This window comes from Rutilus rutilus (genome assembly GCF_951802725.1).
Source record: "Rutilus rutilus genome assembly, chromosome: 9".
Lineage (NCBI taxonomy): Eukaryota > Metazoa > Chordata > Actinopteri > Cypriniformes > Leuciscidae > Rutilus > Rutilus rutilus.
Window position 1 is genome coordinate 2,745,893 of NC_140223.1, and position 72,089 is coordinate 2,817,981.

A 72,089-nucleotide genomic window follows, 5' to 3' on the forward strand; every position below is an offset into this window, starting at 1 on the left:
CCCATGATGTGTGTGTGTGTGTGTGTGTGTGTGTGTGTGTGTGTGTGTAGGAGGTGAGGGATCTAGCCGAGCTGAGGGAGACGCTTCACAAGGGTCAAACGCTACTGAAAGAAAAAGAGGAAAAACTCAACCAGCTCGAAACTTCACTGACTGAAGAGGTACAACACACACATAAACACACACACACTGCTGGATACACTATACTGGTGAGGGCATCACATAGACATGAGTTTTATACTGAGATAATGATATTTGACTCTTGGAAAGCAGTGAAAAGCTCTTCAAATGTCCTCAAACGTCACGCTCCACGTGTTCTGTTGCTTGTGAGGGCCAAACTTTTGAAAAATCATCACAAATATAAAGACAAGCCTGTACACACACGTTATAAAGCCCTATGAAATAAGATCAAATCCCCCCCACTAGATTCCTATATAGCTCTATATAAAGTAGCTTGTAAATTCTGTAGTTGTTTTTAGACATAATTACTTACTTTTATTAGGTTGTGTAGTTGGATATACATTTAGATATTCTCAAAGACTAGTTTTTGTCAAGGTTTAGATTTTCTATTTTTTTATGTTGATTTGAAGTGTTAGATTTTTGATTAATGTTACTACAGTCAAACCTGATCACAGTGAAAGACATTTTGTTACATAAAACATCAAAATGCAATAAATCTTGGGTTGTGGTGAAGAGCTGTGAGTTTGCAGACATGCATCACGCGTGTTTGAGTTTGTGAAGTAGAGCAAACTGAGACTTCAGATTTTCCCAGCGGACTTTAATATTCACACACACTCATCCATATCCCCATTTGATTCAGTGTGTTACCCCATGTCTGATTTATTCAGCCAACATTTGCCAAATTCTGTGACATTCGGCATGATACTGTACTAGGGCTGAACGATACATCGAATTTTCATCGTCATCGCGATATGAACACATCGCAACAGACAGCCTGACACGATGAATAATGCCTGGTTCAGATTACAAGATTTTTGTGTCTGTTATGATAGTCATGGTGTCAGATTACACGATTTTGACTCCTAAAATCTTGTCATGTCGTGGACAAGAAACATGTCAGACTACACGTTGCTTTCCGACCAGTCATCGCGTGCCGTCACATGCACACATTCACTCGCACGCATGCACGCACACACACACACGCTCACTCGCGCACACACACACACTCACACACTCACTCGCGCGCACACACACACTCATTGTTGCTCGCACTCTCGCGTAGGTTGTCGCCCACTATGACACACTTCATAGATACGAGATGAAACGATCGAATCTTGCGTCCCGACGGCCGTAGTAGTTTACGAATCCCCACGACACCCTACGACAAACGGATCGTGTCAAAATCGCGCTAAAATCATGTAATCTGAACCAGTCAGGTAATAAACGTTTGACCTATCACGCAAAGAACCTATTAAAGCACTAAGACATGGGAACAGTATAGCTAACATTCACATTTGAATATTTATCGCAAGACATATCGTCATCGCAATATTAAACAATGTTATCGCACATCGCAGCTTTTCCTCATATCGTGCAGCCCTATACTGTACATTTCATGAGAAGCGTGTGTGTGTGTGTGTGGCAGGTGTCATGTGAGGACGCTGAGAGGTCAGCTGATCGGAAAGTGACGTTTGATGTCACCGAATCAGAGATGAGCAGCATCTACAGCCCGGAGGGAACAGGTGACACACACACACACACACACACACACACACACACACACACACACACACACACACACACACTCACTCACTCACTCACTCACTCACTCACACACACGCACACACGCACACGCACTCACACACACACACACACACACACACACACACACACACACACACTCACTCACTCACACACACACGCACACACACTCGCACTCGCACTCACACACACATGCACGCACTCACACACACACACTCACGCACGCACGCACTCACTCACTCACTCACACACACACACACGCACTCACACACTCACTCACACACTCTCACTCACACTCACTCACACACTCACTCACACACACACACACTCACTCACACACACACAGAGACGCACACATAAATTGCCCCTATTATTATTATATTACATAGTATGTAATAAAGCTGTTTTGAATGTAAAAGGTCTGCAAATTTTCAAAGATCAAAGTGCAGATTAATGGAGTTTTTGTCTCCTAAAAGAAAGAAGTGATTCTGAACTGAAACGAGTCGTCAGTAATTCCAGTCTTTCTTCCTGCTGAACCTGTGTAGGTGTGTAACTAATTAGCATAATGCCAGCCTGTGGTCTTGATTGGCTGAACAGCGTCTCTTAGCCCTGCCCTGAAACACTGTAGTTTATCTGAGACTGGAAGAGTTTGGTTCGTGTTGTTCATGTGGAGAAGACGCTGTTTTCTGCTGACAAAGCAAATCCACTTTGATGAGATTGATACGGTAAAACCCACGCCATCGTCACTGTTCGCATCACTGTGTGTCAAGAGCTGAGGTTCAGATATGATAATGAGCGTTTGCTTTCTGACCAATCAGAGCAGAGCAGCTCTCAGAGAGGCGGGGTTTAGAGAGACTGAATCCTTGTTCGAACCGTTTCAGACACTGACAGAAAATGCTGATGTTGCAGTGGATATTATGAGAAAACTAAAGTGTTTTTGATTTTGGATGCATGTAAACATGTTGTAAGAGAAACCAAAACAAAACTAGCAACATTTAAAATAGCATGATAGGGGCAGTTTAAGACACTAGAGCTTGTGTTCATGCAGTGGTTCACGAGTGTCTGATCGTCTGTCAGTTCCAGTGAAGGTGCAGCAGTTGGCCGACTCTCTGCAGCTGATCTCAGGTCAGCTCAATTCTGTGTTAGGAGCTTTGGGTTCACTGACCCACAAACAGGCTCCGCCCACTCTGACCACTCCTCTACTACCTCGTCCCTCGTGGGTGTGGCCTGTAAACTCCTCCCCCTCGCTGTCCAACGGACTCACACACAGACCCACAGACTCACTGCAGAACCGCTGGTCAGGCCTGAGCACAGGTGAGACACACACACACACACACACACACACACACACACACACTCGTCATCACCTGCAGCATCATCTGAACATCACCTCTGTTTCTACAGAAACCAGCAGATCTCACATGACTTACTCAGGATACACACCACCAAGGTGAGCTCATACACTCACACTCACACACACACACACACCAGTCTTCCACAGTCATATAGATATTCAGTGTAAATGGCTGTTATCTTGTGTGTGTGTGTGCAGTCTGTCGAGTCTGCGTCCATCCACAGAGGTCGAGGGTCAGCGGCTGCAGGGTCTGATTGACGGGAACAAACGCTGGCTGGAGGCTCAACGGAAAAACCGCAACATGTATCCTTACAGGGCCTGATGCTTTTCCTCAAGGAGAACATGTTTATTTCTACAGAACTCCTTCAGGTGGTTTGGGTTGAAATCGCGGGGGGCCCGAGAATCATCCCCAACTTTCTCCCTTGAACACACACTCACTCACACACACACACACACACATACTGGAGTAAATGTGTATTTCTCATGCAGTGAATGAGCTGCTCGGTGTCTCGTGCTGTTTTCCTGAGCGTCACACACAGCCCTCTCTTCCCAAACCTCAGGACCGGGTCCAGCAGCGGTGGGTTAGTTCAGCTCAGCCTCGACGATAACAACCAGATTAAAGTCCATCATTACTGAAGTAGCTCGAATAAACACACCTGATGTGTGAGAGATTCTAGAGCAGCTCGTGTGTTTCTCAGGAAAATCCCCAGTGGTTATGAGCTGTGAGGAAGTTTGTCTACATTTTCTTTTGTATAGCTGTGTGCAGATCTCATTTGTACAATATTTTTGTAAACAATTAAATGAATTTAATACTTAATGCAGGTGTGAGTTTCTTCATTTTTATGTTTTGTGATTTGGATGGTAGACATTAGAAAATTAACCGTTAATTTGTCCTGCCGGACTATTTGGGATGGTAATTGTTTCTCATCGTGTATGAAAGTAAACATACGTCTTTCACATGCTTCAAATGTAAAAAAAAAAAAAAATCTACTACTTATATCTTAATGCCATCAAAATGAATTTCTGATTTATGAAAAGTATTCATTTCTTTCCAAAAAAAAGTTTGATTATGTTCAGAACCCAAGGTGACTCTCCGGGGACGGCTTCCCAAGGGAAGGGCTAGCGCTTGGCGAGTTTCAAGAAGCTAATGAGATGACTCTACAGAACAATGAAGAGTATTATGAATTTCCAGAGTTAAAGATTTATGCAGCCATTGAAGAACAACCAGAGAAGGATTAAACTCTCAATTTAAGAACTCCACAATTAATAACTGTGGTGAAAAGATGCCATTATTTTATATGAAAAAGTTGATAATTGTATTTTGTTGACAAAATAATTGAGTTCGTCTTGTGTATATATATATTTTTTGGACTAGACCAGATAACATTTTAATCTGTCATATGGTCATATTACAATGTGCCCCACCTATGGGGCATGTTGTCACATTTCCCTTCCATTCTTTCAGGGCAGCCTAAATAAAGAAAAAAGTATAAACTGTATTAATGAAACAATACCACATAATTGTACTAGACATGTGAAATTAATGTGGGAAAAAATAAATACTCTGAACCCCAAGTGGATTTACACAAACTGAGAAAGTCAAAAAGTGTTAGGATGTGCCCTGCTCTCCCCTGTAGATTGAGTTCATTCTAGCAATTCCAGTTTTACCACTAGGGGGTGTATATGCTTGTGTTGTGTGGGAATTACCTGTTGCTGTAGTATGTTTGGTTCTGTGGGATAGCCAGGTCATGCTGATGTAATCCTGTAAAATAAGAGCAGTTATTAGTAAACCTACCCTCCTGCATTCCTCTCTCTTGTGTGGTCTTTTCATACCAAGTTACCACACTTTCATTGTTGTGTGTTTGCATGAGTTTGTGTGTTTAAGCTTGTGCATCATTCTTAAAAAATGTTAAGTTGCCACAAATAATTACAAATTTGGAAAATAACTAAAAATTGAGAACGGAATTGAGAAAAAAAAAATGTTTTTTTGAGAACTAAAAAACTAATAATGTTTTCGAATTACATTATAATAATTAGGACAGGTGGTTCATAAGTGCACCTAGGTGATAGCAAATTGGCTTTGGGCCGGATCTGGCTTGGCCCACATACCGCATGGAATTACGGTCCAAGGTTGGCCCAAGTGCTGTTTGCTGAAAGTCAATCAGATCAATGCTGGAAGCAGACCAAAACTCACCCATAGTTTTACAATGTACAGCCGTGTCTCTATTTCTCCTTGGCTACAGTACAGGCATAACCTGCTCTCTCCGGTGCATTCTGGGAGTGTGCGAAGGAGCTCTAGTGTTTGTCGGTGTGGAGTGCGTTTTCTTTTTCGAGCGTTCTTCTTTCGTTTTTCTTTGTTTTCCCCTCGGTATTTTTTTTTCCCTACATTTTTGGCAGAGGACAGAGAAGGGAAAGTCGCGGTTTACAAACGCCGGTATGGAGTCTCTGTCCCTCCGGAATGGTTGCAGGTGCGCGCCGGAGCCTGGAGTGACGGTGGAAGATCTGACTGGTTATCGGGGAGAAGGTCGGATTTGATAATATAGTGTCGGCGTCACGTGTGGATAAAGCGATTGTGGTATTTTTGAAGTCTGAATCGCTGATTAATCAGTTAACTGTGAGCGGGTTATGGGTTAAAGGAGCGTTTGTTGCTGTTAACCTGTTATCCGATCCAGCAACAAAAATTACGATCTCTAATGTTCCTCCATTTGTATCGAACGATGCGATTACGAAAGAGTTGCAGAAGTTTGGGACGATAGCGAGCCCTGTAAAAATGATTCCCCTCGGGTGTAAAAACGCGGCACTTAAACATGTACTTTCCTTTAGCCGCCAGGTCTATATGTTTCTGACTTCACCCACAGGTGCTCTTGAAGTTTCCTTCTGTATGACTCACGGAGAAAACTCGTACATGGTTTATGCGAGCACTGAGAGTTTGAAGTGTTTCGAGTGCGGTGTTTTGGGCCATAAATGTTTTGCGTGTCCACATAGAGATGATCAACGGCCGTCCACATCTAGAGCTGAAACTGTTGAACATCTGAATGATGAAGCAGAGCAGAGGAGTGTGGAACAAGATGGAGTCACAGTAGAGGAGGTCAGTGGTAATAACAGTGTCAATCCTGGATGTGTGATATTGTTACAGTGATACTGATGGTGATGGACAAGTGGCTCGCAGACTGCTGCTGATGATATAACTGAGATGAATTATCAAAAAAGGGAGTTTTAGAGGAGATGAGTCAGGCAGCTCTGAGGAAAACATTGCTGAAGAGTATAAGTTTTGTCACAGTCATTAGATCAACAAAAGGCTTTCGATAGGTTTGACCATGTTTTTCTGTTTGATACTTTGAAATCTTTTGGTTTTGGGGATCATTTTATTCCAAAAATTAAACTATTATACCGAGGCAACATGTATGATTAAAATGGCCGGTGGATTAAGTATCCCTGTAAGAGTAAAAAGAGGTAGGTTATCAGGCAGGGCTGTCCTCTCTCAGGTCAACTGTACAGTATACAGTAATTTAACCCTTGCTGTGTAGATTGAGTAATAATATGAGAGCTAATATGTCTACAGACAGATATTAAACTTTCTGCTCGTTAGAGGGTTAAGGGATAGTTCACCCAAAAATGAAAATTAGCCCATTATTTACTCACCCTCAAGTCATCCTAGGTGTATATGACATTCTTTCAGATGAACACAATCAGAGTTATATTAACAAATGTCCTGACTCTTCCAAGCTTTATAATGGCAGTGGATGGCTGTTTCTGTTTTGAAGTTCATAAAAGTGCATCTATCCATCATAAAAAGTCCATCTATCCATCATAAAAAGTGCATCTATCCATCATAAAAAGTGCATCTATCCATCATAAAAGTGCATCTATCCATCATAAAAGTGCATCTATCCATCATAAAAGTCCATCTGTCCATCATAAAAGTGCATCTATCCATCATAAAAAGTGCATCTGTCCATCATAAAAGTGCATCTGTCCATCATAAAAGTGCATCTATCCATCATAAAAAGTGCATCTGTCCATCATAAAAGTGCATCTATCCATCATAAAAAGTGCATCTATCCATGATAAAAGTGCATCTATCCATCATAAAAGTGCATCTATCCATCATAAAAGTGAATCTATCCATCATAAAAGTGCTCCACACGCTCCGGGAAACACAGTTTCCGTTTTTGTCAAACAGTGACCCCTAGAGTTGCTGTGGAGTACTTGTATTCAACGTTACTGCCGTAAATAGTTTCTCGTTTTCTTTTCCTTGAATCTTCCGATCACGTTTTCTTCGTTTTCTTCGTCAACTCTGCCATGATTCACGTCTGAAATGCGTGCTAGTGTCTTCCATAGAGGCTGCTTCATATGTTTTTGATGTATGTGACGTCGTGCCGTAAAGCAAGTCGTGATTCTCGCAAGATTTGTCAGGGCGCCACCTCTCAAACTTGCATTGCTGGTTTTGCCAGCAGGATGATTCGCCCAACTACGAGTTCGTTTACCATCGAAATGACTTCGAAGCTGTTATATTAAGGTACAAATCTTGCATGGTATGCTTTTAATCAATGCCTTCTGAAGCAAAGCGATGCTTTTGTGTAGGAAACATATCCATATTTAAAGGGGTCATATAATGCCATTTTTGTACAAGCTAATATGATTCTTTAGGGTCTAAATTAAAAGTTTGTAATATACTTTAATTAAAAATTCTCATTAGTATTGTAAGAATACACTCATTTTACCTGGTAAAAAACAGCTCTGTTTTCAGCACGCCGTTTGAGTGCATACGTCTTTAAATGATAATGAGCTTTGCTCACCCCGCCCCTCTGTTCTGTGCGTACACCGTTTCTAACACCAAAACGCATTGTTCATTATTAAACGTGGGATTATGAATTATATTGAGATCGTCATACATAGAAAACATGCCGTAATGTAGGCTACCCTTGAGTGTAAACAGCCGCATTCATCATAAAGCGTGCAGAAAGCGATAAGCACAGATTAATATAAATATTAATATAAAGGTTAATAAAACGTTACACTCACTTCAGTTCTTCTGGAGGTGCAGCAGGAACACGAATAGTTGATACTGATCCTATTTTCAGGAACAGCTTCTTAGCAAAACCAGCTTTACTGACCCTTGTTTGTAAAGCAGTCTGGTGTGAAATGACTCGCATTGATCGTGGGGAATCCCCGCGTCAATGCTTTGGGAATATTCCATCAAAAACATCAACATATGACTGCTGTGTTCCTTATTAGGCTACACCCAAGAACAGAACGCCACAATCGCTTAGACGCCATTCTTCTCCAGCATATCAATGCACTATGATGACAGACAGCTCGCTCACGAGCGAGGGCGGGTCTGTGTTGAAACGCATTGCTGTCAATCACAATCGTGGGAGGGGCGTCGATATTGTGACGTCACAAAATCGAACGGCTTGATTTCAGAGAGGGTCAAACATAACCACTGGATGGATTTTTATCATTTTATGATGGTTGTGTACAGGCACTGCCAACACACATTTCAGTACAATCAACTTGTAAAAGTCCATGTACCATTATATGACCCCTTTAAAACTTTATAAAGTAAAATAACTAGCTTCCGGCCAAACGAACATACATTAAATTTGAATTTAGAAGTTGATCACATGATGCACTGAACGTTCTAATCACACCAATGTGATCCAAAGGTTTAATATATGATTCAGGGCATTCAGTTACTTTTAAATGGACAAACAGATGGTTTGTGTTTTTCATTGGACTTTGCCGGCTATAAAAATCTTTCATTTCCTCACGTTTTACAGCTGATTTTATGTGAGAGCCAGCATGAGCCACTGACAGATGACAGTTGCTCGCCCCCCTCTTCCTCTCCTGCCTTGCCCTGCTACACCCACTCCCTCCCTTCTTCTCACAGACGTCCACGCCCATTTGAGTTGCACTTTTCTAAAAGATTGTGAGGTAGAATTAAGCTGAAAGAGGGGGGTTTCATGACCCTTAAACAGCATATGTGCATGACTGAGCTTGAGTTAACGCAGTCACATGATCCTTTTTCTCCCACACTCCAGATATGTTCAGCTAAATTATGAAGGTTGTTTAATTTAATCATTTAATTTAGTGTCTGAATGTTTTTTCATTCAGAGTCAGTGGAGGAGATCAAACTCATCAGATTCTCCTGTATCTTCATCATGGCTGATTCACAAGGATCCAGAGATGGAGATTTTTCTCCAGGATGCAGGTACTTTCAACAAACACTGTTAATTATTGTATTACATCACAGAAAAATATCAGTTAAATATCAGAAAAATAGCCTATTTTTGTCTGATTTTTGTTGTTGTTTATTTGTTTGTTTCTAAAAGCACAATATTGGCCCGTTTCACCGACAAGGCTTAAGCTAGTCCCGGACTTAAATGCATGTTATATTCTAATTTCAATCTTATCTTACTGCAGTGTGTAACAAATGTCTCATAGCAGCCACAGAGCAAACACAGTTATACGCTTTCAACACACTCAAATGTGACCCTGGACCACAAAACCAGTCACATGTCGCACGGGTAGATGGGTCAAAATTATAGATTTTTCTTTTATGCCAAAAATCTTTAGGATATTAAGTAAAGATCACGGTCCATGAAGATATTTTGTACATTTCCTACTGTAAATATATAAAACATGTATTTTTGTGAGTGAATGCAGCACAGTGACCATAAATGGACAACTTTAAAGGAGATTTTCTCAATGTTTCAATTTTTTTGCACCCTCAGATTCCAGATCTTCAATAGTTGTATCTCGGCCAATATTGTCCCATCCTGACAAACCATACATCAATGGAAAGCTTATTGATTCAGCTTTCATATGATGTATAAATCTCAATTTCAAAAAAATTACCCATGTGACTGGTTTTGTGGTCCAGGGTCACAAATGTATTTTAGTATGATTATTATTAGTATGATTATTTTGACTAAGTAAAACAGCGCTGCGTTACACAACAATTTTAATCCAACACACTGCATAAAGTGACCTGTAGGAGTAGTAATTCAGCACTTGCATCTGTTTTATTATAATAAAATAAAATAATGTGTATTTAGTGATCAAATGTAACTGTAACAAATTCAGGGAAGAAGGGGGTGGATGTTAAATGTAACTGTAATCGTAAAATAAACATAAACAACGACACGAAAGGTGAAGTAGCGGCTGTCTGCGGCAAATAAGCATAATAAAAACAGCAAGGTAAAATGTCACGTGGCTCTCGGCCCAACCTGCTTCATACCACAGTTACGTTACTAAAACTTTAATACATTAGCTCATCCATTTAACATGATTTCCTGTCGGATTCCTTTCCAATGGCTGTGGAGTTGAAAACAACAACTCCCATGATTCCACAGTCATTCAAACAAGGCATAGCTTGATGATGTGTTAAATAGGGGACCTCTTAGACTTGTAGTCAAGACCGCCTAAACCGAGACCAAGACACTACCAAGACCAGAGGGTATCGAGACCAAGACAAGACCAAGACCAAGACCAAGACCAAGACAGACCAAGTCAAGACCAAGACCAAGTCGAGACCAAGACCGAGACCAAGTCGAGACCGGAGGGAAAAAAAATAGACTAGTGTTGAAGCTAAGTAATATGAATTCAAGAACACCAGCATACTAGGGTTCAGCCGCAGTTTACATTCAATACATATTAGATGGTATTACTTCAACTACACAGGCAGAACAATACAGAGACAGACCATGTCATGTGTGTGACTGTGAGCTCACTGTAAATGTTTTTGCAGGGTGAGATCAACTATGTGTAGCAATTGCATGACGGCTGTTACTGCACTATTAGACTCCCTTAACTTTTGTGTACTGTTGAGGACTGACATGACTGGTTCATCTGACAAAACATCAAACACCTCCAACACCATCTTGCTCCTCCAACAACTGTCTAAAGAATGAGAAATATGTAACCAATTGAAATTATACTTAATGTGTAGATGAAATCGTAACATCAAATTAAAGATACGCAATTATAAACTTGGATTAGGCCTAATGTTTAGTCAACACAACAGAGATATGCAGATGATATTTAAAATACCATTTATTTAGTCTAACACCATCTAAAATACAATACTGTAATCAAACAACACACACACACACACACACACACACACACACACACACACACACACACACACACACACACACACACACACACACACACACACACACACAGAGATATCAAAGACACAAATTCATCTAAGCAAATGCCTGCCTATCTCTGCCGATTTCGGAGTCTCCAAATTAATCCATTCTGCAACTTTTAAATACATAATAAAATGTTTAAAAACGAAATTATAGGCTTAAGTGCAGGATCCGAAAGTTGGTCGTAATTTTGTCGCTATGGTTACACACACACACACACACCGTTGGCGGTGCGCTCAAAGTCATCTGTCAGTTGTGCAGTTACCCAAAATCTCCTGAATGAAGTTAAAACCCATCATGTCACTGATATGTGTTTTTTAAATCAAGTGATCAAAGTGCTCGTTGCCGCTGCGATCAGTGGCGCGGATAAAGTGTTTTCTCGTATATTGGGCGCACACGCCGCACTGTCTGCACTCGGACGCGCGCTTCAATCCGTTCCGTTGCGGACAATAATGTTGCATTATCGAACGTTGTGTCGTCATGGATATTGTAGTAGCCTATTGTATTGCTAAATCCCCGACCACTATGTCGGTCTGAGACAGCGAGACCTAGACAAGACCGAGAGGTCCGAGACCAAGACAAGACCAAGACCAAAGACCGTCAAGGCCGTGACAAGACCGAGACCACGTAAAAGTGGTCTCGAGACCGGTCTCGAGACATACATCACTAGGACCTCTAGTGGTGAAACTTAAATACTGTGCCTTTAATACTAACGTAAAATATTAAATAAAAAGGTTTCTTCAGTGTGCTTTTTGATGAAAGATGAAAGTGTTTATATTAATATGGTTCCTCTCTTAAAGAATGAACACAGTAATCTTAAGGGTTTAACTGAATCTGTTCTCTGTTACAGTTCAGTCCAGCAGAAGAGCTCAAACCCAGAGTGTGTCTATGAAGGGTAACCGCTCTATGAATGACCCGCCAGAGTTTAAGAGTGGAGACACACTGCCTGATCTCAGGTAATAAGAATAACATTTCTTTAAAAGATGTGCTTATAGTATTAGATTTTTGTATTAGAATATAGGAAAAGTTAAGCTCAAAGGGTTCAACTTCATTTGGGAATATTTATCAAATCAAGGAACCTTGACGAAATTAATTTCAGATAATTAATCAATGTATTCACCCACTGAATCTCTCATGCAAATGACCATATTCATGCAAGTGACCATATTTATGACCATAAAACCAACAAACATCATCATGTGAATACAAACAAAACTTTACTGACTACTCTAGGACACGCTAGGTCAGTCAGTGATTTCAGGAAATGTCATGGAGATTGATGGTAATGGAGATTTTTGTCCACCTTTAAGTAATGGAGTAAGACAGAAATTTCCAGTAAAACTGCACAGCATACTGTAGCTATATAAGTTTGTAGGTCTGTATGTGTTTTTTATTTTACTTTGTTTTAAAAGTAAAATTAACATGAATTAACATGGTGTAAACTCCACTGGATGAGGATTAAACTGAATCTGTTCTCTGTTCCAGTTCAGTCCAGCAGAAGAGCTCAAACCCAGAGTCCAGCTGTGTGTCTATGAAGAGTAACTGCTCTATGGATGAGCCACTAATGTTTAAGAGTGAAGACAAACGGCCTAATCTCAGGTATATCATTACTATAAAAGTTATGCTTATAGCATATTTTTTTATTCAAAGCAAAATTGATCAAACAGTTAGTTTAATGCCAGCAATTACATCAAGTAAATGTAAGCTGAGATTTTTTCCACTATAAGAAATTATGGTCTGTTCCCAACAACTTCCACTCCAATATATATATATATATATATATATCTCAAAATGTTCCTTCACTTAAAAGAGCTTAATTATCATACAGAGACAATTACATCCAATCTCAGTAACATGTAAATAGTATCACAGAGGCCAACCAACAACCATCTTGATTACAGGGACTTCAAATAGCTTGTCACCTTAAACATTTGACCGTTTTGTTTTAACAGAAGATCCACTTCAGATAGATTTTATCACCTTAACCTTTTGCTGTTCTGATTTCACAGAACATCAGAGATGTGGGCACAGAGGAAAGATCCTCAATTTACATTTAAGACAGAGTTTCAGCCTCATGTTGAGAGGGAAGACGAATCTGTTATTCTTAAATTACACTTAAAAACAGAGCTTCATTTACATGTAGAGGGGGAAGACAAACGAAATAGAGGATAAATGTTTGAGCTGAGAGGATGAGATTCATTCTGTTTGACTCCGCTGAATCCAAGGTGCTTTGTGTACCTTGCCACTGCTATGCTGTAATAAACTTCATTTTTGAGATCTTCGACGTCCACATCATTTTTTCTTACACCACCTTTATATAATGGAGTAGGTGTAAAATTGAGTTGATTTTTCTAACCGCTGGTTCAGATTTGTTGAAAGCTTCACAGTGTCTGATCAGAACAGTGATGTTTCACACCAAGAGTACTGTTACAAAAAGTTGGTTTATGGTGCAAATTACAACTCTACTGATGTACATCTCATGGATGCACAAAGATTTAAAGACGATATCCATTAAAACAAAGAAGTACAATTCTTGAGTCACCAGAGAGAACAAATTAAGTACGTAAAATCAAACAAATGCTACTTGTGGTACATTCCAGAATGCCTGCAAACACTCAATGCCACAACAAGCCCCTCGCTCTGGCTTTTATAACTTGTCAACAAGAGAAACTTCTGATTTTGGTCAAGTCAATGAATGTTAAATGACAGGCCTGGTATCACCAGAATCAGAATGTTACCTTGTTTAATTTTATATCATCCGCATTAACCTTACACCGACAAATACAAAATAGAAATATCATATATGATGGGGAGTGTTGTAACACTCAGGGCCGTGCACAGGGGGGTGGCCCGGTGGCTAGAGCCACTGCCCTTCTGCCCTCATCAGCTGAGGTGCCCCTCTTGCCCCCCTCCCTAACCCTCCAGAGGATTCCCATAAAAACGTTCTGTTATCGCTCCGCTAAAGATCCACTGATTCTGCTAATCCGCTCCATGTATTCCTGCTTGCTCCGCAGCATCACTCACAGACAAGCATGTGCCCGCTCTCCGACGACAGTTTCAGAATAGAATGTCGTCCCATTGACAGGTCGATTACAAATTACAATCCACATTACAGACAGTGGTTGATCCACGAAATTAGTATTTTGGTCATTTGTTTTTGTATTTCTGTCTGTAATGTTTTGCTCCTGGTCTTCAAATAGTGCTAACAACTTATACAAAACAAAATACAACAAAATATCCATGTTCTTGGAAGAAAATTTGAATTCTTGTCCAATCAAATTATTTTACCTGATCTAATCTAATATAAATAACACTAATAAATAAAACACTAATAAATAAATAATATTTTCTGTTGTCGGCAGATTTTGTAGACAAAAAACAATGCCTTCACAAAATTAGAAGAAGACAGAGTGAGAAAGAGCAAAGACAGGTTAAAGCCCATTCAAGAAAGCCAGCGGGTAAATTACTATATATAGAATATTTAGCAGAGAGTTTTTCACACTTTAAATCCTGTAAATATATGTCCCATTATAATCAATTACCTTAGTTGATACTAGTATCTATGTATAACATACATCATATTTCTAATATTTTAATAAGACCATTAACATTATACATAATAAAAAGGTAATATAGCCTACTATAAATTATCTAAATGAGTTCTAATCTAAATGAATAGTACCTTAGTATAGTAGGTTATAAGGTGGCTAAAGGCACACCCTAAGAAACATTTGGTTTTCACTACTCCCATAGTGTATGATTGCAGAAAAGTATATGTTTGAAAATTGATGAGCAAGAGATTTTGTGTGAAAATAAATCATAAAGGTGGTTTGTTAGTTTAAAAATCGTATTAATGTATGAGGTGGAAAGGAGGTACACACGGGGTAAAACCAGCACGGTACAAAAGACACACAGTATTGATGCAAATACTTTAGCTAAATTAATATGCTTTTAATAATGCATAAGTTGATACTTGTTCAAAACAATCACTTTAGCAAAGTTGGGTTTTTGGGTGATTTTGATACATTAAATAATGAATGTTTGTTCAATAAATATACTGTCATCAAAATGTATTTAAAAAATACAGAAACAAATTATTTAAAAAACTAAAAGATTCTTGAGATCTTTGTATTTAAATTGCTACATAAGTCTAAAACATTTTATATTAGATCAAATTAGTACAGAATCAACTTGTCGCGATCAAGTCAAGGATCAGCCAAGTTTCCAAGTCTATCATCAAAAGCATTTATGAAAAAAAGTGCTGAGCTGAATTTGTGCCATCGAGTGGTCTAAAAGAGAAGTAAGTCAAATGTGCATTTTACCCTGGTGTGACTTTATAACTGTTGTAACCTACTATCATTTCAATTTATACTGTAACTGTATAATATTAAATTAAATGTCTAATACTTCAATTTAAGATGAGGCAGCTCAGAGAGTGCGGGAGAGCCCACTGAGCATCAGCCAAATCAGACAGTTAAACTGGCTGACAGTAAATAAATATGCTAGAGTGTGATAAGAAAGACAGACATTTAATTATTTAATTGGAAAAGTAATTATAACAACATAAATTGATTTAGCACTAAATCCTAATTGTAATCTAATTGCCCATGATTATAAAAGAGTTATTAATTCTCTATATTAAGATGATACTGCCTCAGAGTCAAACTCCTTATAGTGCCCCCTTTTTTTGGTTTAAGCCACTGCCCCTCAAATTGTCTGTGCACGGCCCTGGTAACACTATTTTCAATATGGGAAAATATAAATTTGCTATAGCTGTGAAAGTGACACACACACACACACACACACACACACACACACACACACACAGAATTGTTAGCCTATGTTTAATGTATTAGTTCTATAGGTGTTTCCTATTTGTTTGTTTTGAATGAAAACTTTTCTAATATTAATAATTTTGAATTAAAGTGGAAGTGGGGTAGGGGAGGGGAATAACATCAAATTATTTTGAAAAAGTTTGAAAACTACAATTAATTAATGCACACAACTTACTATACTGGTCTTCTATACTGTTACAACGTACCCTTCCTGCTGTTAGATTTCAATGCAAGTATAATTTGTAGCAGATAAGTGTGGGAATAAAACATTCCCTGGTCTTTCCTAAGACAGAAGTTTCCTTTAAAAGTGCCCAACATTTATAAGTCTGTATGCTTTTTATTTTATTCGTTTTAAAACCAGTTCAGTCCAGCAGAAGAGCTCAAACCCAGAGTCCAGCTGTGTGTCTATGAAGAGTAACTGCTCTATGGATCCGCCACCAAAGTTTAAGCATGGAGACACACAGCCTGATCTCAGGTATATAATTTCTATGAAAGTAATGCTTATAATATATGCTTATTATTGATTTTTATGAAATTGTTAATATACAGTACAGCAGTATAATGAGTTCAAATCCTGCAAGTTGCAGTCTATTAATGATCAACATTAAGCCTAAGCCCTTGTGCAAAGCTCTATGTATTGTATCATTAATACATTTACACACTATAAAAGCTGTTGGTATGTTACTTAGTTAATGACACAATTACATCAATATCAGTGTGTCTGATTCTTTACCCTCTTCATTCTGATGTAAGGTCAAATCTTCTATCCAGACCAGTTAAAAACAAAACTATGTACAAGCCTGTGATTCAACCACAAGACTTTAATGACAGCATGTATCCTGGTTTCAGGTAAAAATGTAGGACTTTTTTGTTTTTGTTGTTTAATTTTAAGTGTTGCAACGCACACATTACACATCACTTGAACACATGATTAACCCTCTGGGGTCTAAGGTGTTTTTGGGGTCCTTGAGATGTTCTGACATGCCCTGACATTTGTGCTTTTTTCAGTTGCTTATAAACATATTAATGGCAAAGGTGTAATTACACTCTATTTAGCACAAACAGGGCTACCATAATATGTGAGCAACATGAATGTACATGTTTGCATTTTTGAGAGAATAATGTTTATGCATGGTTATTGAAAAAACTAAAAACTAAAGTTTCTGAAATAAGGCCACAAAACACATACTAAATATGTGTCAATAAGACTTTTGACTAATGGATGTTGTCGCCTAGAGTTTTTTCTTCAAAATGATGTGAAAATCATCCTGCCTAATCATTCACATAACACAATACATTGATTTAAATTTTGCAAAACACTTTCTGTTTGGAAAGGCAATATGCAAAGTGGGCGTCAACGATCCAACACCATCATGCATATTTAGTGGTTCGCACCTGAGGAGACAATGGGGCCCGCATACTTAATGAGCCATTCATTCAGGTGTTTGACTGAGACACTAGAAAGAATGCAAGAGCAACAGTTGGAAGCATCTAAATTTTTTTTTTTTTTTCACAAATTGTGCTTGCAAAATTGGCCTATAGTATCCAAGGAAAACATGTCTAGTAATTGTGCAGTTAATTCTCATATTGTATTTTCAGTTTTGGAATATTAATCCTCTCCCCAAATTTGTCACTAATAAAACACAATAAAAATTATTTAAAGAAAAGGCTTATATTTACTGTCAGGATTACACCCTCAATCAGTCCTCAATCACCGTCATCATTCACTCCGCCCACTCGTTCACTATCTCCCGAGTTCTAATCACCACCACCTGGATCCCATCACCAGCTCACCCTTCATAAGCTGCACTCACCCCTTCAGTCCTCGTCTGGTCTCGTCTCTACATGGACACACAGACTCACCTCTCGTATCCTGACACTTACCTGAATCCCCGACCTTCTTCAGCCTGCTGCTATACGCTTCTGATCCTAGTCATCATCACCTGCAAGAGAGACATTGTTATTCTACAGCTAAGTCATCATAAACTGTCTATAATCTGCTTACTCACCGTTATCTCTGGAACCGATCCATTCTGCTGAATAAATTACATTATATACTACCTTCCTGTTTGCTTCTTGTCTGAAACCTGACAGAAGACCAGACCAAAGATACAGAATCCTTCGGATTCCAAAGAAGATCATCCACCGGCGAATCCACCTGCCGCCCCCACAACCAGCCCACAAACCGCATCAGTATCTTCACTTCCGCGTTCATCGGCTACTTCGTTCACTGTTTCTGCCAGTCCCATGGCCCGACCAGCGACATTCACCGGTGAGTCGGAGGACTGCAGTGGGTTTCTTCTACAGGTATCGCTCTATTTCGCTATGCAACAACATAAATTTACCAACGACTCAGCCCGTGTTGCATTCATCATCTCCCTCTTGTCCGGAAGAGCACTCTAGTGGGCGCAAACGCTATGGAATTCCAATTCCGATGCAGTTAAGTCAACTGATCGATTCATTCAACACTTTAAAGAAGTTTTTGGCCAAGCAGCAGCCGATCTCTCCGTTCATGACCAGCTCTTCAATCTTCGACAAGGAAAATCTTCCGTGAGTGATTATGCTCTTCAGTTCCGTACTCTGGCGGCATCTAGTGGTTGGAACGAATCAGCGTTAATTACATCTTTCCGTCATGGTCTTAATCCCAATATTCGACAACTACTTGTGGTCTACGATGACAGCATGGGAATTGAAAATCTTATCCAAGAGACCATCCATGTTTCTCAGCGCTTATTTGCCTGTGATCTATCTGAACCCACTGTAAGTCTTCTGCCCTCGGTTCCATCAAGCACTCCTCCAGCACCCGAGCCCTTGGAGATTGGCTCCTCTCATCTGCCTACTTCGTCGAGAGTCCCGAGGTTCTACAAGAAGTAGAAATTCCAGTGGAGTACCGGGCATTCCAGGATGTGTTCAGCAAGAAGCTGGCGACCAAGCTACCACCTCATCGGCCATGGGACTGTGCTATCGACTTGCTACCTGGAGCAACTCTACCTAAAGGACGTGTTTATCCCCTGTCTATCCCGGAGCAGAAGGCCATGGAGGAGTATGTGGAGGAAGCGTTACAACAAGAGTTCATTTGTCCATCTACCTCCCCTGCCGCTTCGAGTTTCTTCTTTGTGGGTAAAAAGGACGGAGGCTTGAGGCCGTGCATCGACTACAGGAACCTCAACTCTCAGACTGTCAAATTCAGCTATCCCCTTCCTCTGGTCCCAGCAGCTCTGGAACAGCTGCGCGAAGCCCGTATCTTCTCTAAACTTGATCTCAGGAGTGCCTATAACCTCATCCGTATTCGTCATGGAGATGAATGGGAGACGGCGTTTGTGACCCCATCAGGCCACTACGAATATCAGGATATGCCCTTCGGGCTTTCCAACGCTCCCGCTGTCTTCCAGGGGTAAATGAATGAGATCTTTCGTGAACACCTCAATCGTTTTGTCATAGTTTACATCGATGACATCCTCATCTACTCATCTACCCTCTCAGAACATCATCAACACTTCATCAAGGTACTGGAAACATTGAGAAAACATCAACTGTACTTGAAACTGGAAAAATGTGAGTTCCACACCACCACCGTTCAATTCCTGGGCTACATCATCGACCAACATGGCATCCAGATAGACCAGAGGAAGATGGAAACCATTCAGAACTGGGCAATACCATCATCCGTTAAAGAACTTCAAAGATTCCTTGGTTTTGCTAATTTCTATCGAAGATTCATCAATAACTACAGCTCCATCATTGCACCCCTCACTTCAGCTCTGAAAGGCCGGCCCAAGTCTCTGTCCTTGTCACCTGATGCCATCCAGGCTTTCCAGCGCCTCAAAGAAGCCTTCACGACAAGCTCCAATCCTCGCTCATCCCAATCCATATATTCCATTTGTCGTCGAGGTTGATGCATCATCCACAGGGGTTGGAGCGGTCCTATCTCAGCGGCAGGGTGAGCCTCCCAAACTCCTTCCATGTGCCGCCTTCTCTAAAAAGCTGTCGATGAGCAGATCGCCCAGGAGAACCATCGCCATCCTGCTCCGCCGGGAGGTCCAGAAGGGCTCACCTACGTTCCTCAACATCTGCGTACTGCCCTTCTGGACTCAGCTCATACAGCTCCGGGCTCTGGACATCCAGGTAGCAAGCGTACCCTCTCGCTCCTCAATCAACGGTACTGGTGGCCGTCCATCTCAAGGGACGTTTCCCGTTACATCAAGGGATGCTCAGTCTGCGCCATCACCAACACTCCCCGTAAACTACCTGAAGGCAAACTTGTACCACTACCCATTCCCAGATGTCCATGGTCTCATATCGGTGTGGATTTTATGACCGATCTTCCTCTCTCCGAAGGAAACACTTGTGTACTTGTCGTAGTCGACAGATTTTCCAAGGGATGTAAACTTATACCCCACCTGGTCTTCCCACAGCTCTTGGTACTGCTGAAGCTCTATTCCACCATGTCTTTCGTAATTTCGTAATTCCTGAAGATATAGTTTCTGATCGAGGACCTCAATTCATCTCACGTGTCTGGCATGCCTTCTTCAAACTCCTTGGAGTTACCGTCAGTTTATCATCTGGATATCACCCACAGAACAACGGCCAGACCAGGGCTCGCGACTAACGGCGTCCTATCGTCCTGGGGACGATAGAAAATGTGTTTAGGACGAACAGAAATATTCTCTAGGACGCCTACAGGACGAAAGACATTTTTGTATGTATGTTCATTTATTACTAGCCTATTATGGTAACTTACTTAGAAAATGTCAAAATTAACCGACCAAGCGCTGACTACAACGGAGCGCGTCTTCTCATGCTGTTACTATAGTTACTATCACTGGCCGGCTACTCACCCGGAGACTTGTTTCGCGGTACATCTATCACATGGCTTATTTTCACAGACAAAAACGAGACGATAACTAAATAAAAACTAGTTTTGAATGACAAAAACCATGACGAAAATCTATTGACATTTTCGTCAACGAATAAAAACTAGACAAAAATGTTAGATAGTGACGATTTGGGAAGCGATCCAGTCAGAACTGATGTCCTGCGTTTGTGGTAGATGCGCACATTTGTACTGTAACGTGCTGATCTACCAAGCGGCACACGGGTTGACATGCGCTGCATGTCTCATAAAATGTTAAAAAATGTAAACGTCTGGGAGAATAAGTAGAGCAGACATATAGATCTGAATAAGAGTGACAACGCAAAAAAAAGAGCTGTATTGAGTACAGTTTTCTGTGCGCACACACCCGACCCGAAGCGTGCCGCCATGCACATAGGCCTAGACACCTACTGTATACAGCGCGTGAGTACTGAATTGAGCTCTCTTTCGTGTCTGAATGGACAAATACACACAACATTATGACGAAATGTCCGTTTTGGAGAGTATTCACGTAAACTATGTTGGTTATGTCTTAAACAGTTTTGAGTGTATCGGATGTGCATCAGCGCACGTCACTGGACATGATCCGATGTCTTAAAGTGACAGTGGGTAATAAACCTAATGCGGTCTGTGTATTGATCAAGCAACAAAAGAAAAAGAGAAAAGCATTCACTGCTCGTTAATAGCTTTAATAATAATTCATTATATTTAATTCATACAAATAAATATGTCTGCTGCATGAAAGAATAAAGAATGATGATATTTTTGAGATATGTTGTCACCAGTATTTATTTGTTATTTTTTAATCCAACCAACTCCAAAACGTTTTGAGCTGTATGTATTTTTATCTTAATTTTCGTATATGTAAAAAAAAAAAAAAAAAAATTCTGCATGAATACAAAAAAGCATACACTCCTGTTATTTTTTTATTAAACCTGTTTTTTACTTGTTAACAGATAATTACTTTGAATAGAGCTAAATAAATATAATACTATATATCATAAACATTTTAATGGTGTTTTTGTTATGTGACTAACAACTATAGATGATAATAACAAAGTACAGAAACAACATGTTTATTTTGGGACGGTTGACATTCACTTTAGGACGGTTCAAATCGTTTTTCAGGACGGTTCCAGGACGGAGGTGAAAAAAGTTAGTCTGGAGCCCTGGGCCAGACTGAGCGGAAGATCCAAGAGATCGGACGCTACCCTAGGACCTACTGCCACCAGTACCAAGACAGCTGGAACCGATACCTCCCCTGGGCGGAATACGCCCAGAACTCCCTCAGACAGAACACCACCGGGCTCACCCCCTTCCAGTGTATCCTCGGATATCAACCTCCTCTCTTCCCTTGGTCGGGTGAGCCCTCGGAGGTTCCAGCTGTCGATTTCTGGTTCCATCAGAGCGAGGGGGTATGGGACTCAGCTCATGTGCACCTCCAACAGGCAGTGCGGAGGCATAAGGATCAAGCGGACCGTCGGCGAAGTGATACTCCTCAGTACCAGCCAGGACAGAAGGTGTGGCTTTCGACGCGGGACATACGCCTCCACCTGAGTCCTCGATACATCGGACCTTTTACCATTCAGAGACAGTTGAACGAAGTCACCTACAGACTCAACCTTCCACCTCACTATCGGATTGCACCTTCTTTTCATGTCTCTCTCCTTAAACCTTTCACTGATCCTGTCACTCCTCTCCCTACAGATGTGTCCACAGAAGATGTACCTCCTCCTCCCGTTCCTGTGGAAGAAGAGCCCATCTACCGAGTTCGCTCCATCATGGACTCCCGGTGGCGAGGTCCCCGTTTGGAGTACTTGGTTGACTGGGAGGACTATGGACCTGAAGAACGTTCTTGGGTACTCCGTGACGACATCTTAGACCCTGCTCTACTCACTGAATTCCACATCGACCATCCTGACCGTCCAGCTCCCAGGGGTCGTGGTAGACCTCGCCACCGGCAACGTCCCTCTTCTTCCCAGCCGTCAAGAGCCGCCTTGGGAGGGGGGGGTACTGTCAGGATTACACCCTCAATCAGTCCTCAATCACCGTCCTCAATCACCGTCATCATTCACTCCGCCCACTCGTTCACTATCACCCGAGTTCTAATCACCACCACCTAGATCCCATCACCAGCTCACCCTTCATAAGCTGCACTCACCCCTTCAGTCCTCGTCTGGTCTCGTCTCTACATGGACACACACTCACCTCTCGTATCCTGACACTTACCTGAATCCCGACCTGCTATGGCCTGCTGCTATACGCTTCTGATCCTAGTCATCATCACCTGCAAGAGAGACATTGCTATTCTACAGCTAAGTCATCATAAACTGTCTATAATCTGCTTACTCACCGTTATCTCTGGAACCGATCCATTCTGCTGAATAAATTACATTATATACTACCTTCCTGTTTGCTTCTTGTCTGAAACCTGACATTTACCTTTTAATAGTTTGTTTACATCTACCTTGTAAATATATATTTTTTTATTAAAAAGGTTACAATTACAACAACAATTCAAGAGTAATCTTTCTTTGTAAAAACTAAAGTATACATTATATCATACACATTTCAAAGTTAAGGATTCATTACTTGAATATAGCCTAGGCTACATTGGAATAAACACTATAACATATTATTTGATTACTTTATTTTTGACAAAACATACTATATTTAACATATGATCAAAAATTGGCAAACAAAAGCTTATTTGATGTAGCAGATATTTTACAGTAAAAATGTATAATCTATCCAAAACTAATCAACGAAATGTTGTCTTTCATATGTCCGTAACATAGGTCTTTCATTTTTATTATAAGAAATATAAATGTTATTGTGCAGTTTAATGCGTTGCTTATACAAATACATTTTATTTCAACATATTTCAGTCGATTTTTACTCAGTATAGCAATACAGTTTGCTAAAAGCGAAACATTCATTCACACACAGAAACGCGATTCAAATTTAAACCGTCTTTTTGCCAGTTGTGGTAAACAGCGCGCATCTCTGCCGTTCAGTCATTCACACACAGAAATGCGATTCACTTGAGAATGAAAAAACAACTTACTACAGTATTCCATAGCTCAGGATCCGTTGTCCTCGAAATACCAGCACTTCTGAGGTACATTTTCCATTATTATTATTTCGATAGTATTATTCCTCACAGCACCGCGAGACGGTGTAAACAAGTACAATGATCTGAATAAGCTTGATGTGTTTTCTCGAGCTGATATGGGGGCGTTTACAGGTTTGCGTGGATTGCCTCAGTCATTTGCATTTGAATAGCGCGCGCTCTCCGTGGGCGGGGTCAAATTAAAACTAATGAGCTGAGATGAGAATGACTGACATCTCTCTCTTTTCATACAGATTGCATAAACTGAGAATATTTGTTTTTTATAAAAATTACTTCATTTAAAAGAAGAGAATTCAAGCTTCATGCCTGTGTGACTGTTTGACTGAGTATTCGCTGAGTTATGGTTCATTTTCGGACGCATTTCAGAATGGACTTAACTGACAGAGAGAAGGCAGAACTTGCTTCGTGTTTATTTTTCTTCATTTGGCAAAAAGCACAACACTTTGTTTTTATTGTGAGTATACACAAAAAAAATACACACTTAACAGGATCGATTGATGTATGAAACTCCTTTGGAAAATCAAAGTCAACAGAGTATGTATGAGTCTCTTTTACACTGATTAAAAAAAAGCGAGCACATCACGTCGGCGTGATGACCTCAGGGGGTTAATAATTTAAACATTTCAGAGACATAATGATGTTCTATATCCTATAATACAGCAAACAAAAAAATAAATGTAGTAATTTATGGATATTTACTACTCTAACTTGTGTAATAATCTGGCATTTTACAGCTTCGACTCCAAAACTGAAGTCCTCAACCTGAGAAATCAATCAAATCTGAGAAAGAAGTTTGAGTGTTTGTGTGAGGGAATATCAAAGCAGGGAAACCCAGCACTCCTGAATGAGATCTACACAGAGCTCTACATCACAGAGAGTGGAAGTGGAGAGATCAATAATGAGCATGAGGTGAGACAGATTGAGAGACAGTCCAGCAGAGCAGAAACAGAGGACACACCGATCAAATGCAGTGACATCTTTAGACCTTTACCTGGACAAGACAAACCCATCAGAACTGTGTTGACAAAGGGAGTCGCTGGCATTGGGAAAACAGTCTCTGTGCAGAAGTTCATCCTGGACTGGGCTGAAGGGAAAGAGAATCAGGACGTCCAGCTCATATTTCCACTTGCTTTCAGAGAGCTCAATTTGATGAAGGACAAAACACTCAGTCTTTCAGATCTTCTTCATCTCTTTTTCCCTGAAACAAAAGAAATGGACATATCCAGTTATGAGTATAAAGTGTTGTTCATCTTTGATGGTCTGGATGAGTGTCGTCTGTCTCTGGATTTTCAGAGCGATGTGAGGTTGTGTGATGTGACTGAATCAGCCTCAGTGGACGAGCTGCTGACAAACCTCATTGTTGGGAATCTGCTTCCCTCTGCTCTCATCTGGATCACCTCCAGACCAGCGGCAGCGGATCTCGTCCCCTCCGAGTGTGTCCATAGAGTGACAGAGGTACGAGGCTTCAGTGACACACAGAAGGAGGAATACTTCAGGAAGAGAATCAGTGATCAGAGTCTGGCCGACAGGATCATCTCACACCTGAAGTCATCAAGGAGCCTCTTTATTATGTGCCACATCCCAGTGTTCTGCTGGATCTCAGCCACTGTTCTAGAGAAGATGTTGAGTGAAGCAGAGAGAGGAGAGATTCCCAAGACTCTCACTCAAATGTACACACACTTCCTGCTCATTCAGACCAACATCAAACATGAGAAGGACTATGAGAAGAAAGTGAAAGATGAAGACATGATTGTCAAACTGGGGAAACTGGCTTATCAGCAGCTTGCGAAAGGCAACCTGATCTTCTATGAGGAAGACCTGAGAGAGTGCGGCATTGATGAGACAGAAGCATCAGTTTACTCAGGATTGTGCACTCAGATCTTCAGAGAGGAGTTGGACTTGTGTCAAGGGAAAGTCTTCTGCTTTGTTCATCTGAGCATTCAGGAACATCTAGCAGCTCTATATGTGCATCTCTCCTTTATCAACAATAACATCAATGTGTTTGACCAGATTACCAAACCAACTAATGGAGAAACAGTTTCCCTATCTGATCTCCATCAGAGAGCTGTGGATGAGGCTTTAGACAGTAAAAATGGGCATCTGGACCTTTTTCTTCGTTTTCTTCTGGGTCTGTCAGTGGAGTCTAATCAGAGTCTCTTAAAAGAACTAAAGACACAGACAGCAAACAGCTCTCACAACAATGAGAAAACAGTTGACTATATTAAAGAAAAGATCAGTGAGATTCCCTCTCCAGATAAATACATCAATCTGTTTCACTGTCTGAATGAACTGGGTGATCTTTCTCTAGTGAACGAAGCTCAACCTCGCATGAGCCGCGGAGGATTACGTGATGTAAAACTCTCCTCATCTCAGTGGTCAGCTTTAGTTTTTGTGTTGTTGTCCTCAGAGCAGACACTGCATCATTTTAACCTAAACAGCTTATTTGGAGCCACTATTGAGAAGTAAGTAACACTGAGTACAATCATTACAGTCTAAAACATTATGAACCCAGAGAAACAAAGAGATCAGAGGTGTTTAAATAATGGGACACAGATTGATTTCTGGGATATTGTACGTAATTTGTGGGTGTTTCTCGAACGGATGCTGTGTCCTAGTAAGGCTGCATATCTCGGCTACCTCGTCATCAAGGCCCGCCAAAGGCAGTCTCAATTTGAAGGAGCCTTTGAAGGCAGCCTTCGTTTCGCGTCTTTAATTCAATTTGGTTTGGAAGGATACATCAACTGTATCCTTTGTGTTAATGCTGAGGAGGACTTGAGCCTTCAAGCCCCAGAATGACTGAACTAGGAATGACTCAACCTCACTAGGATGCAGCCTTCCATTTGTGAATCCGCTAAATTATTGTCCAGTAAATCTCTCCTGAAATTGTGATTGTGACCTGCCACAGCAACATTGACAAAAAGTAAAAACAAATGTGTGTTGGCTGAATACGTTTAGTAGCATCTACAGTTAAATACAAAAGAAAAATGTCCTTTTAAAAGCAGTGTTTGTTTAATTGAAAACTATTGAATGTATTTAATGTATTATTTACTTACACCATTATTATTATTATTATTATTAGCATTATTTTATTTATTTGTTCTTTTCAAATAGTGACTCATCTGTCACCCAGAAAGCACAAAACACAGCAGATGAAGTTCTTCAGAAGCTCCTGCCTGTGGTTACAGCAACTAGATCAGCTGTGTAAGTAACACTGAGAACAATCATCACTGTTAAAACATTTATATTTTTTACTTAAATTTATTAATTAATAATGTAACAAAAAGTGTCTCACTTCAGTTTTAAAAGTTTTTTTATGACATATGATACATTTATTTTCAGATATATGCATTTGGAATGTATGCATAAACATTTATATTTAGAATTTTTTATTTAATTTCATTTAAATGTAAAAATATATACTAAAATATCAGTTTTATATAATCTTTCTCACAAGAGACATACTTTCTCTGAATAACAGTAAAACTCACTGACATATTTAATTAATTGTGTAAAAAATAGGTATTGCACAAATGATGAACTTACAAATAATAATAATTAAAAAAAATCCTGCTTGAATTTGACTGCAGCTGTGTTATCATTATGTTTTGTGCTCTCTGACAGACCAAGATCCATCTAACATGGTGATTTGATGTTATTGGTTTCTCTTTGATAATGAAGTATCTGTTGATCTGAGAGAGTGAAGAGTGTGTCATTGTTCTGTACAGGTTGAGTAAGTGTGGTGTCACATATGAAGGTTGTGCTGCTCTGGCTTCAGCTCTGAGATCAAATCCCTCCCACTTGAGAACACTGAATCTGAATGGGGATAATCTAGGAGACGCAGGAGTGAAGCTACTCTCTACTGGATTGAAGAATCCTCACTGTAAACTGAAGGAATTGTGGTAAGATCATCTCTCTGATAGTCACATCATGTGCTCAGATAGAGATATTTTAAAATAGTTTATAGTGAGACCAAGTGTTTGGGATTGTAATTTACATATAATGATTTTACATGAATCACATTCAACATAATCACAGTTAATGTACTTGATATCTGAAACTAAAGCTAATTTCATTCATCTTCACTCACATCACATCAGTGGCAAGGCTACATAAAGGCCAGATTGACGGCTGCTCCACCTAATCAAATGAGACACCAATTTATTTACTTGTGGTAAAAGAGAAAAATCACACATAAAGGACAATAAGCATTGCTCAAATACATGAATTTAGCAGATGTCACTCCCTAAACTTTGCCGTGTGTACGTGGCCACTGGTCAAGCAATAAAAAACAAAAGATTTATTCAAAATCTAAATGGACTATATATTGCCTAGAAAGTGCAGAAAGAGCATTCCATTTATAATCACTATAAAAGCTGTCATCTTAGTTCATCACGATGACGATCTCACAAAGTTCCATTTTAATCAAGAAAGCTGTCCACACTGCACAATGAATCTCTTATTTACTTGTGGAAAAAATTCAACTTTTCTCAGTGTCGGTCTCCATCTATAACACTGTTAATGTGAACATGATTAGATGAATATCAGCTACATTTTATTCTACCTTATTTGTAATCATTAAAACATAAATGGGCTACAGAGAAAATGAAGAGTGTTTCATTGTTCTCTACAGGTTGAGTAAGTGTGGTATCACAGATGAAGGTTGTGCTGCTCTGGCTTCAGCTCTGAGATCAAACCCCTCACACCTGAGACATCTGAATCTGTCATATAATAAACTAGGAGACTCAGGAGTGAAGCTGATATCTGCTGTACTGGAGAATCCTCACTGTAAACTGGAGAAACTGTGGTAAGATCATATGTAAATCTCACATGAAACTGTGGCAATGAATTTTCCAATTTCATTAATTCATAAAGTAACATCAAAATCAAATTCAGGGAAAACTATGTGAGTTACTTTGCTGTGAGTTAATGTGATTGATCTGTAAATGATTGAACACATGAACTGCTTCTTATTAAGGTGATACTTCTGTACCAATAGTCACTCTGATAAACGCACTTACTCACAATCAAAATTTAACACTCTTTACTTTAAACACACTCAATCTCAACACAGTCAGGATTAACACAGTCCATTCATTTTAATTGTAGGAGAAAACTGGATAATGTAGAGTTTTTTTTACATGTTTAAAATCTACATCTAAATCTAAAGAAGTATGGCATGGCCAATACCAGGTAAAGTACTTATTCTACCGTGTTTGCAAGTACTTGTTAGAAGAAGCAGTCGAGCAACAGGAGAGGACATCAGCTTGTGAGTGTTTACTTTTATCATTAGATTTTAGTGCATTTTTTCGTTGCTAGAAAACTTTGTTTACTGTGTTTAACAGTTTATGCCTGCTGAGGTCACGTTTGTTTGTCTGTCGTGCATCTCGCGTGGCTTTTTAGTTTCGCAGGTAAAGTACTTATTCTACCGTGTTTGCAAGTACTTGTTAGAAGCAGTCGAGCGACAGGAGAGGACAAAGAGACATTGTTTAAAAAAAGAGACATTGCACAAATTATAAACATACAATTAAAATATATATATATTTCCTGCTTAAGTTAGACTGCAGCTGTGTTATGATAATGTTTTGTGCTCTGACACAGACCAAGATCCATATAACATGGTGATTTGAGCTTATGTTATTGGTTTATCTTTGATAATGAAGTCTATGTTGATGAGAGAGTGAAGAGTGTGTCATTGTTCTCTACAGCTTGAGTAAGTGTGGTGTCACAGATGAAGGTTGTGCTGCTCTGGCTTCAGCTCTGAGATCAAACCCCTCACACCTGAGAGAACTGAATCTGAATGGGAATAAACTAGGAGACTCAGGAGTGAAGCTGCTCCATGACCTGAAGGATAATCATCATTATAAACTGCAGATACTATGGTAACAGTAGTTTTGAATAATTTTCATCATATTTTCATTTAAAGTTCAAGTGGCTGTTTTACTCTCTCATTGTACCAGGCTCAGTAACACCACATGCGTGTGAATATTTCGTCGGAGATCATCAGATAATGAGTCTCTTATATGAGTTAAATTCTGCTCATAGTGTTTTGACTAATTGTGAAAAAAACATTAATGTTATTTTCAGCTTTTACATTTTTACTGTCTCTGTGTGTGATAAACTGAGATTTGGGTTGTTTGTAATTAACTGATATTAAATTAGTAGTGGAGTGTAATGATTATTTCTGCTGAATTAATATAGCTTATTTAAGTTTTCTTATGAAAAGATGTGACAGACGAAATGTCTCATACTGCATATATGATTGTTTGTTTGTTTTATTTTAGGACTAATATCTAGTTTTGTCTGATTTTCTCAAGATCATCTCTACAGAGACTCAGTCAACAGAATCAAACGAGACCAAAGATACAGTGACTTCACTGTTATAAATTAAGACTTCATGTAGATTTCAGCAATCCTCTGACAAACCTGATGAGGCGGCAGTAAAACGCCTTTTAATTTCACAGCAGCAAATTACAGTTTCTCATTTATAGGTTAATCATTTTATTTGTATAAACGCATAGTATAAATTCTAAAAGGTTGGAGTTTTGTTAGAGAAAATATAGAGCCTGAATATGTTTGTGTTTGTGTTGTACCAGCAGAGGGAGACAAAGACTAATAAAATATATACTTTTTGTGATTATAAAAAAAAAAAAAACAGTTCAAGCTCACCTTTGGAATACAAATAATGGAAACTTGAGTGTGTATATATAATGATAGTTGTATTACATTTGTATTAATGTATTTAGTGTTTCTTTGTAAAATTATAAATGGTGGTAACAATTATTAAAGTGACGATTTAAGGCTCAATGACAGTATCATGAGAATATTAATTTGTTTCCTCACAAGTCTAGTGTTTGAGGGGAGTAATAAAAGAGATTGTGGAGCTCCTTCCCCCATCCCAGAACTTCACAATACATCCCAGAGTTGTAAACACTAGTGATGGGAAGTTTGGATCATTTTTCTGACTCTCTGGTTTGATCTCGTTCATCAAAATGAACAAATCTTTATTCGAGTAATTTTGTTCAATTAAGTGGCTTTAAATGTTATACTTTTAACAGGCTAATTCCCCTTTTAACACATCCACCTACGCAATGTTAATCATATTCTGAATTAAGAAATCATTATAATGCAGTCAAAAATAATTTACAGGGAACATAAATAATAACTTTACCATCCAATTCTTTCATTAATGTGTCACGTGACATACGCAATGAACGGATAGTTCATGAATCACCTATCACTAGTAAACACAAGAGGCTTGTTCGACTTCATGCAGCTCTGTGCAGACCGATCGGCGGCTGACTTGAAGCAGTGCATGCCAGTTAGAAATTTTGTCCGACTTGATACAGTGCCGACGCCACGTGACTGTGACTTATGCCATCAAAGTACTGCAAGAGCAATACGAGAGTAGCCGGAGAACTTAGCTCTGATGACGACACAGCTGTTCCACGATTGGCCGGATTCACCGCATGACAACGATCATGTGTGTTTCGTGTTTATTCTTACACCTTTAGTTCCACTAAAGCTCACAAATAATTTTTTTATAACAGTAAACACTCTTTTCATGTAGTCGCAATGTTATAGTTGTTACAATGTTACACACACACATATACACATACATACAGTGAGGAAAATAAGTATTTGAACACCCTGCTATTTTGCAAGTTCTCCCACTTAGAAATCATGGAGGGGTCTGAAATTGTCATCGTAGGTGCATGTCCACTGTGAGAGACATAATCAAAAAAAAAAAAAAAAAACAGAAATCACAATGTATGATTTTTTAACTATTTATTTGTATGATACAGCTGCAAATAAGTATTTGAACACCTGAGAAAATCAATGTTAATATTTGGTACAGTAGCCTTTGTTTGCAATTACAGAGGTCAAACGTTTCCTGTAGTTTTTCACCAGGTTTGCACACACTGCAGGAGGGATTTTGGCCCACTCCTCCACACAGATCTTCTCTAGATCAGTCAGGTTTCTGGGCTGTCGCTGAGGAACATGGAGTTTGAGCTCCCTCCAAAGATTCTCTATTGGGTTTAGGTCTGGAGACTGGCTAGGCCACGCCAGAACCTTGATATGCTTCTTACAGAGCCACTCCTTGGTTATCCTGGCTGTGTGCTTCGGGTCATTGTCATGTTGGAAGACCCAGCCTCGACCCATCTTCAATGCTCTAACTGAGGGAAGGAGGTTGTTCCCCAAAATCTCGCAATACATGGCCCCGGTCATCCTCTCCTTAATACAGTGCAGTCGCCCTGTCCCATGTGCAGAAAAACACCCCCAAAGCATGATGCTACCACCCCCATGCTTCACAGTAGGGATGGTGTTCTTGGGATGGTACTCATCATTCTTCTTCCTCCAAACACCAGTGGAATTATGACCAAAAAGTTCTATTTTGGTCTCATCTGACCATGACTTTCTCCCATGACTCCTCTGGATCATCCAAATGGTCATTGGCAAACTTAAGACGGGCCTTGACATGTGCTGGTTTAAGCAGGTGAACCTTCCGTGCCATGCATGATTTCAAACCATGACGTCTTAGTGTATTACCAACAGTAACCTTGGAAATGGTGGTCCCAGCTCTTTTCAGGTCATTGACCAGCTCCTCCCGTGTAGTTCTGGGCTGATTTCTCACCTTTCTTAGGATCATTGAGACCCCACGAGGTGAGATCTTGCATGGAGCCCCAGTCCGAGGGAGATTGACAGTCATGTTTAGCTTCTTCCATTTTCTAATGATTGTTCCAACAGTGGACCTTTTTTCACCAAGCTGCTTGGCAATTTCCCCGTAGCTCTTTCCAGCCTTGTGGAGGTGTACAATTTTGTCTCTAGTGTCTTTGGACAGCTCTTTGGTCTTGGCCATGTTAGCAGTTGGATACTGATTGTATGGGGTGGACAGGTGTCTTTATGCAGCTAACGACCTCAAACAGGTGCATCTAATTTAGGATAATAAATGGAGTGGAGGTGGACATTTTAAAGGCAGACTAACAGGTCTTTGAGGGTCAGAATTCTAGCTGATAGACAGGTGTTCAAATACTTATTTGCAGCTGTATCATACAAATAAATAGTTAAAAAATCATATATTGTGATTTCTGGATTTTTGTTTTTAGATTATGTCTCTCACAGTGTACATGCACCTACGGTGACAATTTCAGAAGTGGGAGAACTTGCAAAATAGCAGGGTGTTCAAATACTTATTTTCCTCACTGTATATACATAATTTTACATTAATATAGAACATATTTGTTTAACTTGCGCATTAACGCAATCAGCAATCTTTCTCCAACAGTCTTCTCTTGCTTTGGCAGCAGAGACCATATTGCTTCGAGCTTGAAATACATGTTTAAATTCATTGTACTTCTGAAACTCTTGCTCCTCTGAAGAAAAATATATCTCTCTCGCACTATCCATATCGAACGTGATTGGTTGTTTGGTGCCAACGTCACTTTTGTATGTGCATGCGCGCGTGGAGTAATCATAGCTTAAGGATCAAAGCCTAAGTTGACAGAAAAAGTTGATGAGCTGCGTCATGGTACCAATAAAGCCTGATTGCATCGGTTTGGTTTTGTCAACTCAATACTATTGTGTAACCCCGAGTTTGTTCAACTACCTTCATGATACAGGCCCCTGGTCTGTCAAGCACATAGAGTGGGAGGATCCATCATCAAAGTCCATCAATAATAAAATACTGGAATTCAATAAATGTTCCATGTTTAGACCGAGGGGAACTGGAGTTCTGCTGGTATCCCTTGTATCCTCTGGTGTTCGTGGAAGGGTTAAATGTTCATAAAAAAGAATAGGAAAAAAATCCAGGTCCAGGCACTCAGTAGGATGCAAAAGTTAAAAAGCCTTTATTATTTTAAAGGGCTAAAGCATTAAAACACCAATGCGTATCAGCCCACTGGCCTTCATCAGGGTGTTGGTAACAAACAAACAAAATCAAGCCTGTTTGATTGTTTGAACAGAATCAAGCCTAAATGTTTATATACATTTTCATATGTATCAAACGATATAAAATCAGAAGTTATGCTTATGATGAAACATAAAATGAAGACAAAATCTTGTGAAAAAGACATGAAATTATCTTAAAATGCTCCCAGATTTTAACCATGTGCAGAGAGACAAATATATATCGATAATATATATTATTATTTTGGAAAAGTCATATTGATTTGAATGAAGTAAATCAGAAATTAGGGGTCGACCGATTTTCAGCCGGAGTCAAGTCTGGAGTCTTTTGTCATGAGTCCGAGTTGAGTCACGAGTCATCTCATGCCTTACAAAATAAAATAAAAAATTGTCATTCTCAAAACTCCTATTATTTGTATTATATAGACAGAATATAAGATCTCTCTATTATCTGTTTTGTTTGTAATAAGACAGGTAGTTATTTTCAATACAATCGCTAAGTGGACACAAAATGGCGTGAGTCACAGTTTTCATACTGTAGTTTGTTATACAGCGGCGTTATTGACGACAGTCATTATCTAAAAAATCAGCGGGCACCGTATAATGAAGTGTTAACCGCTTTACTTCGGGGGAGACTGCTCTCATTGGCCTGACCCCTCGGGCGTTATAATCTCAAACACAAAAAGAACCTATCACTTGAGCAAAAAAAATCAATTTTTATGTCCTTTTAACCCTCTGGGGTCGACAAACGCGCCGGCGCGTTTTGCTGGATTTTCTTCACATAGTAGCACAATAAACTTAAATTTCTCCGTTATTTATGGTCAAACAGAAAAAAGAAATATGAAAAAAGAATCTGTGATATTTCTACTTTTGTATGTGTCCACTTACAATCGAATCAAAACATTGTGCTTTTGTAAAATACAGAAAATAAACAGGGTGTGCGTTCTGCCTCTCCGTGGCGGTGAACTTTTTTTTCTTGAGCACGTCTATAAACTGAAACAAAATTCAGCGAATACTTGTCACACATTTATGAGCCATATACCTTTATAAACATTTAAGTGTGTACTTTTAAATGATCGGATTCAAACTGAAAACAAATATTCTCTGTTTAAGTAATTTGTATAAAACCAACAAGATTTCCAGCTTCTCATGCGCTTGCTAATTATTTTTAATTTGGCAAAAGAGATTCACATGCAAATCTCCACATGGAACGCGAACGTGCTCATTACCTCAAAAACAAAGCACCAAAAAAACTTCACAAGTCTCTGCTTTCGGCGAGTTTGAAAGACGTGCCGTGAGCTTACATTGGATTTACCTCAGAAGAAGAACGTGATTTGAAGACAAGAAAGATGTAAGGTAAGAAATTCCTTATTATTAGTTCATGTTATTGTTGCATAAACTTCACATTGCAGTTGCTAGATATATGGTGAATATTATAATATTTAGACCCGTGTTTACTGTTACTGTGTTTGTGGATATCTGCTCAAACGTAGATATGTATAATATGGTAACCATAGGGGCTATTTACACCTGGCCACTTCATGTGTTTTCTCAGATCGGATAGCTATCTGATTTATCAAAACGATTCCATTTACACCTGGTCACATAAATGTGTTTTTGCGAAACGGATTTAAATCCGATCTTCAGTTCCCGCGCAATATGCAGATTTAATGGAGTGCACGTCACGAAAGCAACAGATATGAGCTGCATTTTTTTGATCATCAGCTAAAATTTAAAAATCAAAGACCGCAATAAGAGAGAGCAGCAACAGCCCTGGTAAGATCATTTCGTTTCTTTAATTTTAATGATGATGATTGTGTGTTAAGCGTCTGCGACTTACTTTCACTTTGATTTGCGATAGTTTGCACGTTGGCTTGATGAATAGATGCTCAGCTTCTCATCTGCGGTGACGCGCGTGTTCAGTAGCATCGTCATATCTGGCTATAACATTACATATAGCCTATAACACGCTCTCACACGTTTATTTTTTAGCATTTTTGGGAGGAGTACAATTTACATATGTGGTTTCAACAACCAGATGCATTTACACTTGTCCAGTTTTGTCTGGAATGCGGCCCAGACCACCTCCTGAAGTGGTTTGAGCGATCGGATTCAAATCCGTCTCGAATGCGTTTCGGAGGGCATTTACACCTGGTCTTTTCACGATCGGATAGCTATCCGATCTGAGAAAACGCATGAAGTGGACAGGTGTAAACAGCCCCATAATGTTTCATATTTTGGAGCGAACTCTGGTTTTGAATGTATCATATTTGGAGTGCGATCGCGTTTGAAAAGCAAAACGCTCCAAACGGCTTCATGTTTTTATGAATCTCATTTCATATCATCATAACGAATGGAAACATTTGAAGTAACATATGATAATCAATATATTTTTCTCTAGCGTAGTTGTTACTGAAATCTTTTGGAAGATTTATATGCTGCTATAGGTTATTATTATTATTATTTTATGCAGCACTGTGCATAGCCTATGCTTACAAGGCACAACAAACCTGGTGTTCATTATATTATATATTGTTGGAAACATTTGTGTGTGTGTGTATTCTGTGAATTTTAAAAAGCAATTTTAACCAGAAAAATCTCAAATTTATTCCCAATAAATTTTAGAACTATATTCCCTATAGTTTCTCTTGATATCAGTATGTGCACTTTTTTTTTCTTTCAGGGACCAGATGCCACTGAGTCCTGCTGACTTCAACATTCACATGAGTCTCTGTATATGAACATGGTAAAGTGAAAATCAAACACCATGGAAATGAAAGGTATGTACAATGTTTTTAGGAATGGCACAAAGGTCTCTGTCTTTGGATCATTGTTTTGAATAGTGTGCTTTTTTGTCATTTGTTGTGTATATTTGGATTATGTTGTGTTGTAAATAAATCCAAACAATCAAAAAGCCATTCTTTTTTAAATCTCCTCATTCTTTGTGCAAGGTTGCTCAGAATGATAGGGCCTGATAGCTCCTAAAATAGGGCCATTAGGGAGTGTCTTTGTCTTTCTCAGGTGTGAAAGGCTTACATATTAATGAGGTGATCCCGTCCCTTCGCATAAAGCTTTCTCACACAAAACACGTCTTAGAAATTTTAAATCAATATATTGTCTTATCTGAATGAGCAGTCAGGATGATTTTCATATAGTTTTGGAGCAAATATTCTAGGCTACGTGATACAATTTTCAAAAGTCTTGTGAAGAAATAATCAGTAGGGGTTTCATTACCTTATTTCAGTGACAATTGTTTTTTTGTATTTTCACAAACCACGCATAAATGTCATTATCTCAAAACTACAAACTTTTACATACATGCTGCTGATATATTATTGTAGCAGAGTTTGTGCTGAATACAGTGTAATCAGACTTTAGCCATGAAAATGTCACAAGTAACAGAAATAAGCACAAATGTCAGAGCATGTCAGAACACCTCCAGGACCCAGAAAACACCTCAGACCCCAGAGGGTTTAATGTCCATGTTAAAAGAGCATGTTCAGCCGTTTAGTGAAGCTGATTACTGTAGCCTATGTCCAACTTAGGCATGGGGTCTTCCTTTATTTTTCATTTGTAGCTGTTGTTTGAATGGTAGTTTAGTAAATTTGTTTAGGATCAAATATTCAATATCTCTACTCTCCATAATTACATCAGCGGTAACAGTTGAAAATAATATAACGTCATTTACGTCTTGTCGATGATTGGTTCATATACTAAGGGAGGCTAGCCTCCTCTGCCATGTTACTTTTCTCCATACTCCTAATCGCTGAATGTGAATACTTAATTGTGATTGGCTATTTATTTATTTTTACCAATGAAGGCACAAGTCTCCGGCTATGCATTTGCCTCCACTTCTCGATCCCCTCAGACTCGCGCTTCGCAGATTCAGCACATTCTGGGAAGAAGCGAGCAGTGGTTACACTTGAAATTACAAACAAGAAATACACATTCTGAGACATAACGTTTTTGGTAGGCTGTGCCTCCCCTGATGAGCTGCCACTGGTCTTGACAGAAAGTAGCACGTTTTGTCCCCTTTTTTTTCTTGCTTGGAATCTCCTGAGGACATTTTAACTGATTGTTTAACATGAAATCTTTAATAAAGGGTTTCTTTCACTTCAATGTTTATTTTGTGTTTTGTGATGTCTGTGATTCTTCAGGAGTTTAACAGCATATGTGTAAACATGTATGACTGAGCTTGAGTTAATGCAGTCACATGACCCTTTTTCTCCCACACTCCAGAAATGTTCAGCTAAATAATGAAGGTTGTTTAATTTAATCATTTAATTTAGTGTCTGAATGTTTCTTCATTCAGAGTCAGTGGAGGAGATCATCAGATTCGACTGCGGCTTCATCATGGCTAATTCACAAGGATCCAGATATGGAGATTTTTCTCCAGGATGCAGGTACTTTCAACAAACACTGTAAATATTTTATTACATAACATAAAAAGATCATGGTTTTTGACACAAATCTGTGTCCGTTAAGGGAAGAGTGTGCACGAAAGACATTGAGTTAGGCAAGGCAAGGCAAGGCAAGGCTTAAAACCTCAGTACTTGCCTCGGGAGTTTCCTCAGCTGTTTGTCACGGTTGTTTACATCCACCCCCGAGCAAACGAGGATAATGCGGTAAGGGAGATTGAAAGCATGGTTCATGATCTGCAATCTGCATCTCCTGACGTACCCTGTTTTATTCTGGGAGATTTGAATAAGTGTACATTGGAGAAATCACTGGGCCACTTTAAAGCAAAACTTGGTAACTTTTTTAACTTAATAAAACTGTCTAGAAATCATTTGGATGGTTAAACAACCTGTTTTGGTTATATTGGTGACTTTCCCTGCTCCCCCCAGCGTTCCCAGGCGGAAAACCAACCTTGCAACTTGGGGACTACCGTCCCGGCAAGATAGAAATTGGAAGTCTCATGAGAAACGAGAACGAGCGCGAAACACGAATTGCTTTACGTCATGTCAATGTTCTATGATAATAGATTGCTACGATCATGACAAAACTCACATGAGCAGCGGTAGAGAGGGGGAGGAGGCCGCCGCAAGTGATTTTTTTTTATGACAGTGTTGTGAAATATACGCCCCACAGCTGTAGGGGGAGCTCGTGGGGAAAACATGCGACAACAAAAGGGAAAATCAGCGAAGAAGTGACTAGAGTTCGCTAGAGTTGCCGAGTTCTGCTTTAATCAGTATGTAACTTGCCCAACACGTAAGGATTCAATTTTGGATTTGTGTTATGGATCGATTAAAGGAGCTTATAAGTCATTTGGTAAACCACCTTTGGGAACTTCAGATCATAATATGGTATTACTTGTCCCTATATATAAAACTGTTTTGATACATGAGAAGGCACAGTTAATCAAGAAGAAAGACTGGTCTGAAGATGCTACGTTACGTTTAAAAGGGTGTCTGGATTGTACAGATTGGACTGCTTTTAAGGACTCTGGTTCGGACATTGATCAAGAAATAGATGCAATTTGTAGTTATGTGACGTTCTGTGAGGATATGTTAATACCTGTGAAATCGTTTAGGAAATTTCCAAACAGCAAACCGGGTTACAAAATCACTCAAGATCCTTTTGTCAAAAAGAAATAGGGCTTTAAAAGTATACTGTAGAGCATTATATGCTAAAAAAGACAAATAAAGTGTGAAATTAAGAGGGCTAAATCAGTTTATAAGGAAGATCTCAGTTTAAAAATGAAAAAGGGAAATCTACGTTCTGTTTGGGAGGGGATGCATTTAATTACAGGTCAGCATAGTAGGAAAATAAATAATAGAATTAGTTTGAACGGATTCAGTTCAGATGCAGCTTTAGCGCAGGATTTCAATCATTTTTATTTGAGATTTGATACTTATGATTTTAAACTGGAAATTGAGGATTTGAAAAATGAATGTAGGATAAACGGAGAGAATGTTTGTTTCCCTTTTGATGTGGGGGATGTGATAACAGTTTTTAAACAGGGCAAAATCAGGAAGGCACCTGGGCCTGATAATATAGGGGGTCGTTTACTCAAGGAATGTGCTGAGCAGTTAGGACCAATATTTTATGAATTTTTTGTTCGGTCCCTACAACTACAAAAAGTGGAAGTAGTCTCTTTGTGATTCCAATGCCAAAAAAGCATAATTCACAGATATTAGATGACTTTAGACCTGTGGCGCTCACATCCTCAGTTATGAAATGTTTTGAAAAATTAATTAAGAGAGAAATTCTGCAAAGGACTCAGAGATCTCTAGATCCTCTTCAATTTGCGCACAGGGATAAACGAGGTGTAGAGGATGCAGTAGCAACTCTCTTACATTTAGTATTTCAGCATTGCCGAAAACATTTGTTAAATTACTTTTTATAGATTTTTCATCTGCTTTCAACACTATTCAGCCATCTGTTTTAGTTGAGAAACTCATCAAAGAATTTGGGTTGGATTTTAATCTTGTAGGTTGGATTTTAGATTTCCTTGTGCAGAGAACACAGAGAGTAATGACAGTAAAGTAAATGACTGTTTTTCTGAATGGATGGTATCATCAACTGGGTCACCTCAAGTATGTGTCCTCTCTCCCTTATTATTTTTTTTGTACACAAATGATTGCAAGAGTAGCTTTAGTAACTAGCATATCATAAAATGTACTGATGATTCTGTAATTGTTAGCCTACTGAGTGAGGAGGATTCAATGCATGGTCCTGTGGTTGATGATTTTATTGCCTGGTGTCAGAATGCTTTTTTAAAACTTAATGTTCTAAAGACTAAGGAGATGACTATTGATTTTAGCTCGAGGAGAAAATCTATTCAGGATAAGCAAATAAGTATTAATGGAGCGGGTATTCAGAGGGTTGAACAGTACAAGTATTTGGGTACTGTGTAGTATTTGGGTAGATAACAAATTGACTTTTTCCCCAAATACTGATGCTCAATGTAAAGCCCCTTTCACACAGCGCGATGATCCCGGGAAATTGCCGAGAAATTGCCAGAACGCCTTCTGTGTGAACGCAAACACGACCCGGGAATGATGCCGGCATCGATGCCGGGTTGCGGACCTAGTAACATTACCGTGTTCAGTCCCGGAACGCGCGCTGTGTGAACAAAAGCCGTAATAATGCCGTGTCGTAGTGATGACGCTGAAGCCGGGATCGTTCGCCAGCTGTGAAACGGTACGTAAATGCGAAAGTTTATGATCGAATCAGAGCAAAAAATGCACAAGTGTGGTTTCTCATGAGAGAAATCGCAGCTCATAAGCAAACTTAAGACGCTGCTGAGACATTACATGTCACGTATGTCACGTGTCTTTACGGGATTTTTACGTGTTGTGTGTGAACGCACTCTCTGATTCCGGAAAATCACTGGCAGTGTGAATGAACCAAAATCAAACGAACCCGGGTCAAATCCCGTGTCACTTTATTCGTGTATTTTCCCTATTACCCGCTTCCCACCATCTTCCTATCAAATGCCCGCTCAATCCGGAACAAGATGGATGAAGTCCGACTGCGATTGACTATGCAGAAACAGATGGACAACTGCAACAGCTTGATCTTCACGGAAACATGGCTAGACAGCACGACCCCGGCGGCAGCGATCGAGCTAGCCGGCTGCACTAACTACCGAGCTGACAGGACAGCAGACTCTGGTAAGAAGACCGGTAGAGGTCTGTGTATTTACATTAACGACTCTTGGTGCACAAACACCACCTTAGTTGAACAGCTTTGCTGCCCTGACGTGGAATTCTTGCTGCTTAAATGCAGACCATTCTACATTCCCCGTGAATTCAGTGTTGTTTACATTTGCGCGATCTACATTCTGCCTGATGCAATTACCAAACTAGCATTAACAAGGCTTCATGACTGCATACACAAATGTCTGGTTGCACACCCTGACAGTACCTTTATTGTGGTGGGGGATTTTAATCATGCCAACTTAAAGACTGTACTTCATACGTTCCATCGTAATGTGAGATGTGCAACCAGAGGGAATAATATACTCGATCAGGTATATACTAACATAGCACACGCATACAGAGCTCAGGCGTACCCCCACCTGGGTCTCTCTGACCATGTTTCACTCCTCTTATACCCCTGCTATACCCCGAAGGCCAGATCCACTAGGCCCTTAGTTAGGTCTGTCAGGACATGGCCTGATGATGCAATCCCCAGACTCCAGGATTGTTTCGACTCTAAGACTGGGACATCTTCAGAGGCCGGGAGGTGCTGACACGGGGCTCTCTGGATGAATTCACTGAATCAGTTTTGGATTACATCAACTTCTGTGTGGATACCATTACATCTTTGAAGCAGGTCCGTGTAGCTCCAAACCAAAAACCCTGGATGACATCAAAACTAAAAACATTAACTAATGCCAGGGATATAGCATATAGATCAGGGGACACTGAGGCATACAGTGCAGCCAGGGCAGCTCTTAGAAGGGGCATCAGATATGCCAAACTGGCATACAAGAACCGCGTTGAGGCACATTTTTACAACTCCTCAAACCCCCGGCAGGTGTGGGAGGGCATTAGGGCAATCACAGACTACAAGGGAGTGCCATCCTTCCCTGTCAACAGTTGTGCTACCTTAGTTGAAGAACTTAACATCTTTTATGCTCGCTTTGACAGGGATAACAAAGACTCTGTGTTGCCCCCTCTCCCCCCTAATGATGCTGCCCTAGTCTTGTGCACCCATGATGTCAGACTTTGCCTACGCAACATCAACCCAAGGAAAGCAGCAGGACCAGATGGAGTACAGGGTCGGGTGCTTAAAGACTGAGCAGCCGAGCTAACAACGGTCTTCACTACCATCTTTAACCTGTCTCTGGCGACCTCATGGCTCCCTGCATGCTTGAAATCGGCCATAATAGTTCCAGTCCCCAAGCAGTCTAATGTCACAAGCCTGAACGACTACAGGCCAGTGGCACTCACCCCCATCATTGCAAAATGTTTTGAGAGACTGGTCATCACACATATAAAAACTGCCATACCATCCTCATTAGGTCAATACCAGTTTGCATACAGGAAGAACAGGTCAACAGAGGATGCCATAGCTATTGTGTTACACACTTTGCTAGAACATCTAGAGCACAGGAACACATATGCAAGACTTCTCTTTGTCGATTTCAGCTCAGCATTTAATACAATCTTGCCAAACTCCGTAACAAACTACATGGACTTGGACTAGGCACCACATTATGCAACTGGGTACTGGACTTTCTAACAAACCGCACACAATATGTCAGAGTAGGCAAGCACACGTCCTCTACCCTGATCATTAACACCGGGGCCCCCCAGGGTTGTGTGCTCAGCCCACTTCTCTACACACTTTTCACACACAACTGCAGTTCTTCCTCCCCATCCAACTACGTAATAAAATTTGCCGACGACACAACAGTGCTCGGCCTCATCACCGGGAATAACGAGACTGCATACAGGCGAGAGGTCCAACTGCTGGCGGAATGGTGCAGCAGCAACAACCTGACCCTCAACACAAAGAAAACCAAATAAATCATTGTGGATTTCCGCAAGACTGGACAGTTAAACCACTCTCCACTCCTCATTGGGAATGAGGTGGTGGAAAGGGTCTCTAGTTTTAAGTTTTTATGTGTGACTGTGACGGAGGATCTGTCGTGGGGGAAAACCATCGCCTCTGCCATAGAGAAGGCCCAACAGCGCCTCTTCTTCCTCAGAAAGCTGAGGTGGGCAAAACTGCCCCAGGGACTCATGTTCAACTTTTACCACTGTGCAGTGGAGAGTGTGTTGACCTAGGGGTTACTGGTGTGGTTTGCTGCCTGCACCAGCGCAGAGAAGGAGGCCCTACACAGAGTGGTGAGAGCCGCAGAAAAGATCATTGGGGTCATTCTCCCAGACATTCCAACTGTGTACACCTCCCGCTGCATGAACCGAGTGAAGAACATCCTCCAGGACCATTTACATCCAGCACATCACCTCTTCCAACTACTGCCTTCGGGGAGAAGATATAGGTCCATCAGGGCCAAAACCAGCAGGCTGGCCAACAGTCTTTACCCCCATGCAGTCAGGCTGCTTAATGGGCAATCTACCCCCCCATTCCCCATCGGACATCCCTCTGTGACATAATGTCTCTGTCCATACACCCTCAATACCTGTGACCTGGACATTGCATTGCCGCAAAAACGCTGCAAAAACACTCCAATAACCTTACCTTTATTTGATTTATCAATTGCACCATGCACTTTACTGGACATAGCACTTTATGGGGTTTTCTGTATAGGGGTATTTATGGGGAGTTAAATTAGGTACAAAGTCATGGGTAATTCAATTCATGGGGACATATATTGATAAGGCAAATGGGTGAACAACTTAAAACTATATGCCTGTCTGTCTGTTTTTGCTCTAACAACATTTCGTTGTTATTCTGTAACAATGACAAATAAATAAACTGAACTGAACTGAACTCTTGTCCCTCTTCTTCTTCTTTCTTTCCACTGGTGAATCTTAATAGGAAATCATGTCTCTTGCTATTCTGTATTATGTAGTAAAAGAAAATGCAGTACACCCAGAAATACGTACTCACCATTTACTCATCTTTTACCCTCATGCCGTCCGAGATGTATACGACATTCCTTTGTCATTTTAACACAAATGAAGTAAAAAAATTTTTTTTACAAAAAACATCTCTGGGAAGACAATGCAAGCACATGTGTTCCTAAAAGCTGGAGCATCAAACAGCACATACTGCAATAACAGTAATCCATACGACCCCAATTGGTGAATCAATGTCTATTGAAGTGAAACGGTGGTTACACTTTATTTCGATAGTCCACTTTAAACATTCTACTAACTACAAGTAACTTTTCAACTACGTGTCAACTTACTCTCATTAGAGTATTAGTAGGCTGTAGTAGACTGTCAGTAGACTGTTAGGTTATGGTTAGGTGTTAGGTGTTAGGGTTCAGGTTAGGGTCCAAGAAACTCACACAGAAGTCGGATGCCATCAGGTTTTATTTATTGCTCACAACAAAATACAAACAATAACAAACAAAAAAACAATGAGAAACAAACAAGAAAGGAGAAAGGAGAAAAGAGATACTAGTTCTCGTGCGGGTTTTCCCAGGCTGAGCATTTCCTGCTGAATAAAATATAAAGTGTTTCTCATACAGTTAGTGTAGTCCAGGAGCAGGGCATAAAGGCCTGATGTTGGTCAGTTCATCCATCACCAAACATCCTTACAAATCCATCCTCACTCTAGATGGGTTTAATTGAGGACTTTCTTGATCAACGCAGAGGATTCTCACTGGAGTTTGTCTGTAAGAGTCCTTGTCCGTTTCATCCTAACGGAGGAAGATTTAATCTTCAAATCTTTAAGACTCATGTGTAATAGAAAAAGCCCTTAAACTATGTAATTTTCTGAAGGTATTTTTTGGTATTCTTCAAGCTTTAAAAAAAATCATCTTACTCCAGGGGATCTCACTCAATCTTACCCTGTATTTTACAGAGTATATGTACGTTTTGATTTGAGAACATGAATAATAATTTTTCCGCAGGATTCATGTGATTTTCAGGGACTGATAGTGCTATTCTGTGGTTTATTTTCTCTCTCCAGTCAGAGCAGGTCATGTGCCGAATCTAGAAAAACCTGCTAGACTACATACTCTTTTCTGAACACAAAGTTCAGTTCAACTGAATCTGTTTTTCAGGCTGTGCCGTGAAGGAGAAAACATGATATTTTAACGAAGAACCAATATCAAAATAGTAAGTACTTTCATGAAATATTTCAGTGCACTGGGACACATGGATCATATTTGCTTTCAAGGTGAAGTGAATGAGTGAAATTAAATATGACTTGGCTTTTACAATTTTACATTATATATTTAAAATAGACTTGACATTATTCTCTGTGAGTGTCTATCATTTGTTAACTGCCTGTTTAATGTTGTGATTTTAAGAAAACAAAACATCCGCGATAAAATATGAATAAAAAAATTATAATTGACATAAATTTTGTAATATGGTCATTATAAATCAGTTTACACATAACTATGAGTGTAATGCAGACAGTGGATCTAAAAAAACTGAAAAAAAATAAATAAATACACTCACCTAAAGGATTATTAGGAACACCTGTTCAATTTCTCATTAATGCAATTATCTAATCAACCAATCACATGGCAGTTGCTTCAATGCATTTAGGGGTGTGGTCCTGGTCAAGACAATCTCCTGAACTCCAAACTGAATGTCAGAATGGGAAAGAAAGGTGATCTAAGCAATTTTGAGCGTGGCATGGTTGTTGGTGCCAGACGGGCCGGTCTGAGTATTTCACAATCTGCTCAGTTACTGGGATTTTCACGCACAACCATTTCTAGGGTTTACAAAGAATGGTGTGAAAAGGGAAAAACATCCAGTATCCGGCAGTCCTGTGGGCGAAAATGCCTTGTTGATGCTAGAGGTCAGAGGAGAATGGGCCGACTGATTCAAGCTGATAGAAGAGCAACTTTGACTGAAATAACCACTCGTTACAACCGGGGTATGCAGCAAAGCATTTGTGAAGCCACAACACGCACAACCTTGAGGCGGATGGCCTACAACAGCAGAAGACCCCCACCGGGTACCACTCATCTCCACTACAAATAGGAAAAAGAGGCTACAATTTGCACGAGCTCACCAAAATTGGACAGTTGAAGACTGGAAAAATGTTGCCTGGTCTGATGAGTCTCAATTTCTGTTGAGACGTTCAGATGGTAGAGTCAGAATTTGGCGTAAACAGAATGAGAACATGGATCCATCATGCTTTGTTACCACTGTGCAGGCTGGTGGTGGTAGTGTAATGGTGTGGGGGATGTTTTCTTGGCACACTTTAGGCCCCTTAGTGCCAATTGGGCATCGTTTAAATGCCACGGCCTACCTGAGCATTGTTTCTGACCATGTCCATCCCTTTATGACCACCATGTACCCATCCTCTGATGGCTACTTCCAGCAGGATAATGCACCATGTCACAAAGCTCGAATCATTTCAAATTGGTTTCTTGAACATGACAATGAGTTCACTGTACTAAAATGGCCCCCACAGTCACCAGATCTCAACCCAATAGAGCATCTTTGGGATGTGGTGGAATGGGAACTTCGTGCCCTGGATGTGCATACCACAAATCTCCATCAACTAACTGCAAGATGCTATCCTATCAATATGGGCCAACATTTCTAAAGAATGCTTTCAGCACCTTGTTGAATCAATGCCACGTAGAATTAAGGCAGTTCTGAAGGCGAAAGGGGGTCAAACACAGTATTAGTATGGTGTTCCTAATAATCCTTTAGGTGAGTGTATATATGGTAGAAAAATAGGAACAAACAAATAAACTTTTAACAAAAAAACTTTAGCTTGCAAGGTTCTCTCAAAGTTCTGATCAAACGTTCTTCCGGTGACGTCATCTACTCCATGATGTCATTACACAGGAAAGCATCTTTAAGTGCTTCAGGAAAGTTCATTAGTGTAAACGGGGTTAGTTCAGCCAAAACGGACATTCCTGTCGTTAATCACTCATCCACATATCGTTCCAAACCCGTAAGACATTCATTTATCTTCGGAACACAAATTAATATCTTTTTAAAGGTATTAACTATGTAACTTTTGGCGCTCTAGCGGTTAATAAACAAACTGCTGCGTCTTGCGGAAGAACATTGTAGCCGGATCTACTTCTCTCTGTTTATGTCTATAACGAGTCACGCAGGCACTGTGCTACTTAATCATTTAATTTAATGTCTGAATGTTTCTTCGTTCAGAGTCAGTGGAGGAGATCAAACTAATCAGATTCTCCTGCAGCTTCATCATGGCTGATTCACAAGGATCCAGAGATGGAGATTTTTCTCCAGGATGCAGGTACTTTCAACAAACACTGTTAAATATTTTATTACATTACATCACATAAAAAGATCACAGTTTTTGAAGCCCCCCAGTTTGTTTTAAAACTAACATAATATATTAAATAAAAAGATCATAAGATCATGTTTTTTGATGCAATATGAATGTATTTAATATTAATATGGTTCCTATCATAAAGAATGAACACAGTAATCTAAAGGATTAAACTGAATCTGTTCTCTGTTCCAGTTCAGTCCAGCAGAAGAGCTCAAACCCAGAGTCCAGCTGTGTGTCTATGAAGAGTAACCGCTCTATGGATCCGCCAATATATTTTAAGAGTGGAAACAAACGTCCCGACCTCAGGTATATTATTTCTATAAAAGTTGTGCTTACAACCAAGTCTCCTGGTCTTCACTTCTGAATTTCCTACAAAGGTCAGAAAAACATTGGTCTCTTTAGTCGGTTGAGCCTTCGTCCTCCATTGTACCTTTGAAAAGAGTCATGTGATCGTGGTTGATGTTCACGTGGTTGAAGTTATTCTATAATTCTTATTACGCCCCGTCTCTAGGGGAATATAGAAAACTCTAAAGAGGCATAATAAATAATGTTGGGTTGTGGTAATGGAATTCCAGCAACGAATCACTCCGGTCGATAATCAAACACACACAAAATCTAAGCAGAAAAAGTAATAATTATTAAAGAATATCAAGTAAAATAAAGAGCATCTCTTCAGGGTGTCCCAAAGGCCAAAATAACAAACAAAACTATATAAAAAAGAAAAGAGGAGAGAATTAATAACCTAATCCAATAACAAAAGAAAATACATTTAACTTACCTAACTCCCTGCCAAAAACAGAGCTCAAACCAATTTCAAAATAAACACGGCAGTACACCCCTATGCTTCACACTTTTAGGACATGTTGTTTAGACAAGGGGAAACGTTTTCAGATGTTACAAAAGGTTGCACGTTCACTTGAACTAATTAACATCACTAATACACTCAAATTTGATCATCGGCTGGAGGAGGGATTCCGGAGCTCTCAACCCGAGTACGACCGAACCAACAATGAGCTCTCAGACGAGTTCCAGCAGCGTCCTTATAAAGACCACGCCCCGACTGGACAACCAATGGCTTTCTTACACCCCATCATTGGACAACCTGTTAGAAATCAGACAAAACAAGGAAGAGAAGAGGAACACAGAGAAATAGAAAAACAATAGGCTACATAAACACAGGTCGTAACAATTCTATTGTTGTTTTCCATTTGTTTGTTTTGAATTCCTAATTCCTAATATTACCGTTTTTCTCAGTCAATTTGTTTTTTAATAATATTTTTTAATAATTGTAATCAAATTTTGAAACAGTGCAAGACACCACTGAGTTACAGACAATAAGGTAAAAGTGTCACAACACTCCCTGGTCTTTCCTAAGATTCCAGTAAAAGTTTTTTTTTTTTTTTTTTTTTTTTTTACTTAATTTGAAAACCAGTTCAGTCCAGCAGAAGAGCTCAAACCCAGAGTCCAGCTGTGTGCCTATGAAGAGTAACTGCTCTATGGATCCGCCAGCAGTGTTTAAGAGTGGAGACAATAATTTCTATAAAGGTTATGCTTATGCTTATAGTATTTGATTTTTATGAAATTGTTATTAATATACAGCAGTTTCATGATCTAGATTTTAACCTAATAATTCTAAATTCCAATCCTTTAAAGGGTTAGTTCACCCAAAAATGAAAATTCTGTCAGTAATTACTCACCCTCATGTTGTTCAACCCCGTAAGACTTTCGTTCATCTTCGGAACACAAATTAAGATATTTTTGATTAAATCTGAGAGCTGGATCACTCCTCCATAGGCTTCTAAGGCATTATAACTTGCTGGCCCAGAAAATGTATTAAAGACATCGTTAATATAGTCCAAGTGACTACAGTGGCTCAATCTTAAGTTTATAAAGCGATGAGAATACTTTTTGTGCGCAAAAAAAACAAAAATAACGACTTCGTTCCACTATTCATTTCCTTCTCTCTGGGCCTCGAGTCTTTTCACGTCGTATAACTGCGCAGCACATCTGTGTTGTACGTCACACGCATCACACACATTTATTGGTCGACGCTGGTCATGTGTGTGATGCGTGTGACGTACAACACAGATGTGCTGCGCAGTTATACTACGTGAAAAGACTCGATGTCCAGAGAGAAGGAAATGAATGTAGTCACTTGGACTATATTAACGATGTCTTTAATTCATTTTCTGGGCCAGCAAGTTATAATGCCTTAGAAGCCTATGGAGGGGTGATCCAGCTCTCAGATTTAATCAAAAATATTAATGACACAATTACATCAATATCAGTGTGTCTGATTCTTTACCCTCTTCATTCTGATTTAATGTCAAATCTTTTATCCAGACCAGTTGAAAACAAAACTGTGTACAAGCCTGTGATTCAACCACAAGACTTTAATGAAAGCATGTATCCTGGTTTCAGGTAAAATGCAGGACTTTTTGGTTTTTTTATTTTTTACGTGCTGCAATTCACATCACACATCACTCAAACACATAATTAATGATTGAAACATTTCAGAAACCTAATGATGTTCTGTGTCCCATAATACAGCCAACAAATTATTTTGTAATTTATGTCTATTTACTTCTCTAACTTGTGTAATAATGTGGTATTTTAATCTTACAGCCATGACTCTAAACCTGCTGAAGTCCTCAACACATTGAGATCAAATCTGAGAGAGAAGTTTGAGTGTTTGTATGAGGGAATATCAAAGCAGGGAAACCCAACACTCCTGAATGAGATCTACACAGAGCTCTACATCACAGAGAGTGAAAGTGGAGAGATCAGTAATGAGCATGAGGTGAGACAGATTGAGACACAGTCCAGGAGAGCAGAAACAGAGGACACACCGATCAAATGCAGTGACATCTTTAGACCTTTACCTGGACAAGACAAACCCATCAGAACTGTGCTGACAAAGGGAGTCGCTGGCATTGGGAAAACAGTCTCTGTGCAGAAGTTCATCCTGGACTGGGCTGAAGGGAAAGAGAATCAGGACGTCCACCTCATATTTCCACTTGCTTTCAGAGAGCTCAACTTGATGAAGGACAAAACACTCAGTCTTTCAGATCTTATTCATCTCTTTTTCCCTGAAACCAAAGAAATGGAAATATCCAGTGATGAGTATAAAGTTTCATTAATCTTTGATGGTCTGGATGAGTGTCGTCTGTCTCTGGATTTTCAGAGCGATGTGAAACTGTGTGATGTGACTGAATCAGCCTCAGTGGACGAGCTGCTGACGAACCTCATTGTGGGGAATCTGCTTCCCTCTGCTCTCATCTGGATCACCTCCAGACCAGCAGCAGCGGATCTCGTCCCCTCTGAGTGTGTCCATCGAGTGACAGAGGTACGAGGCTTCAGTGACCCACAGAAGGAGGAATACTTCAGGAAGAGAATCAGTGATCAGAGTCTGGCCCACAGGATCATCTCACACCTGAAGTCATCAAGGAGCCTCTTTATTATGTGTCACATCCCAGTGTTCTGCTGGATCTCAGCCACTGTTCTAGAGAAGATGTTGAGTGAAGCAGAGAGAGGAGAGATTCCCAAGACTCTCACTCAGATGTACACACACTTCCTGCTCATTCAGACCAACATCAAACATGAAAAGGACTATGAGAAGAAAGTGAAAGATGAAGACATGATTGTCAAACTGGGGAAACTGGCTTATCGACAGCTTGTGAAAGGCAACCTGATCTTCTATGAGGAAGACCTGAGAGAGTGTGGCATTGATGTGGAAGAAGCATCAGTTTACTCAGGATTGTGCACTCAGATCTTCAGAGAGGAGTTGGGCTTGTATCAGGGGAAAGTCTTCTGCTTTGTTCATCTGAGCATTCAGGAACATCTAGCAGCTCTATATGTGCATCTCTCCTTTATCAACAATAACATCAATGTGTTTGACCAGATTACCAAACCAACTAATGGAGACAAAGTTTCACTATGTGATCTCCATCAGAGAGCTGTGGATGAGGCTTTAGACAGTAAAAATGGGCATCTGGACCTTTTCCTTCGTTTTCTTCTGGGTCTGTCAGTGAAGTCTAATCAGAGTCTCTTACAAGAACTAAAGACACAGACAGCAAACAGCTCTCACAACAATGAAAAAACAGTTGACTATATTAAAGAAAAGATCAGTGAGAATCCCTCTCCAGATAAATGCATCAATCTGTTTCACTGTCTGAATGAACTGGGTGATCTTTCACTAGTGAACGAAGCTAAACCTCTTATGAACTCTAGAGGATTACGTGATGTGAAACTCTCCTCGTCTCAGTGGTCAGCTTTAGTGTTTGTGTTGTTGTCCTCAGAGGAGACACTGCAGGAGTTTAACCTGTTTAACTTAATTGGAGTCAGAAATGATCAGTAAGTAACACTGAGTGCAATCATTACAGTCTAAAACATTATGAACAAAGAGAAACTCATAGATCAGAGGTGTTTAAATCACGGGGCACAGATTGATTTCTGGGATATTGTAGATAATTTGTGGGTGTTTCTCAAACCGTGGCTGTGTCCTAGTAAGGCTGCATATCTCGACTGCCACGTCATCAAGAGCCTCTGAAGGCTGTCTCAGTTTGAAGGATCTTTTGAAGGCAGCCTTCGTTTCACGTCCTTAATTCAGCTCATTTAGAAGGATGCATCAAGTGTATCCTTCGTGTCCTTCAATCTCCTACAAACCTTTGCAGACATCCCAATTTACAAAAAAGAACTGATGTAAAACGAGTCGGCACTGAGTTTATCTGAGTCCATTTTGAAATGTAAGACACAAATAATGTTTTCAGAAATGAAGGCATACATGTTATCTTTTGTTTTGGTGTAAACTAATCACTGAACACTAAACTGGTAATAACGTAAGCCACTGAGAGACACAGACGACTTTCATTCACTGTATTGCATTAATAAAAAAAAAGCCAGTTAATAAAAAGATATTTAATACAAAGTCTTTTTCCAAAATTAAGTTTTAATAGTATTTTTGTGGCGTGACCGTGGGCCGGGAACATGCGTGACCTAGCGATGCACACTTACTTGAGCGTCTCATTCTAGTGTTTAATGCTGAGGACTTGAGTCTTCAAGCCTCAGAAGGACCCGTGTAACTTCATTTTCCAGTTGAGTGCGCAAGCCTTTTAAAGTAAACTCATTTGACCGTTGTGTGTGCACCGTGTGCGCGATCAGAAAAATTGGGCTGCAAGCGGATCCTCCTGATGATGAAAATTATATCACGCGAACAGCCAAAGTATACTTGATAAAACAGTTAATCGCTTTGATGCCATTCCTGGTGGACGTTTAGCTCTTCACAGTGGTGTTGCGGACGGGCACGCAGGGCATATTAAATTATTGTTGTTATTATTACTAGGCTACTTTTATCATTAAATTAATATTACAATTAGTTTGGCCAGCAATAATTTCATAGCGCATCACCACATAACCGACACGCTGTGAGGATAAAAGATTAGATTAGCTTACTTCTCATTTCAAAAACAACTTTTTTAACACAAAATACTTCTTGATTCATGAAAATACGTATTTTTTCACTATGGGCCACAAGAAAAGTATTAAGAAAATAAATTAGATTAATCTCTCATTGTCTCTAAGAGAATATGCACCGTTAATGCAGCTTCAGATGCCAAAAGCTTTTACTGTCAGTTTCTGTAGTGAATAGTTGACTGGCGTTTTAGTCTTCTTAACCAATATAACTTTCACACAAAGTTTGCACCTCACCCACTCGGGAGTTAAATGTCACCATGGTGATAACTAAATAATCATAGCAACAGACATGACAAAAAAAATCTGACATGTCAAAATATTGTTGTTGTGTAATGCAGAATAATAGACCTGCCACAGCAACATTGACAAAAAAATCAATGTTTTTTTTTTAGATGTCTATTTTATAAAGCAGTGTTTAATTAAAAAATATTTGAGGGTATTAAGAAAGGTATGTAATGTATAGGGTAAGGGATAATGTAGAGCGAGGCGGTTGTTATAGCGAATACAACCCCGACAGGCTGATCAGGACCCCGACCCGAAGCGGAGGGGTCTTGAATCAGCCTGAAGGGGTTATATTCGCTATAACAACCGCCTCGCTCTACATTATCCCGCTTATTACATGGCTACCTACCAAATAAATCAATAATTTGACACAAAATATTGATTTAAAAAGGAGTTTATTGCTTTAAAAATGATTGTATTGCTTCCACTAAATAAAATAGTCCGTTCCGTCTCTACGGTTAAAATCCTGCGTCCATAGCAATGCTCTGTTTTTCATGGCAACGGTCTGTTATACTTAGCAGCGGTCTGTTATCAAGAAATAACAGACCATATTCTACATTAGACTTCAACCAAGCCATGTACTAATTACTTATAATAATAATCATTATTATTAGCATTAATAATTAATGTTTTTATTTGTTTATTTTCAATTAGTGAAACACAAAATACACCAGATGAAGTTCTTCAGAAGCTACTGCCTGTGGTTACAGCAACTAGATCAGCTTGGTAAGTAACACTGAGAACAAGCATCACTGTTAAAACATTATAACAATTCTTACTTAAACATTATAAATTAATGGTTTAACAAAAAGTTATGAGTGTCACACTTCAGCTTTTAAACCCTCCACCTATCTGACCTGATTTGTGATCTACTTAACCATTTTTATGATATTTGTGTGAGAAATTTGTTTTCAAATATCTGCATTTATAATGTGTGTATATAAACATTTATATTTAGACTTTTTTATTTTATTTTATTTTATTTAAATGTTAACATTTAGATTTAGGGAAAAACAGATGTATTAAATGTATTACATTATATCCATTTTATATCAAATTTCTCTCTCACATAGAGGCATAATCTCTTAGTATAACAATAAAACTCACTGACATGTTGAATTAATTGTTTAAAAAAAAAGATATTGCACACATTATAAACACAACTAAGAAAAACAAAGATATCTGATTTGGTCTGAGAGAGTGTGTCATTGTTCTCTACAGGTTGTATGATTGTGGTGTCACAGATGAAGGTTGTGCTGCTCTGGCTTCAGCTCTGAGATCAAACCCCTCACACCTGAGATATCTGCATCTCTCTGGGAATAATCTAGGAGACTCAGGAGTGAAGCTGCTCTCTGCTGTACTGGAGAATCCTCACTGTAAACTGGAGAAACTGTGGTAAAATCATCTCTCTACCATAAAGACTCGGAGTGAATAAGGATTAATATGCAGATAGTGCATTCAATATATCTTTGGCGTAAGCCCCATCCGGTGGTTCAGTGAAAGATTCCTGCTTGAACCATCAGATCCTGCCGGCGGTAGAAGGCAGCGGTGAGGAGTCTAATAAAATAATGCTATCAGTCAGATTCATCTTTACTTTGTTAATTTTGTGTTATTTTTGAAAAAGAAAAATCACAACATCACATACAAAAGGAACAATTACACCTAATGGCGACCAGTTTGACATAATGGTAACACTTTATCACAAGTATACAGTAACACAGCGCTTATAAATCATTTTCAATCTAGTAGTTTATAGTTAATGAATAGTATATAATAGTATAAGCTGTAGTTAATATATTAAGAGACTATATACAAATAGTGAGTTCTTCGTTCACTGTCACTGTAATTAACAAAGTGTTATTGTTTAATTAGCTCTTATGAAAAGAGTTAGATAATGTTTTGTTAATAACGTATTAACCATAAATAGTTCTCACTTTAGATTAGGTCAGGGAAAATCAGAAAATGTCATTAAGTACTTTAAAGGACAAGTTCGGTATTTTACACTTAAAGCCCTGTTTACAGATCGTTTCTGATGAAATAGATTGGGTGTATATAGAACAGGGGTGTTCACTGATATGCTCACACAAAAATCGCTGCAAAAGATGCTTTCCAACAGGTGTTTTACCATTCGTTGTAAAACTGTGGATCTATTTTTCCAAACGTCTCACACCCGTAGATTCTTCCGTTGAGAGCTTGAATAATAGACACTCCAGCCCAGTTGGTGGCGATAATGCACCTTTGCCAATTGCAAGCAAACCACTGGCATTTAATTGAATACACAGAAGAAGCAGAAGAAGAAGCGGCGGAGTAATACCATACCTCACACAGCTCACCCAATACAAGTCAATGGAGTTGGACAAAAACTACGATAAAACCTGTTGGAAAGCATCTTTTGCAGCGATTTTTGTGTGAGCATATCAGTGAACACCCCTGACCACTCGGTGAGTTTCACGTCTTTGTAAACGAAAGTTTAATGCGTTTTATGAAGGATTGTTCCAGTGCCCATAGGCTGCCATTGTGTAGGTGGGGGGGAAAGCGAAATAAACCTAAAATTCTCGGGACAGCAGCATGTGTCCAAATTTTTATCTTAACCATTCTATTTCATCAGAAACGATCTGTAAACAGGGCTTTAAGTGTAAAATACCAAACTTGTCCTTTAATACAGCCTTTATTGGACATTCATTTCATTAGTATTAAGTGTTCCTTAAAATTTTTACAAATACATTAAGCACATACACACACACAAACACACACACCAGGGTTGGGACGATACACCTATCCCCCGTTTCGTTATTATCACGATATTTGAGTGCCGATACGATATGTATTGCGATTTCTAAAAATTGCGATTTTACAAGTATTGCGATTCGATATTGCAATGTGTTTTTAACACCTAGACCATGGGGAAAAATTAAATCATACACTTATACAGAATGTACATGATGTATAAGATGTCATATTTACAAAAACAATTCATCACATCTTTCTGAGTTTTATTTCAGAAGCATCATACAGTACTACATTCTCTTGAATAAATTATTCAATAACAAATACAGTTTTTAGTCACTTGTCGCCACCTAGTTGCAAAACAATGTAATCAATAAATGCATTATTTTAAGTGCCAAGTTTCAATCAAAAGCTAATTTACTCAAATCCATCGCTACTGTAGACATCAGTGTTTATATTTGAACTTTAAACTTTATTCCCAGTACTTCTATGATAATTTGAACTATTGTATCACACAAATAATGATATTATTATGAGGTTTAAAAGACCTTTTGTGAAGCTGTTTCATGACAACTTTCTCTGGGTCAGCGGCTGCGCCAACACAGATTTGAATGTTGCAATATGATTTTGTCAAAGGTTTAATAGACAGAGGAATATGAAGAAGAGTGTGTGGGTGTTTGAATGGAGATCACAGTATTTTAGAAATTAATCGTGCAGCTCTACTATCTTTCCTTAGTAAGGAAAAAATGCACAATACTCAACTCAAACAATCCTTTTTGTGCTTATTTCTTATACTTGTCAAATGAGTTTAACAGACTGGTAATGTCAACAAATTCAACATATTATTTAGCAATTTTTGCAAAGATAATTACTTTTTCTGAAGGATAACCAACATTTCTGCATTCTCTAGGAGAATTTGGGACTTCTCCTAGCTTATTGTATCTCCAGCAGTGGAGAATACTCTATCAGAAGGGATAGAATCAATGTTCGAATTATACCGTGAGCTTCGGGGGGTACAGCTATTTCGACTGGTGACGTCACTCTCCATTTTATATAGGATTACACACATGAGAATCACTAATCTATATGCGAAATTCCCTGAATATTAGTACAGATTCCCTTTTGTTAAGACATTAAGAATTAAATTGCACAAAATGATAAATCTTGCCTGTAAACTGAATCTGATTATAACAAGACTGAAGCAAACACCAATTTGTGTAGCCTACAATTAATCACAAATATTTAGGGGTACTAGGCTGAAACCCCCCTAAAAAGGGCCTAGTGCACCTATGTGACGAGCTGCTCATAACATTTACCAGAAAGCACAACGCGTGATGATATACATGGCAGTCAAAACCATAGGCAGAGATTAAAGTTGATTCAGCCACTTCAGAAACTAATTGTTTCGCTGACACACCAGCGCCTGCGCCTGTACCCGGTACGCACGTTTTGACAGCTAGTGAAGTGATATCAAAGAACCATAGAAAAGAACACAGTCTGAACGTACCAGAGAAATGGTACAGCCCAATGGAGAGTGAGGGTTTGAAAATCGTATTTCATTAGATTATTATCTGAATTGTTGGTATGTGATGGTAATACTACATTTAAATACATACAATTTTGGATAGGCTAACATTATATTTTATTGCTTTTTTTTCAGTACCCCCCAAACTATTATTTTCATCCCTTTTGGGAGGGTCCAAGTCTCATCTAGAGGGGTCCAATACCCCCCGTAATTCGAACTATGGATATAATTTGCTTGAACACACATGTAAGATCCAGACAGGTGAAACAGAATTTTTTTTAAATCGGTTTGAATAATTGATTCATAAAGACTTCACTTGTTTCATTACTGGATGAATTAGCACTCTAGCGGTTAATAAACTGAACTGCATGCGTCTTGCGGAAGTAGCCAGAGCTACTTCTCTCTGTTTATGTCTATGACGAGTCACGCAGGCACTGGGCTACTCCGCAGCGGTGCCGACCCGACCGGTGAAAAGTATAAACACTTATTACAGGCTTACCGTAGTAATTCAGGATAAGACAAAAGCACGTTTTGAAAAAAGGCATTCATGATATACTTGCTCACTGTAAACATTTTGTAAATTATGAACACAAAAAAAGTTACAGACTGCAGCTTTAACAGTCACTTGTCTTTATGAGCATTTTGAAGCATCAGATGTAATCGATACACTTGTTATTTAAAGCGACTTTCAAAAGGTGATTTACTCTATTTTGGTTGCTACTGTAGCCATCAGTGTTTATACCCGAACTATAAACTTTTATATCTGTATTTTTGTGATCATTTGAATATTTAGAAAACACAAATAGATACTTCACCCACACATCGCACCAGAACTGTTTTTCGGAACCGAAACTTAGGAATTTTGCACGGTTCCGATATTTTTCAAAAACACTAACGGTTCTGGATAAGAACCAATTCTCGGTTCCCAACCCTACTTTTCAGTGCATTCAGTCTCACGTTGCTTCCAAGCATCCACTTGAAAGGGATATTACATCACTCAACACTCACACATTTCATCTTCTGTTGGAACAAAAATGGCTAACATCTGTCAACCTCGTCTATAAGTGTTACGAACTGCTCCAAGACACGAAGGTAGAAATCCAAATGCAGCTTTAATGACAGGGAAATCCAGACACGTAATCAAATAAACAGGCAAAAGGTCAAAACCCAGGTAGGCCGTCCAAACAAACAAAACAAACAAACAAACAAAACAGGCAGGGGTCAGAGGCAAAAGAGTAATCCACGGAACAGGCAAGAAATCCAAAAATCAAGAGACAAGAAACCAGGGAAAACGCTCGGGAATGCAGTGCAACAACATACAAAACTTTGCAGTGAGTGATGGGGTGAACCAGGCTTATATGGGGTGAACTAAACAAGAAGATGAGATACAGGTGAATGTGATAATGAGTGCTGATGAGTCCAGGCAGAGAATGATGGGAGATGTAGTCTATGAGTGAACATGAGAGTCTGGTGTGGAGTGCCCTCTGGTGGCTCTCAATAATCCAAGATGGCGGCGCGAGTACATCGCGAGGCTCGCGGTCTCTCCAGATTCTGTAATTTAGCAGTATTTTTCTTGCTCATTTCGGGTCTGTTCGTCCAGAACAGTTGTGCCTTAACATCGTACACCCAAGGTGAGCTTTTGGATATTGGTTTGCGAATTTCCGACAGTTTTATGGACAACCTTCGACTCCTTCCTGAGATCGCCAGATCACCCGAGGCTATGCACTCTGCCCGGCCGGGCGGAAGTGCTCGCAGGCGCCGGCGAGATCGTAAACAAAGGCGGGGGAAGCGCGGAGGACTAAGAGCTAAGCTAAAGCTAACACCACACCGGCTCTCTTTACCCAGCATTTTCCTTGCCAATGTACGGTCGCTGTTGAACAAAATGGAGGAGATTCGACTCAACATCACATACAGCAAGAGACTTTTGAACTGTAATGTTCTAATTTTCACGGAAACATGGTTAAACAGCGGAATACCGGACAACGCTATTGAGCTAGCGGGACGCCATACATTCCGGACGGATAGAACATTAGATGGCTCCGGTAAGACCAGAGGTGGTGGATTGTGCATTTACATTAACAAAGCTTGGTGCACAAACTCTGCTATTGTTGGGAGACATTGTTCAGCTAACCTTGAGTTTCTCATGGTTAAATGTAGACCGTTTTATCTACCGCGGGAGTTCACTTCCACTATTATAACTGCAGCCTATATTCCCCCGGATGCTGATGCCAAGTTTGCTATGAAAGAACTTCACGCAGCCATCAGTAAACAACAGACCGTTCACCCGGAAGCTGCGTTTATTGTTGCGGGTGATTTTAATCATTCAAACTTAAAGTCAGTGCTACCGAAATTTCACCAGCATGTTTCCTGTCACACCAGAGGAAACAAAACCTTAGACCATGTTTACACAAACATGGCTGAAGCTTACGTCGCGACACCCCTCCCCCACTTGGGACAGTCAGATCACCTTTCTTTGTTCCTCACCCCCAAATATGCACCTCTGATCAATCGCGTGAAGCCATCAGTGAAGACCATCAAGGTGTGGCCTGCGGGGGCAGATTTCTCACTCCAGGAAAGGTTTCTACACACAGACTGGAGTATGTTTGCTTCTCAAGCCACCAGTGGCTCTCACACGGACATTGACTGCTACACCTCCTCTGTACTGGATTATATTAATACCACCATTGACAGTGTTACAACCCAGAAGCAGATCACCACATACCCAAATCAGAAGCCATGGATGAACAGGGAAGTGCGACTCCTATTGAAGACACGCAATACTGCCTTCAGATCAGGAGATGCACAAGCCTATAGCACATCCAGAGCAAATCTGAAAAGGGGCATCAAAGAGGCCAAGCACTGCTACAAGCTTAAGATAGAGGGACACTTTTCCAACGCTGACCCTCGGCGCATGTGGCAGGGCATTCAGGCCATCAGTGACTACAAACCCTCTCACTCCACCCCCGCAGCCACTGATGTCAACTTCCTGAACGAGCTAAATGACTTTTATGCTCGCTTTGAAAGAGACAACAGAGAAACTGCCACCAAGCTCAAATCCTCAGCTGACCACCCACCGATCACACTCTCCTCCACAGATGTCTGCAATGCACTGAGCAGGATCAGCGCGCACAAGGCTGCTGGACCAGACAACATCCCTGGACGCGTACTCAGGGCATGTGCGGAGCAGCTCGCTGGGGTTTTTACAGACATTTTCAACCTGTCTCTTGCCCAAGCAGCTGTACCAACATGCTTTAAATGCACTTCCATTGTGCCAGTGCCAAAACACTCCAGCCCGAAGTGCCTTAATGACTACCGCCCTGTAGCACTCACACCCATCGTAATGAAGTGCTTTGAGCGGCTGGTCCTGGCACACCTAAAAGACTCTCTACCATCCACATTGGACTCACACCAGTTTGCCTACCGTAGCAATAGGAGCACAGAGGATGCAGTCTCCATGGCACTGCACTCTGTGCTCACACATCTGGACAATAAGAACACTTATGCACGCATGCTGTTTGTTGACTTCAGCTCAGCATTCAACACTGTCATCCCAACTAAGTTAATAGCCAAACTTGGAGACCTGGGCTTCAACACCTCCATGTGCAACTGGATTTTGGACTTCTTGACCAACAGACCCCAGAATGTTCGATCAGGCTCCAACTGCTCCACATCCATCACACTCAACACTGGTGTACCACAGGGCTGTGTGCTAAGCCCGTTCCTCTACTCCCTCTTCACCTCCGACTGCAAGCCTGTGTACGGATCTAATTCCATCGTCAAGTTTGCGGACGACACTACAGTGATTGGTCTCATCAGCAACAACGATGAGACTGCCTATAGGGAGGAGATCAAGCACCTGGCCACATGGTGCACCGAAAATAACCAGCTCCTCAACACCACCAAAACGAAGGAGCTCATCGTGGACTTCAGGAAAGTGTCAAGAGGCACACACGACACCATCCACATCAATGGAATGGCTGTTGAGCGTGTCTCCAGTTTCAAGTTCCTGGGGATCCACATCTCGGCGGACATGACCTGGACAACCAACACCTCCAGCCTGGTCAAGAAGGCTCACCAGCGCCTTTTCTTCCTGAGGACACTGAGGAAGAATCAGCTTTCCTCCACTATCCTGGTGAACTTCTATCGCTGTGCAATAGAAAGCATCCTGACCAACTGTGCTACAGTGTGGTATGGGAGCTGTTCTGTTGCAGAGCGCAAGGCACTGCAGCGGGTGGTGAAAACCGCCCAGCGCATCACTGGGACTCCACTACCTGCCATCGAGCACATCCAGAGGAAACGCTGTCTGCATCGAGCTCGCAGCATCCTTAAGGACTCCTCTCACCCAGCCCACAGACTGTTTTCTCTCCTGCCCTCCGGCAGGCGTTTCAGGTGCCTCCGGACCAGGACCAGCAGACTAAAGAACAGTTTTTTCCCCAGAGCTGTCTCTTTATTAAACTCTAACCCTCATTGATCCCACTCCCCTCATATACTGATTGACTCTCCTCTCCCTCCTCACACCTGCCTCCATTTTGTTATTCGCAATACTATAATGTTCATTTGCACTGCTGACTGTTATTACAGTAACAACTGTTTACATATGCATCTTGCACTACTACCTTGACTGGAATATGCTCAATTTGCAATATCGTACCTTAACTGTAATATGCAATTACTTTCCACTGCACTTTCACTCGGATAGCTTCTGTCCAAACTTTATTTGCACTACTTTAAATCCATTGTTATACTGCTCATTAGCCTAACTTATACATATATCTATTTGTTAAATTCTGTTTATAGTAATAGCCATCTGTATATTATGCTCACATTCTGTTTATAGTAACAGCCATCTGTATATATATTCATAGTACATATCTATCTGTAAAATTCTGTTTATAGTAACAGCCATCTGTATATTATATTCAGTACATATCTATCTGTAAACATTCTGTTTATAGTAATAGCCATCTGTATATTATTATATTCAGTACATATCTAGCTGTAAACTCTGTTCACAGTAATAGTTATCTGTATATTATATTCATAGGACAATCTATCTGTAAATTTTTGTTTATAATAGTATTCAACTCTATATTTATTCAGTACATATCCATGTTCTGCACTTATGGAACCACTGTATATCCTGCACTTGCTGCTATTGCACTTCTGGTTAGACCTAAACTGCATTTCGTTGCCTTGTACCTGTACTTGTGTAATGACAATAAAGTTGAATCTAATCTAATCTAATAAGCAAGTACAAAAATAATGCAATTTAATTTGAATTAATATCAATTCTGGAATAAGAAAAATCTATTTTAAAACTGTAAACAAAACAAAAAAATCGCAATAGGTGAATTGATTTTTTTTCTCCCAGCCCTAACACACACAAATGTTCCTTAAAATGTTTACACACACACACACACACACACACACACACACACACACACACACACACACACACACACACACACACAAATACACGTTGGGTTTCCATGTTTTATGGGGACTTTCCATAGAAAATATTTTTATACTCTACAAACTATATATTCTATCCCCTAATCTTAACTGATGTATTTTAACAAGGTGAACTAATCAGTATTTTATGTATTTCATATTGACAGCATTATGTTGTTATTTTATTTTTTAAGTGGTCATGTTTAGCTTTGGATATACGCTTAAACTGTGCGTCATTGTTCTCTACAGGTTGATGGATTGTGGTGTCACAGATGATGGTTGTGCTGCTCTGGCTTCAGCTCTGAGATCAAACCCCTCACACCTGAGAACACTGAATCTGTCTTATAATAAACTAGGAGACTCAGGAGTGAAACTGCTGAATGATCTGAAGAATGATCCACATTATAAACTGAAGACACTAGTGTAAGAATAGTTTTTAATGATTTTCGTCATCATATTTTAATTTCAAGTTCAAATGGCTGATTTACTCACTAGAAATAAAAGGAAATTGTACCAGGTTCAGTAACAGCACGTGTGTGTGTGTGTGTGTGTGTGTGTGTGTGAATATTTTGTTTGAGATCATCAGTTAAGTCTTAAATTCAGCTTCGGTTTCTGTAGGTGTCTGAACTTTAAACTGTATTTAATATGAGTTCAATTCTAATTATGATTGAGAAAATAATATTAATGTTATTTTTAGCTGTTCCCCTTTAACTTTCTCTATAGGCATCTTTACACAGCTGAGTTAAGGCTGCTCTAAAGCGGATATGTGTCTGCTCAAAGTTCTGTGTAAAGACACAATGCCGCATAAAAGCAAACTTAAAATATGACGGGTCTGACCTACCTCAGCCCCTAGTATCAAAGGTGACTCTGATATTGTTTTGGCTCAGTGTGAATGAACGTGTACTTGTGCCGCTCTAAACTTCGTCATTGTCATGACAACCAAAAATGTGGCGTGAGAATCAAGAAGCGGAAGACAAAACACATAGGCCTAGCTCCATATTGTTTTAGCCAAATTAAAAATGTCAGCCAACAAGGGACAATAAAGTAAAAGTGTCCTGTACTCACATCGTGAAGCAAACCACCAAAATAACAGAGTCGTCGACGTGTGCAATCAATTGGCTTTCGCCGTTTTGTGAGGGATTTTCACAATTAATACCGTTCCAAATTATCCTACATCCTATCCAGGACATATAGATAATCCCGCGGTAACTAAAGAGCCTATCCTTTAGTCGTGTCCTCAAGAGTTAGGCGATCAGTCTCTACAAATTCGTATTCTATTATAAAGATAATAAAGATAATAGATTTCCCCTTCGTAGTATAAGTCTACCTTTTTAGGTACTCTTCAACCGTGTTCGCTATACAACAATAACCCTGTCGTAAGCTGCCTCTTTGGCTAGGCTTTTAATCAATCAAATCTCACAGTGATTATTCTTACATCAAAAGAATGCTCACCCTCTTGTTGTTTCCTCCGGTTAGGATCTTCCTGATCCAGATAGCAGAATGTGACACGTACCCAAGAATCCAAGGTCCAGACAGATGATTATAATAAATGTTTAACAATATTTATTAAAATAATCAATTTAAAAAAAATACTTGTTACAGATTCAAAATGAGTACTAACTTAACAGAGAGATACTAGCTAGGCTTAAAGCTTCTTGCATCCGATAACTGCTGGTGTATCAGACTGGAGATTGCAAGGAAGAGCCAAGAGTCCTGTCCAGGTCTCTTCTTTTGTAGTCCGAATTCAGACGTCTTCATCATAGTTACTGTAAGGCACATGACTGCTATTTCAATATCACGTGTACAACTGCTGGTCCCAGCAAGTGTAGTCCTGCTATTTCTGTGTAAGCATGACGATGTCTAGCCTGCGGCTTGTTCTATGTTCAATGACCCTGGTCACTGCTCTCTCATGTGATTTGAGAAAGGCAGAGCTGGACAGCAACCTCTTTATTCAGCAGAATATTTTTAGATGGTTATATGTTTTAGTAAACCAGACAGTTCGTCGGTGGCATTCTTATTTACAGACTTCTTATTGTGACCCTTTCTGCGTTGATATCGAGTTGGAGGTGCAAATAAAGCGAAGGAAGTGCCACTCTCAGGTGGGCCTCCCTCAACACACAAAACAGTTTGTAATCTTCCTTTGAAGAGACTGGCAGATCAACGCGCTGCTACATTTCTCTCAGATACGGTTAATGCTTATTCGGCGTCACTGTGTTATATTATATTCCAAAAATCATCTTCTTGAGGATGATATTTCACACACACACAACCTGCCTGAAACGCTAGCGATAGCATAATTGTTCTTTCTGGCTCTTTGAAAAAAAAACAAAAAAAAACCTTACTAGCTCTTTTAATCCTGCGGTGATCTACCTGGTGTAATAATTCATAACTTCTTTGTGGCATTTGTTCCATTTGGAACAATTTTATTAAGAAAAAGAAAATAACTATCAGTACCACAGAATTATGACAAACATCAAAGCGAGATAGCTAGAGCACGCAGAGGAAACTTTAAATTCCGTATTTTTATTTATCTCGAGTTTTATTTCTTTGTTTACTACTTAATTATTTTTAAATTCATTTTATAACACTTTGTTAAAACTGTAGTTTTAAAATAGTACTGTTCAAAGTATTATTTCCCGAGATTTTAATTCCTGTGCATATGCATTTATGCCGCATCAGAAAAGCAATAAACATTCTGTGTACATGAAAAATTTGTGATTTTATGGCGCTTCAGATTTAAAGACGCCTTATGTGTGAGATCATCTGAGATTTGGGTTGTTTGTTATTAACTGATATTAAATTTGTAGTGAGTGATCATTTCTGCTGGTTCTGTATCAGCTGTCCGTTGTGTGAAAGTGACCTTTCATGTGCTTTTGATTTTGTAAAGTGACTTTGAGCATCAGATAGAAGCTATATTATCATAATTGAGAATAAATTAATATAGATTATCTAGTTAGTTTTCTTATGAAAAGATGTGACAGACGTAATATCTCATACTGCATATGTGACTGTTTGTGTGTTTTATTTTAGGTATTAGATGACAGTCTGATCTTCTGATGATCATCTGATGGTGAATAAGGATCCACTGCAGAGACTCACAGTCAACAGAATCAACAGAGACTGAACATACAGTGACTTCACTGTTATAAATTCAGACTTCATTTAGATTTCAGCGATCCTCTGACAGACCTGATGAGGCGGCAGTGAAACACCTTTTATTTCACAGCAGCAAATTACAGTTTCTCATTCATAGATTCACCATTATGAACTCAAAAAGGTTGGAGTTTTGTTAGAGTAAATATAGTCTGAATGTGTTTGTGTTGTATCAGCAGAGGGAGACAAAGACTAATTAAAGATTCATTTTTCATAATTATGAGAAAGAAGAAAAAACATTTCAAGCTCATTTTTGGAAAACAAACAATGGAAGCTTGAGTTTATACATCATGTTTTTAATAATAGTTGTATTACATTTGTATTAATGTATTAAAGGGCTCATATGATGCATTTTCTTTTTCTTTAGTCTGTTATGTAGCTGTTTGTGCATGTATAAGATCTGCAAAGTAACAAAGCTCAAAGTCTCCTACAAAAAGATTTATTCTAATGCCGATACACACTGTAGATTTTGGGCGGTTCCAGACGAAAGATGAGCATCGTGAAACAATCGTGGTGATTTCTGTGGTCGTGGCTCCTAAACGTTGTACAGTGAGAGCGGTTCACAGATGGCTGTCACAGCCTTTTAATTAAAGATAGCCTGTGATCATTTACTGACAGTGTCATGATCATCTCACAGTGTGTTTGCTGCTACGACTTACATCTACTGACTAATCAATGATAATGCAGCATGAAATGGCTTATTGATCAATGCAACATGGCTCTCAAACTTAAAACTTCTTTTCTCCATTAACAATTGCAATGCCAAGTTGTTCTCTTTGACACTTACCAATGACCACGTCCATATATATTCCGCTTTTCTTTTTTTTTGCGCACATAAAAACCATAAGTGCCAAAGTGCAACTGATCTTGCTCTATATGTTTATCACTAGTGCATGCTGATGACTTTTTATTCTTATATAATAACTTGCATAGCCTACGGTTCAATGAGTGTCATCATCGTAAAGTCTACATACATGTCGTACCCAAGTTTATTAGATCCATGTTGTACAGTGTGATTTATAATGATGTTACAGGATTGAAATGGCACAGTCTAAGGCAGATCCAGACCAAGCTAAAACACCTAGATCAAATTCTCTCTCACTACATCACTCTGTCATTTCTGGCAGGTCACGTTAGTCATTATTATCAGCAGCTATCGCGTTTCTCAGGAGCGAATTACCCTCCTCCCTCCCCAGCTCCTCCTCTCGTCAGTCAGGCATTTTGATTCCCCCTGGAATCAGACTAAATTCTCAATTATGTTATACATTATTATCTTGAATTAATCATATCTGCAATACATTCATGTTGGTTCTGTTCTGTTTACCCTAAGGTTGCTACTCCTATCCATGCTAGGCTTCATGGATGCGCAGGGAGTTCTTGCCCTGAACAGAACCATACCGCCAATCCAAACTGTATGCTGATTGTAAATCGTATTTGACGATAGTGGTCCTGACAGAAATATTTGCATAATTCTGCCCAAATGCATATGCAGAGAAAGAAGGCGTGGCTTCAGTTGTCAGTAGTGTTGTCGCTGCCATGTTGTGGAGATTCTGTGTGTTTCTGTGAGAAAGCAAAAACAGCGCTTTATTTGGCTTTCTGAAAGTGGACGCAATTACGGATCAGTGATAAAGATTTATTTACAACACTGTTCACAAATGTTTGTGTGTGTGAAGCATATTTTATGAAGGACAGTTTCCTGAACCTGGGAAAGTACAAAACTGACTGTGCACAAAGACTATTTCTAAAAAAATGGGGCAATTCCAACATTTTGTTGGGCAATCTGGCACTTCTGAATCAGAACAGAGAATGTTTTATTATTTGTTAAAGTATTAGTATTGACTGTTCAAATGCAGAGTTTTGTGCAGTGTAGAGTAACACGTCGTTCTTATGATCAAAAGTGCAGAGATGGATTTATGTTTACAAAGATAGTATCTTCTGTTCTCCACTTATAACTTGTGGTGAAAAGATGACAAACAGAGATACACTACGTGTTCTGTTTCACACTGGTGGCGTTTGTCACGTTCAGCAGAACCTCGGCTTGTGTTTCTGCAAATACGTACGAGTTTCCGATCGATCAGGTTGATCATCTGCATTTTCAGAATCGACTCAGGCTCGAACTGATAAGGTAAAACTGATGACATTACAATAATGTACAGTATGTGAAAAATAATGTGTTTTTTGAACATTAAAACATGGTAACACACACACACACACACACACACACATGCACACTCTCTCACACACACATTCTCTCTCTCACATACACAATCACCTACACACACACTCACTCACTCTCACACACACAAACACTCTCACTCACTCACTCACACACACACACACACTCTCTCACACACATACACACACACTTACACGCACACACACACATACTGGAGTAAATGTGTATTTCTCATGCAGTGAATGAGCTGCTCTGTCTTGTGCTGTTTTCCTGAGCGTCACACACAGTCCTCTCTTCCCAAACCTCAGGGCCGGGTCCAGCAGCGGTGGGTTAGTTCAGCTCAGCCACTTTGTCTACATTTTCATTTGTATAGCTGTGTGCAGATCTCATTTGTACAATATTATTGTAAACAATTAAATGAATTTAATACTTGATGCAGGCGTGAGTTTCTTAATTCTTTTGTGATTTGGATGGTAGATATTGACCAATTAACCTTTAATTTGTCCTGCCGGACTTTTTGGGTCGGTAATTGTAAGAAAGTAAATGCCTTTCACATGTAAACAAAAATCCACTTCTTAATTCCTTTTTATTTTATTTTTTTATGTAGCAGCATAGACAACAGCATTGCAAAACAGAGGTATTGGTATTTTTCAATGGCCACAGCTCTGCCGAGAGCCTGTCGTCTTAGTGGCGCTCAGGGCCGAATCAGTGGCGCTGCGCAGCTCTCTGAACACGGCAGGACCACTTCAGCCCTCGTCCATGAGGCGCAGGAGTTTGGCTTGAGAAACCTGTAGTCATGGTGTGAAGGCCTGAACAGCTGAAGCTGAAGTCCTGCAGGGCTTGGACGGGGAGCGACCTTGGCCTTCCCTCCTGTCGCTGCGCAGCCACGGCTTTGTCCAAGGGAGGTGTTTTCTCGTAGCCCTTTTGCTCAGCGCATCAATAGTGGTGAGCTTGTAGTGCATAAGCGTGTCGAGTAGGGGCCCGAGCCACGACCTGGTGAGTTTGTCGTGAAAAACAAAACGTGAAGAACAGCGCTGCTCTCTGACGAGGGAACCAGTCGTCCAGGCGGCTGCATGTGGGCTCCTCAGGGATAGACCACTCGAACCCCAACGCGGATTAACTCGCCATCATCCCAGCTCTAGCGTTGCTCGGGTCCTCAGACGGCAAAGGGGCAGGGCCACTCCTCCACGCCTGAAGCCTCTAATGACATGCTTTCATCAGGGAGATCCTCTTCAGATCCTCTGAACGAGACCAGGACACTTGTGCCAGAAGAAAAGAGCACTGGAGAATCCTCTCTTTCTGGGGAAAGTAAGCTCACTCCTGCACAACTGCTCACTCCTCTGGTTCCTAGGAGAAAGAGAACGGGAGAGCACGAGGGGCGGAGCCGGTCTCTGAAAAGAAAGCTTTTATAGATCGCCGGATAGCCGCAGAGGAGACCGCTGAATCAGCTTGTGTGCAGAGTATTTTGGCGGGCTTCATCTCCATAGGTTCGCTCAACTTCGCTGCGCAACCATTGGCTTCTGCAGTTTCACTGCGTGATTCTATAAGGCTTTTAGGAGTTTTCCCATTGCGTTTAGCGACGCAGTACGAGTGAACCGTATCGATAGGGAACAGAAGAGATCACTTTACACCTTCAGGATTTATTCATTACTTAATATGTCACAATAATTTGTCTTTTCCTCTCGATGACTTTTGACCATTTCAGTTATTAAATTAAAAGTGGTCCAAAGTGCAATAAAGTTATGAATGCAAAAATAAAATAAAATAAAATAAATAAAACTGTGAAAAAATCGTGAAATGACTATATGTAATTATAAACATGATTGGATGATGACAAACTTATTTCATTTCATACAGATGTGATCAAACAGAGTCCTCTTTATGATTTATTATCAGGAACTCTGCTTTGCAGAAAGATAAATGAGTGACAAAACTGAACAAATGAAGGCAAGGATGAACAAATAAAAAGAATGAATGAATTAAACTAAAGAGAGATAAAACTAAATTGAATTAACCAAAGAATATTTGGTTATCAAAAAATCACAAAAAAACAATAAATTAACACAGATTAAAAAAAAATAAAAAAAATAAAAAAAAAGAAGAAAAAGACGCAAGTGCTTTGTTTGGCATATTAGACAGTATTGACTGTTTTTGTTCTATTTGAGCAATAATTCAGTCATTAAGACGGTCACCTGACACCCCCTACTGGTGGTTTAGTTTCGTGTTTAAAAGTAGGCTATCATTCTTTCCAATATTTCATATTTGTATTAAAAAAATATATTTAAAACAATCTCATAACATTATTTAATGCAGTTGTAATTTTTCAGTGTAATTTAATTCATTTGATTGGTAACAGCCATATAGTGTCTTATTATTCCAATTGAATTTATTGATCAAATTTAAGAATGTAAAATGAAAGATGAAGCATATATTTAACGATTAGGGAAAAATGCTCTTAATAAAGGTTAAAATATCATAAATATGCAGATTTAAATATGTAAAAGCTGACTGAACACTGGTGAGAATATTGCTTCAGAATAAATTATATTTACATCACACACAAAAAAACTAAACAAAAAGAATCCAACATTTTTTCTAGACAAGCAATTTTTTTTTACTTGGACAAGTGAATGGCCGATTTACCTGTTCAAAGGACAAGCACATGAAAAGGCTTAATGTTGAGTCCTGAGTTATATTTTATATAGGCCTAGTATTATGTGGCGAGCCTGAGTATAGTTTTCACATCAGCCCAGTTTATTCTGTAAAGTTAGTGATACGCTTTTCTGGCTAGGCTGTGTCTCATACGCATGCATCGTGGTACTCTCGTGAACGCGCGTCTTTGTTTACGTCTCTCTCTCTCTCACATAGAAAGTGAAAGTAAGTTCTCCTACCGCCATTTTGAGCTGACACAATGCGAATAAGATCAAACTGTTTATCAACGTTTAAGAAGGAATTTACGTGTATCTTTATGATGTTAAAGCTGGAGGATTTCAGAAACTTTGTCTGGTAAAAGTTTGATCAAGGTGAGTGTTCATGTGACTTTCTCATATTAACATGAATCTCTGGAAGACATTTTAAGTGATTGCTTGTGTGATATAAAGTCGTTAATGGGTTTCTTTCACTTCAAGATTTGTGTTTCGTGATGTCTGTGATTCTTCAGAAGTTTGACAGCATATGTGTAAACATGTATAGGCCAATTCACACCTCACACGCAAACACGTTTTTTCTTTTTTCTTTAATCGGATCAGTGTGTGTCGATGTGGGTTAGGGTTTGTTTTCTTTTCACCAACTGAACATGTTCAATCAGCGTTTCTCGGTGTCAGTTATTTTTCATAAAATTCTAAATCCAACGGTCTATGGGATTAATATCCTGCCATGATTCAAAACTGAAAATAAAGTTCTGAAAGGTTGAAACTAAGTGTTCGAAAACTCAAAATCTTAAAAAAAAAAGTTTT

General features: G+C 39.6%; 4 protein-coding genes and 1 long non-coding RNA gene across 20 annotated transcripts in view; all 5 read left to right on the plus strand.

Moving 5' to 3' along the window:
• cep164 (centrosomal protein 164) overlaps nt 1-3,884 on the plus strand; it is a 24,271-nt gene extending 20,387 nt beyond the window's left edge. For all 7 annotated transcript variants that reach the window (XM_084420151.1, XM_084420155.1, XM_084420149.1 and 4 more), the window contains 6 exons: nt 51-158; nt 1,604-1,700; nt 2,797-3,033; nt 3,124-3,169; nt 3,272-3,376; nt 3,613-3,884. In XM_084420151.1, coding sequence (XP_084276277.1) covers nt 51-158; nt 1,604-1,700; nt 2,797-3,033; nt 3,124-3,169; nt 3,272-3,376; nt 3,613-3,709 — 690 coding nt within the window. In that variant the 3' untranslated portion in view covers nt 3,710-3,884. The remainder of the gene's footprint in view (nt 1-50; nt 159-1,603; nt 1,701-2,796; nt 3,034-3,123; nt 3,170-3,271; nt 3,377-3,612) is intronic.
• A 1,439-nt stretch (nt 3,885-5,323) lies between these two features.
• On the plus strand, nt 5,324-31,806 carry LOC311297733 (NLR family CARD domain-containing protein 3-like). Of its 6 annotated transcripts, none has more exons than XM_084420157.1 (12): nt 5,327-6,161; nt 9,191-9,287; nt 12,086-12,191; nt 12,721-12,834; nt 16,432-16,545; nt 16,824-16,919; nt 24,811-26,538; nt 27,188-27,277; nt 27,802-27,975; nt 28,707-28,880; nt 29,782-29,955; nt 30,358-31,806. In XM_084420157.1, the coding sequence occupies exons 1-12, from the start codon at nt 5,844-5,846 to the stop codon at nt 30,368-30,370; spliced, it is 3,198 nt and encodes a 1,065-aa protein (XP_084276283.1). In that variant the 5' UTR covers nt 5,327-5,843; the 3' UTR covers nt 30,371-31,806. The 6 variants fall into 6 exon arrangements, with proteins under 6 accessions (XP_084276286.1, XP_084276288.1, XP_084276285.1 ...); XM_084420158.1 differs by having other exon boundaries at nt 30,391-31,806; XM_084420159.1 differs by lacking the exons at nt 29,782-29,955; nt 30,358-31,806 and adding an exon at nt 29,183-29,759 and having other exon boundaries at nt 5,326-6,161.
• Nucleotides 31,807-45,637: 13,831 nt separating this feature from the next.
• On the plus strand, nt 45,638-48,134 carry LOC311297744. Its single transcript, XR_014628871.1, has 3 exons — nt 45,638-45,687; nt 47,713-47,809; nt 48,041-48,134. It is a non-coding gene; the product is annotated as an uncharacterized lncRNA (long non-coding RNA).
• A 1,967-nt stretch (nt 48,135-50,101) lies between these two features.
• Nucleotides 50,102-66,809, plus strand: LOC311297737 (NLR family CARD domain-containing protein 3-like). Its single transcript, XM_084420173.1, has 6 exons — nt 50,102-50,269; nt 50,474-52,201; nt 54,257-54,328; nt 54,824-54,997; nt 63,555-63,728; nt 66,336-66,809. The coding sequence occupies exons 1-6, from the start codon at nt 50,172-50,174 to the stop codon at nt 66,340-66,342; spliced, it is 2,253 nt and encodes a 750-aa protein (XP_084276299.1). The 5' UTR covers nt 50,102-50,171; the 3' UTR covers nt 66,343-66,809.
• Nucleotides 66,810-71,500: 4,691 nt separating this feature from the next.
• The window catches only part of LOC311297734 (NACHT, LRR and PYD domains-containing protein 3-like), a 55,615-nt gene continuing 55,026 nt past the window's right edge, over nt 71,501-72,089 (plus strand). For 4 of the 5 annotated variants that reach the window (XM_084420163.1, XM_084420164.1, XM_084420165.1 and 1 more), the window contains exon 1: nt 71,505-71,657. The gene's annotated coding sequence lies outside the window, so the exon portion shown is untranslated. Of the gene's footprint in view, nt 71,658-72,089 lie in introns of all 5 variants that reach the window. The other variant, XM_084420166.1, reaches the window with a different exon arrangement.

What these genes read in the sequence shown, in the direction of transcription:
- LOC311297733 (XM_084420157.1), top strand. Translation starts at nt 5,844, where the DNA reads ATGATTCCCCTCGGGTGTAAAAACGCGGCACTTAAACATGTACTTTCC. An exon ending in GACACACTGCCTGATCTCAG is followed by an intron (nt 12,192 to 12,720) that starts GTAATAAGAATA and finishes TCTCTGTTCCAG; the next exon opens with TTCAGTCCAGCAGAAGAGCT. An exon ending in TGTAAACTGGAGAAACTGTG is followed by an intron (nt 28,881 to 29,781) that starts GTAAGATCATAT and finishes TGTTCTCTACAG; the next exon opens with CTTGAGTAAGTGTGGTGTCA.
- LOC311297737 (XM_084420173.1), top strand. Translation starts at nt 50,172, where the DNA reads ATGTCAAATCTTTTATCCAGACCAGTTGAAAACAAAACTGTGTACAAG. An exon ending in AGCATGTATCCTGGTTTCAG is followed by an intron (nt 50,270 to 50,473) that starts GTAAAATGCAGG and finishes TTAATCTTACAG; the next exon opens with CCATGACTCTAAACCTGCTG. An exon ending in ACAGCAACTAGATCAGCTTG is followed by an intron (nt 54,329 to 54,823) that starts GTAAGTAACACT and finishes TGTTCTCTACAG; the next exon opens with GTTGTATGATTGTGGTGTCA.